The sequence below is a fragment of the Capsicum annuum genome, chromosome 9, assembly GCF_002878395.1.
Source record: "Capsicum annuum cultivar UCD-10X-F1 chromosome 9, UCD10Xv1.1, whole genome shotgun sequence".
NCBI lineage: Eukaryota > Viridiplantae > Streptophyta > Magnoliopsida > Solanales > Solanaceae > Capsicum > Capsicum annuum.
Genome location: NC_061119.1, coordinates 114,755,692 through 114,827,780, shown reverse-complemented (window position 1 = coordinate 114,827,780; position 72,089 = coordinate 114,755,692). Strand labels below are relative to the sequence as shown.

Below are 72,089 nucleotides of genomic sequence, written 5' to 3'. Positions count from 1 at the left end.
CACTTTACAAATATATTAATTTTAAAATAGTTAAACACATAAATAACAAAACATAAGGTAATAACACAGAAATTTATCCTAGTTTGGAACACCAATGTGGTGCCTACTTCCAGTCCCCTTGGGTTTCAAAGTTTCCTTAGATCATTGAAAGTTGGGGTCGAGTACAATGATAGAAAGCAAGTTCTGAAGATTTATTTTGCTCTTCAGATCTTGTGACGCAGCTTCAGTTGATGTTACAAAGTTGACTCTATCCTACTCTTTATATAACAATTGTAAACTAAAAGTTACTAAGGCTTGTAAGACTAAGAATGAGATACTTTGAATTTTCTCCTTGAAGTTGCGCGACCCATGTCTGTCTTTAGTATTCATATTTTATAGTCATTGGTTGCTACTCTTCATAAGGAAACCCAAGAGATTTCTTCTCAATCAAGGATTTAAATTGATTCCTTAATTGAGGAATGTAGCCGTTTGATATGTCCATATTAGATATGTCAATATGCGGTTTTGGATCATGTCCATATCAGATATGTTTGTGATATATTTTCCTTTTAGTCTTGTATAGATTGATGTCTATGTGACGATTGTGGCCTTCCTTCTTTTTACTTATTTTTTCCTACTTGATCTTTTGATTTATCTAGTTTGCTGTGATTCTGGGTTAGTGATCATGATTTTGGGATAGTGATTCTCCTTCCATTTCCTAGTTATTTGATTGATTTTCCTACAACGTTGTTTGAGTGTCGTGATCCTTCTATTTATGATTGGATGTCTTTCCATTCCTGGAGCCGGCTTCCTTTATCAGTAATTTTTAATATCCTACAAGATCAACTTGTTAGTTTATGGATATTAAAACATAAACTTTAGAGGCTAACAGACATTTCATCAGTTTCTATTCTTAGATTAGAATTAAGAGCTTACATTATCATTAACATTGTCATTGTCAGGGTCGGTGGCATGTCTTAATATTTTACTGATTTTGGTTTTGTTTAAAGAGCTTTGTAGATTATTGTGGACTTAGGTGATGTTGGTTGGTCATTCTTGATTGGTTATCGGTTATAGACATGTCTAAAATTCTTTAAGCTTATCTTATGCTATCTTGTTATATGTTCGGAATACATTTGTTGTTGGGGGTATTATGTTCTGTTTGGTTAGATGTATAGGTGGTCTCAGGTCCTCATTGGACTTAATACCCGACATGGCCAGGCCCTAGTTTGGGTCCTGACAAGCATGAGCTTGAAAATGTGAGTTTTATCATTTGTTCCCACAGACTATATATCTGTTGCAACAGATGAATAATCTGTTGCAACAAATGATTAATCTATTGCAATAGATGGGATACCTATCAAAATGTATTACCCATCTGCTACATAACTTTATGTATCTTTTTATGTTTTATTTTGTTTTTATATTTGTGATAAGCGTTGAAAATTCTAGCTTTTCAGGTGGATGTCATAGTACATGCTACTGTTGAACAACATACTATCATTGTTGATAATCCATCAACTGCTTCATAAGAGGCAGAAAAAATGAAGTTTGTCAGCCAGGATGAAATTTTGGAATCACGTCAAAATTATCCATTTGAACGATTCAATATCTCGAACAAGGCTCCAAGACAATTGATCAACACTTATTCAGAATGGATTGCCGAGAGGCTGTTAAAGTTTCATGCCAAAAAGTATGTAACAATATAAATTATTTTTAAAAATTCTAATTCATAAACATCTTCTTATACAAACATAATAGTAACACATATAAATCATGCAGAAAACAAAAAGGACAGCTAGTACAAATCAAAACAATCGGGTCTTGGATTTGATGTGTTCAACTTTATTGTTGCACATTCCAAAATAAAAAATTAGTTCTATTTGATGTCACAGCCCAACACTTGCTAGAATAATGAGGTTTAAATGTCATTTATCTTACTATTAATACAATATTTGATGTCTATTTTGTTAATTATATTTGTTGAATAATTCTATTTTTACTTAATTGTAATATTTGATAATATGTACAACACATCGATATCATATTTTACTACCCCTGCAAGAAGGCCAAGTTGAAAACACAACAACAATACAGATACACCACATCCAACTGGTTTTTCAAAGTATACATTGATAAGACCGATGAAAGGTATCATCAAAAACATCTGTAAGTTGCTTAAAATAAGAAATATTTTTAAAACATCATCAAAGGTTTTGGCATTCGGCTGGCTTACCTTGGCATTTGGTCGACGATGAGTACATCCCAGTCAATTATGATGGTGATTTTCATTGTGCGTTGGTTGTGGTTGGTCTAAAAGAGAGGCGTATCCGAGTTTATGACTCAATGTCGACAAAGAGACGTTCTGGGCCGTCATCCGAGATACAAAAGCTAGCCATACTATTGCCTACTTACCTTTATTTAAGTGGCTTTTTGGACCAAAGGATTTGTAATGATTGGCGAATGATTGAAGCATACCAGGATAAAACAAGTGATAGCCATTTATTACAGGGTAATCCATTTGATGTAGAGTATCTTGAAGGAATCGCTCAACAATCTAATGGTAGCCTGTAAGTACTTATAATGATTTTTTCATTAATTTCTCAACTCTTACATTAATTAGATATGAATCACGTGATTTTTACAAATGTAGGAATTACATTGTTTTTGTTGCCCCTTACAGCGAGTATTTGAGCGATGCATTACAAGTACCAAATGATGGAGTTGATATCGAATTACTTCACAAAAGGTATGCTACACTTTTGTGGAATTATAAAAGTGTGAAGGCTCGAAAAGGGTAAGTAAGCGACAGTGAAGATCCACCACGACCTTATCCGAATTTCCACTACTAAAAAAAGGCCAAAACATGATGGTCAAAAGTGACGGCCAGCGTCCCTTTTTTTAACAAAATCGATGAACTAGCAACGTTGTCACTTGCGTTGTAAAAAGGCCCATTATTTTTTTAAAACAATAAAAATAGTTCCATTGTGTGTTGGTTGTGATTTTTTGTACGTCGTCTTTTTCTTCATGTGAAGAACAAATGATGAACAAAAAACGATGGACATCATCATTTAATTGAAGAAAAAATATTTTTTTTCAAAAAAACCAACATTGTCCGTCGTTTTCTGAAAAAATTAAAATCTTTTTATAGAAAAAGTGACATTGTTTGTTGTTTTTTGTTCTTCATAATGAAGAAAAAAGTGACAACCATCGTCGGTTTTCTTGAAAAAAATTAAAAAATTAGAAAAGCTATGGAAAGCGTTGCATTTCTAGAAATGTATTTTAATTTTTTTCAAAAAAGCGACGGACAAAAGAGACCCTGTCCGTCGCTTTTCTGCATTTATTTTGTATGCAAAAATCTGCATTTCTGTATCCCACCTGCTAATTAAAAAAGTAATTCAATGTATATTGCCCTATGCAACACACATTACTAAATAATCATATAACACACTACATCATCAAATCATTTAAGCAATTCAAATCAAGAACACTTAAACAATCAATCCAACAATATCCAAAACACTTATCAATTAATGCAACAACATCCAAAATACTTACGAATTTCAAAAGGTTTTTCACTAGTTAAAAACTAAGTTCAAGAATATCTAAAAATTGTCTAAAAGTCAAGTCCAACAACACTAAGGAGTAGCCCTAACAAACTCCTCATCACTCTCAGTTTCCTCTTCGCTACTTGAATCGGGAGATGGAAAACGGTGACGACGACGATGACCCTTGCTAGCCATTTGTTTCTTAAGTTTCTTCACTGTTTTACATGTGACTTTATTTTGATCAACGGACTATTCCAAGACACGTGTAAGCTATACAATTTGATGCGACATAGTAACATGTCTCTAAAAATAGTGGAAATGGCTTGATTGTGTTTTCTCAACCAACAACACATTGTCTGAAAATCAATTGACAAGTGTTATATGATATATATATATATATATTACTATTAAAGTTAACTAAATAATAATTAAATCTAGTATACCTTAAATTCTTAAAAGATGGCTTGTTTATAGTCTTTTGGAATGTCCCAACATCCGTGCCAAGGATATGTAAAAAGCCTCCTAACGCTCTCCCTTATAGCCTTATTAACTTTTTTTATGCAGGATACCACCTGTAAAAAAACATAATAAGTATGTAAGAATGAATATTTTATTAATGAAAAAATAAACCTATCAATTGAAAAATAAACTTACGAAGATCCATCAGGCTCAATGAACACTCTACCAAGTATGTCCGTATCTCCAGGAACTAGACCAATCAGATCTGCATCAGTATCATCATCTATAGGAGAAGGTGGAGGTGGAGGTGGAGGTGGTGGTGTAGATCCAGATGTGGATGCTACTCTCGGGAGTACATAATATTGACTCAATGAGGGAGTAGTTATTTGTACATAGGAGACAGAGCAATCTCTCAATTACAATCCCAAGAGGTGGGAGGGATGAAATGCAAGGGGATGGAGTACCAGATGATAATCTCGAAGTCCCTATATTTGTTATCATGAAAGTATGTAGAGAAAAAGACGTGCACATTTGTGGCTGCTTTCTCGGACCATGATAATCTACTGGATTACTAGTGCCAAATGGGACATAAGACCTCCCTGATGAAGATGTACGCTTCTGTGGTTGTGCAGAAAGTCAACCGGGAATATCATTAAGGTCTATAGGCATCCTAGATTTCTTCTTAGTAGTTGACTTCAAATTCTTATCAGGATGAGGCTGATCACCGCCACTATCATATGTCATCTATATGCAAGTTTATATTAAAACATATAAAAATCAAGTTATTAGTTCATATTTCAAGTGACTACACTTAAATTATTTTCAAGTCACTTTACTTAAACCATTTTTAAATAGCTAATTGACATTTTAAGTTGAAAAGAGACATTGTTAACAAGTAAATATATCCATTTTGGTGTTATGCAGGTAATTAAGTTGCAATATGATATCTTATCTGAGTTAAATCCTTATAATTTGCAAAAATAAAGAGAGATTTTTATTCTTCCAGTAATGCATAAAAATATCTTATGCTTACACATAAAGAAATTAGTCATTATCAACAATATATAGGCATCTGATTTAAGAAGTGTTAGTCTGCAAAGGAACTCAAATTAACCTAAGGAAAAGCTCAGGAAAATGCAAGAAATCAGAAAAGCAACCCTCTGTAAAAAAGTGCAAAAATATTGTATAGTTCTCAAATGAAATATATATGTATCATCTCAGGTTATACTGTTGTTGTTGTGTTGTTTTTACTTCCATGCTTAGCCTTGATCATCCTCTTCAGAGGCTTTGTTCACCTCTGTCCACCTCCATAGCAACATTATGAGCAAACACTTGTTGTGGATCACTAAAAGCTTAATCCATAAACCTCCATTACACTTAGGTTGTGTAACATAGCTCAATTTTATCAGGTGTTATTTGTGGAAGCTGCACTTCTTTTTTAATAGGAACTTCTTTCTGATTTTATTCAACTGCTCTAACACCTTTTAGGTATGTCTAAAACCTTATAGTAAGTCTAAAAGCTATTGCAAATGTATCTGGCCAGCCTGATTTTGTTTGGTATTTTAATGTTGAATCTTTGAGAAAGAGGGAAAAAGAAAAACATCTTTGAGACAGACAGAGAGTGAGTTGGATCATTCAGATTTTGGCTTTGTATTTTAGAAAAAATCACAAGTTCATTTTTAATCAAATCTTCACCATTGAAATTAGTCTACTCAAAACACAAATCATCAAACAAACACTTAACAATTTTCAAGTCACAAGTTCATAATTTCAAGAAATAGGCAAGCGATTGTCGAAAAATAGCAAACCAACCTTTTTTTGAGAAATAGCAAACCAACCTGTTTGTAAGACACGATGGTGGAAATATTATATCACCAATAAATAAATATTATATCACCAACCCCTTTCACAGTGAGTATTTTGTAAGAGTTTCCAATTACTTTCCTTCTCAAAAGTGAAAAAATAACAAAAATTTACTTTTATGTTTCAAGTATTTTTGTAAGTGTTCCAAATTGATTCCCAAAACACAAAAAAAATATTCAACTCATATACGAAGATCCATTTTCAAGTAACTAATACACATTACAAGTAATTATACTTAACCATTTTCAAGTCACTACATTTAATCATTTTCTAGTCACAAGCTCACAATTTCAAGTAACTACACTTCACCATTTTCACGTCATTAGTTCACATTTTAAGTGACTACACTTTACCATTTTCAAGTTATTAGTTCAAGTTGCTACACTTAACCATTTTCAAATAACTAATTCACATTTCAAGTAACTACACTTAACCATTTTTAAATCATTAGTTCACAATTTTAAGTTTCTACATGGACTCACCTTCACGTCACTAGTACACATTTCAAATCAGTACACTTAACCATTTTCAAGTCATTAGTTTATGTAACTACACTTAACCATTTTTAAGTCATTAGTTTGTAATATTAAGTAACTACACTTAACCATTTCAAGTCATTAGTTCACATTTCAAGTGACTATGCTTTGCCATTTTCAAGTCAATAGTTCAAGTTACTACACTTAACCATTTTCAAATAACTAATTCACATTTTAAGTAACTACACTTAACCATTTTCAAGTCATTAGTTCGCAATTTCAAGTTTCTACACTTACCCACTTTCACGTCACTAGTACGCATTTCAAATCAGTACACTTAACCATTTTCAAGTCATTAGTTCATGTAACTACACTTAACCATTTTTAAGTCATTAGTTCACAATATCAAGTAGCTACACTTAATCATTGTCAAGTCATTAATTCACATTTCAAGTGACTACACTTTGCTATTTTCAAGTCATTAGTTCAAGTTACTACACTTAACCATTTTCAAATAACTAATTCATATTTCAAGTAACTACATTTAACCATTTTCAAGTCATTAGTTCACATTTTCAAGTTTCTATACTTACCCACTTTCAAGTCACTAGTACACATTTTAAATCACTACACTTAACCATTTTCAAGTCATTAGTTCATAATCTCAAGTAACTACATTTAGTTATTTTCAAGTCATTAGTTCACATTTCAAGTGACTATACTTTACCATTTTCAAGTCATTAGTTCAACTGACCACACTTAACCATTTTCAAATAACTAATTCACATTTCAAGTAACTATACTTAACCATTTTCAAGTCATTAGGTCACAATTTCAAGTTTCTACACTTACCAAGTATGCATTTCAAATCACTATACTAAACCATTTTCAAGTCATTAGTTCAAATGACTACACTTAACCATTTTTAAGTCAATAGTTCACAATATCAAGTAACTACACTTAACCATTTTCAAGTCATTAGTTCACAATTTCAAATTTCTACCCTTATCCACTTTCACGTCACTAGTACACATTTCAAATCATTATACTTAACCATTTTCAAGTCATTAGTTCACATTTCAAGTGACTACACTTAACCACTTTTAAGTAATTAATTCACATTTCAAGAGACTACACTTTAACATTTTCAAGTCATTAGTTCAAGTGACTACACTTAATCATTTTCAACTCACAAGTTCACAATTACAAAGTAACTACACTTAAAATTTTCAAGTCACTACATTTAACTATTTTCTAATCACTAGTTCACATTCTCAATTGTAATATAAGTCAAACAACTCAATAAATTTAATAAAACAAATAAGTAGAGGTGTCTCATGTCCCCCTCACACCATATAATCATCATAAAATCTATGGCTTTCAAAGCCTTCTACAACTAATAATCCCACTATTATACTATATTTAAAGGCTTCGCTGTAAGAAAATAGAGAGAAATCAACTTACCTTTGATTAGCCTATGTTGAAAATAAAGAGGAAAGAGAACGTTGAAAAATAGCTAACCGACCTTTTTTCGAGAAAGAGCAAACCAACCTGTTCATAAGACATGATTGTGGTATATCACCAACCCCTTTCACAGTGAGCATTTTGTACAAGTTTCCATTTTCAAGTCATTAGTTCAAGTCTATAAGGCAAAGAAACAAAAACAACAATAAAATAGTGCAATAGTCAAAGCAGAATAAACAACATATTATGAATTGTAGTATATGTGCACATATTAAAATTGTATTGGCAAAATGCTACCAACCAAAGCTTTGTTTTTTTCCACCCCCTATTTTATAAAGTACTACACAAATTTAAAGAGAGAAATTCATGAGCTAGTAAATTCAACACCCCCTTTTGACTTCAAGTGTTTAAAACTCAAATAGTCAACTAGCTTTGTGCATCACACACTACACGGTATGGAAAATCTTGGACCTGTAGGTCATATGAATACAACTTTATTGTTGTTTCAAGGCTTCCTTTCGTTATGAATTACATGAATTATACATGAAAAATGCAAAACCAATGGTTCAATCACTATTTGCTCTAACTTTAAACACAATTACAATTCTAGCTATATAATACGACAACAATATAGCCTTGAAGTTTAAGCTACCACCAAATCAAACAAAGGAAATTTCAACGATTTCCAGTTTTGGCCTCCATATTTTTCTAGTATTAGGACATAAACTTTCACAAGGCTAAGAAACTCCATATTGCAATTTTAAATTTAGTCGTGGTGAAGCGACTTATGTTTAAAGCTTAGTTATCTGACTAATCTAGATTCACAGTAGATACATGACCTAATAAGAAACTAAAGAGCCTCTCATTAAAAAGCTTCGTTTTACATGGCTCAAGCGCAAAAATTCTAATTAACGATGAAGAGATCTCAATCATCTCATCCGAGAAATTTTTATCTTCAAATTTATTCTTTGAAACACTTAAGATATAGACAAGTATTATTGTTATCTAATGTAAAGATTCATGAATTATTCCAAAGGTCCCTAGCTACTTGTATAGTCTTGACAAAATGTGATTGTATTATTCTCAAGATATCAACCATTGTGGCTATTATACCTCGAATCAGTAAAACTTGAAGTTCTGGTGATTCCAACCTCCATAATTTTTTTTAGAAACTTTATCCTAGAAATTAATTGAGAATCAATAATTACAGAAGTATTTTATGAGGAAAACGAAACACTATTATAAAAGTTGGTGAAATAACATTGTAATGATTTACTTTCTATTTTCAAAAGGCTTGAAAGAAAAGAGAATTGTAACAAGAAAAATAATTTGTTGCGTACAAAATTAGGTACTAGTTTTTTTTTCACTTTAACCTATTATTAATAATGGTGAAGACTAAAAATAGCAGAGCTTACCTTTCACCAGAGAGAGGCGATGTCGGAGCTGCGACGGTGGTTGCCCTAATTGACGTCGAACTAAGCAGCAAAGAGAGACAGAGAAAGGAAGAGAGAGAGGTAGTAAATAGATAGAGAAAATAAGAGAAGTGGAAAGAAAAGAAAATTAGGGTGTTTCCCTAATAGAAGGTTGACTAAAAATTTAACTGAAAAATCGACATTGTCCGTTGTTTTTTAAAAAATCTATATATATAAATTATTTTTAAAAAATATAAAAATATTTAATTATTAATAAATTAAAAATATCAAATATCAACGGAAAGTGGCATTTTAATTAAGTTAATTTTTATTTATTTTTAACAAAAGCGACACTATTTGTTGCTTTTAGTAAACAATACAAAAAAATTAAAAATTGCTACGATAGTCATTTTTGTAAAATTAATATTTTAAACAATCAAAAAATTATAGCGACGTTGTCCGTCGATTTTAATAAAAATAAATAAAAATAAAAATAAAATTAAAAAATCGATGGACGACATCGCTTTTTAAAAATTAGTTTTATTTTTTAAAAAAAATAATGGTGTTGTCTATCGCATTTATTAAAAAAAATTATACCTAATTTATTAATTCGTTCGCACAATAATCTAAGAAAAAAGTGACGGACATTAAGACATTGACCGTTGATTTAAATAAAAAATAAATTGAAAAAGTGATGCATGGTGTCATTTTTTCATCTTTTTTAAAAGCGACATTGTTCGACACTTTTTTGGTGTTGTTATTTTGCCTTTTTTTTGTAGTGTCCATACCATCGAATGAAGCACAAGTAGTCAATATTGAGTAGATCTCTATTGCTTGATTCTGTAAAAATTGACTCTAAAACTTAAGTTGTAAATATTTATTATCTTTACCCATACAATTTTATACTTCATTTATTTGTTAAATTATTTAATGTAATTTTAATTGATGACCAGTTATTTTCTCAAGAATTTTATTTTATCCTTAGATTTGAAATTATTAATTGAAATGGATTACTAAACTCAAATAGTGCAACTGATGACATATGTGTTGCAATAAATATCTCATCTGTTGGAAATTATCAAATAGATATAGGCATCTGTTGCAACAGATGGTCCATCTGTTGGAAGAAATCAAACCAGTTGAAAGACTATTTTGATTTCTTCCAACAGATAACCCATTTGTTGCAACGGGTGGGTCATCTTTTGGAATAATTCATGTCAGTTAACTAACTGATGACTCATTTATTGCAATAGGTAGGTCATCTGTTAGAAGACCTATTTTAATTTCTTCCAATAGATGACCCATCTGTTGTAACATATGGGTCATCTGATGAAAAAATTATTTTGATTTATTCCAACAGATGACTCATTCATTGCAACAGATGACTCATCTATTAGAAGGCATCATTGAAGTTGTAATTCATTAAGGCTTCCGTTGAACTTATTAAATGAAAGTTAATTTTAGTGAAATTAATTTTATTTATTGTTAATAGTGGTTTAATATAAATCAGATTCACATCAAATAAAATTAACTTTAGTTAGTTTTGACCAAAGAAAAGGGTCAAAATCGAAATCCCTTTTAAAAAATTAATTAAGATAAGATAATTGGGATCAAATTAACATTTTCAAAACTTATTATTCTTTTTCAAAATACAAATCAACCCCTTAATAAATGCATATATAAGGGGTCAAGAAAATCATTTTAGTTTTCAAAAATCAAAAAACGTTTAATCTTTTTTTCTTCTCAACTACTCAACCTTATTCTAACAGATTGCACAAACCCTTCACAATAGATAGGTTTTATTCTCATTTTCAACCACATCAATTGTCATTTTTTACTTTCTTCTTTTTTATATCCGTCAGTTTCTCTCTCTTTGAAGATAGAGTTTGATATTTGTTGTATTTTCAAAAAATAGGGTTTTTTACTTAATGATGGAAAAGAAGAACTTTTAATTGTATTATCTTTAAGAACGGATTAAAATTTTAAATTTTAATGCTAAAAAAGTAAGAAGAACCCGAAAACCCTAGTTTTTATCGTAGTTGTCTCTATGGTGGTTGAAGTTTAGTTAATTTCTGTTTTGAGTGAAATATGATTTCTTGTTGTTTTATTTGTTTGTTTGTTTATTATTGTTTTGGTATGTATATTGGTTTTATTTCTTATTTTGTCGATATTGTTGGTGTATTACCCAACGGTGTGTAATCTATTGGAAGACCCTTTTTAATTTCTTTAACGTATGGCCCATTAGTTGTAACAGACGCTTCATCTGTTGTAAGAAATTAAAATAGGTCTTTCAACAGATGACCAACATATTGAAACATATAGGTCATCTATTGGATGAAATCAAAACAATAGCAGGACCTATTTGATTTCTTCTAATAGATGACCCATCTGTAGCAACAGATGGGTCATCTATTGGAAAAAACTAAAATAGGTCTTCCAATAGATCACGCACTTGTTGCAATAACTAGGTCATCTATTGGTTAACGGGCATGATTATTCTAACAAATATCCCATCTATTACAATAGATGGCTTATTTGTTGGAATAAATCAAAACAGCTTTTCCAACAGATGCCACATGTTGCAATAGATGGGTCATCTATTGAAAGAATCAAACCAGTAGCAACACTATTTTGATATTTTCCAACAGATGACCCATCTATTGCAACATGTGGATTATCTGTTAGAAAAGTTTTTATAATGTGTTATATTTATTAAATTTTGTGTTACCTTTTTTTAAATGATGCACACATCAATTGTAATCTTTTCTATTTTTCTCTTATTTGTAGATATAAGATGTCTCCCAAGAGAAAAAAAAGTGAAAGTGGATTAACTTCTGATCAACCAACCAAAAAGGCTATAGTATATATGGGTTTGGAGGAGCTTGATGAACAAGATCTTTCAAAAAAAAATAAAGGCAAACCTTTTGTATATAACGAAGCTGTGGAAAAAGATTATGTAGATAAGGATGTTGAGGAAGCTGAAGAAGAGTCTGTAGAAGGTGGTGATGAAGATAAAAGTCAAGAAGATAATGAAGATAATGAGGATGTAGAAGATGAAGATAAATAAGATAAGGAAGGTAAAGATGAAAAAAAATAGAAAGTGAGGAAGAAGAAAAAAAGAAAATGGGGCAGGAGATGATGAGGAAGAAGATGGGCTTAAAAGGGAGAATGAGAAAGATGATGATGCATCATCAATTGCACGTGAACTTAGATTGAAATCTAGCATGATCTTGTCAAAACTTTTAGTATTAACAAGTTTCAAGTTGAGATGCCAATAGATAACCCTGCAGAATTTAACTGATGATTTTGTGGTTAATCTCTCATGAGGAAAAACTTAGATGTTTTTAGGAGGATTTTGAGGGAGGAAAAACTTGAGGATTTTTCTAAGTTCAGCTGCTTTGGATACTTTCTTGGTCTGCCATAGGACAATGGTACATGCTTTCAAATGACCATGATATATGGTTTTCTCAAGTAAAGGATCAAGTACAAGAGTGATGATAAAAATTTGAAGGAGGACGGCAAGAAGATAGATGAAATATGGATAAACTACGGTGGCATGCCAATTTATTTTGGCATGAAAGAGCTTACCATAGTGACTGACTTGAAATGTCATTATCCCTTAGAACCTCTTTCCAAAGTAACACCCATTAAAAAGTCAAGGCAAGCAGGACACCCACACCACCATCAAAGAAAGGCAAGCCATTGACCAAGCCACCACCCACCAAAACCAATAAAGTCAATCAAAAAATAGATGGACCTAGATACAAAGCCAAAGGGTTGTTAGCTGATCTCCAGAATAAAAAGATTCCAAATAAGTACAAGGAATAGTCATCCTTAGTTTGGTTTGTGTATTCAATTATATGGGCTAGAGATATCAATAAAGTCATAGAACCTAAATTGTTGGTTCTTGCTTAGGATTTGGATAAGTTCAACAGTTATCCATGGGGATGTGGCAGCTATTTTTTGACTGTCAGATATTTATTGACAAAGTTATCCCCAAAGATGATCAACTTATATAACTTTCCCTAGGCTTTCATGATAAATTTTATCACTATTTATTTACTCTTTCATTTATTTATATTGAAAATTATTCTGACTTTTTTTGTTTGCATAATTTTTACATTTTTAGGCTCAGGCATTTAAATCCATTGCTTACCTCCGACCGCAAGTCAAGGACTACTCGGATGGAATTTCTCATCTAAGAATCCTTAGGTGGTTGTCTGCCAAGAACAACCCAAAAATTAATCCCCATGATATCTTCAACCCTCCTTATAATGCAGTAAGTCTTCTCTCAGGTAGAATAATTTTACTCATGATAAGAAATTGCAATATATGGGTCAACTGTTACAACTGATGATTCATCTGTTACAACTTATCTCTGCAGATTACCCATTTAGTGCAACTGGTGCAACAGAAGGTAATCAATTGCAAGAGATGAGTCATTTATTGCAATTATAGGTGGTCATAAATATCGAAAAACCAAATTACTAAACCAAACTGATTTAATTCGATTTTTCGATTTCGGTTTTTTGGTTTGGGTTTGGTTTATTTTTCTACAATTTAGGTTCGGTTTTTGGGTATTAAATTTACTTTAATCGATTTTCGGTTTGAACCAATTTATTTTATACCTTTAAATTTTTTAAATTATTAATTTATTATAATATTAAATTATTAAATTATTAATAATATGTCACAATTCACACTTCACAGTAGTGAACACTGACCTCACTGTGAAGCCGAAGCCCTAAAATATTACTCTCTTAGTCCTTTGACCACTGACCAGCGACGACAGCAACCAGCGCCCAGCGGCGACGACCGACGACAATCAGCGACGAACGATGAATGACAAACGATGGAGAGTCAGCGACAACCAGCGGCAAACCAGGTAACGTTTGCAGCAATGATGCAGCTGGAGTGTTTGCAGTCTATATTGTTTAATGAGTGTAGAAGTACCTGCAGCTACTTGCCCAGTCATGGCATCCACAACAAGCAAAACCGAAGTATTGTTGTTGTATAGGGATTTTTTTAATTGCTTTTTAGTGTTTTCACTAACGTAGTACTGTTGAAGAATTTTTTCTTTAAAAAAGAAAACTAATTCAGTTGATAAGTATTATCTCTAATTTTCTATGTGTTATGAGGGTTGCTATGTACTTGTAACTAGTTCAAAGTCGAAGCTTAAAAGAAGTACCTGTCATTTTTTAGTCATCTAAACTTGTTGCATTAATGCAATCAGATAGAGGCTTTTAATGTATGTCATTTTGTAGGTAATTCATTTGAAGTGGGGTTCAGTACCTATTTCACATCTTTTAATTTAACACAAAGCACTACAAAAACTTATCATTTTGTTCAACTTCAAGTGTGGCATGCTTTAATTTTTTTTTGTTCTTAATATTTTCAGTCAAGTTAGAAAAAGAATTGTAACCCAAAATTCCAAATTGTTAAACCAGTTAACTGAAGATGTTTTTTATTTTTTAAGGCTAGAACAACATATATTAAACAGGCTCAATTAGCAATTAGCTCTACAGTGGTAGAAAATAGTCCAATTTACAAACATAATTTAGCCCACTAAAGAGGCCAAAAAATCAAAAAACCAAAATTATTAAACCAAATCAAACCAAACTGAAACTTACATAAATCGAACAGAACCGAACTAATTCGGTTCGTTTTTTCGTACACCTAAATTGAGAACCAAAAATCAAAAAAAATGAAAAAAAAAATGAAACCGAACCAAATTCCCGAATGCCCACCCCTAATTGCAATAGGTTGCCCATCTATTGCTTTGTTCTCTGAACCTGTGTTAATAGATTACCCATCTACTGTAATTTATGCAACAGATGGGTAATCTGTTACAATATATGACTCATCTATTGTAACAATTACTCATCTATTGCATAGGTTCTCTATGTTAACATATTACCAAATTTACTGCAAATTATTATTTGATTTAAACATATCTACTTTTATTTATAGGTTGTGCATCCACGACTTAAACCTACTGAGCAAGAGTTGGAGATGCCTTCTTTTATTACTCTATGTATTGTTCAAACAAAATCAAACCGAATGGTGGAGTTAATAAATAAAGATTTGGCTGGAGAAAGCGCCATCAAAAGAGCATCTAGGGAAGGTCAGTTTATTCCTATTGAGGTTCTTGATGACCAACCTGTTGCAACAAATTTGGATAGTGGTGGTGGTGATGATAGTCATGGAGTTGGTGACGGTGTTGTTAGTGGAGTTGGTGATGTTGGCGCCAGGTATGCTTATACTGGTGTCAAACATTGTGATGAGCATGTTGTTGATGATCATGAAAAAAGTTTGTTTGAAACCAAAGTTGACCATGAAATCAGTGGTGGAGTCACCCCTATTTGTGGTCTCTCTTCAAGCTCATGTTCTATTTATAAATGTCAAGAGTGCATGGATAGACATGATGAACTCATTAAAATAATAGATACTCTAACTGTTGTTGTCAAGTAATTGACATCCAAGATGGGTGTTATACCATCAAAGAAGTTGACAGAGGAATTCACTCCAATGAATGTTAGGGGGAATAATAAAGCAAATACAAAGGCACTCTCAAATATTAAATCAAGAAAAAAATTACAACTCCTTCTCTTTCCAATGTTGAGTTTGTTCAAATGGCCCATTCCAATGTTCAAGGGGCCACTGGAGAGCAGGGACCACTGAAGAAGGTGAACATATACAAGTTGGTTGAACTTAAAAGGAAGTCTACTCTGATGCATTACATAAAATCCAAAAGGGCCTCACAATAGTTTAGCATAAATATACTTTCCTCACTAGACTTCAAGAACATGACAAGTATAGATGTGTGGTACGGGGACTCGGTAAGTTTACTTTTCTAACCCTCTATCAATTTAAATTCTTATATTCTAAGTCATATTTTTTAATGTATTAACCATTTGCTACATAAGTTGCAGTAGATTAGGTAATCTAATAACATGGGTTCAAAAAAGCTATGCAACAGATGAGTCATCTATTGTATATATTGAATAAATGGGTAATTTATTAATAGGTTCAGAGAACCTATGAAACAGATGGACCATCTATTGCAATAATAGTAGATGGGTAATCTATTAATAGGTTTAGAGAACCTATGAAACAGATGGACCATCTGTTGCAATAAGTGGGTCATCTGTTGCAACAGACAACTCATCTGTTACAACAGATAGTCCATCTGTTGTATCTTTACATTTTTTTATAAGTTACTAACTTATTTGAAAATTGTCTTCTTAAATCACAGTATGTTGATGAAATTCTTTGCCTCATGAGGGCAAGACACCTCAAATGCATAGAGTTTTATGATCTTGGGGATAGGATCATGGACCTCAACTTCTACAATAACTTCTTAGATAGGTATAATGAACTTAGTAAGAAAGCGATAACTCCCAGTGCCAAAAAAATTGAGGTGTTAGTTTCTGAGTTTGTTTGGGATGAAGATGTAATTGACTATTATAGAGGAAAGAGGCAATGGATTGGATTGAGGCAAAGAGAATTCTTGCAGTCATGAACTTGAAGAATAAATATTTTGTGGCTCTTGAGATACTCCTCAATGAGAGAGTCATGAATGTTTATGACTGTAACTTATCAGTCTTCGAGGAGTAGAAATTTTTTCTTTGCATAGAGCCACTATTGGATTTTTTTTTCATAATTGTTGAAGCAAACTGGCATAATGAATCACTTACTAAAAAATTAGCTTAGTAATAGATGGTATTTTGAAGGTCGAAAAAATGACCTTCTTAAAAATGACACTGGTGCCTCGTGCTAGCCATACGCACTTGTATTTATTGAATATTTGCTAACCGGCATAGAAATGACAACTCCAAGGACCTTATTGAATGACAATTCAGTGGCAAAGATGCAACAAGTCTGGGCTACTGGGGTACTCTATAAAAATATGGTGCCTATGTATAAAGATGATTGATGATAATTTTTTATTTCTAGTATTTTAGTAAATTGTATTGTTTAAACAGAAGTCCATTTGTTTTATAATGAATTCTATTTTATATCCTTAAATTTGAAAACTTATGAATTGTTACAAAGTATAATTACTAAGTAAAATATTGCAACAAGTGCATTATAGATATAGACATCTGCATAATGCAATAAATGACCCATCTATTGAAAAAGATCAAACAGATATAGACTTCTCTATGAGTAACCTGTTACAACAGATGTCTCATCTATCAGAAATTATCAAACGCATATATTTTTATATTGCAATAAATGCATTATTTGTTGCAACAAATGAGTCATTTATTGGAAATTATCAAACAAATATATACATTTATTACAAAAGATGAGTCATTTGTTGGAAATGTCCAAATAGATAAAAACATTTGTTGAAAATTATCAAACAGATATACACATCTATTGGAAATGACCAAATAGATAAAGACATCTATTGCATCAGATATACACATCTATTGCAACAAATGTCTTAGCTGTTGCAATAGATGAGTCATCTGTTGGAAATGACCGAATAGATAAAGACATCCGTTATAAAAGATGACCCACTCTGTTGCAACATGTGTGTCATATGTTGGAATTTATCAAATAGATATAAACATCTGTTGCAACAAGTTAAATCTGTTATAATAAGTTATACACTTAGATAATCATGTAATTACAATGTAATTCATTAAAGTTGCAGTTGAATTCATTAATTGAGGGCTAATTTTAGTTAAATCAATTTACTTATTACTAATAATGGCTTAATATAAATTATTTCACATTAAATTAGTTAATTGACAACTTTATTCAGGACGAATATACTTAGTTGATCATGTAATTGCTATGAAATAAATGAAATTGTTAGTGAACTTATTAATTCATCTTTAATTTAGTTAACTCAATTAAATTATTACTGATAACGACTTAATATAAATCATTTCACTTCAAATTAGTAAATTGACAACTCGATTCAATTAGTTGATCATGTAATTGATATGAAATTAATGAAATTGTAATTGAACTTATTAATTCATCTTTTATTTTAGTTAAACAATTAAGTTATTACTAATAATGACGTAATATAAATCATTTCACCTCAAATTAGTCAACTGACAACTCTATTCAGGATGAATACACTTAATTGATCATGCAATTACTATGAAATTATAATTGAACTTATTAATTCATCTTTAATTTTAGTTAAATCAATTAAATTATTACTAAAATGGCTTAATATAAATCACTTCACATCAAATTAGTCAATTAACAACTCGATTCAGCACGAATACTCTTAGTTGATCATGTAATTGCTATGAAGTTAATGAAATTGTGAACTTATTAAATCATCTTTAATTTTAGTTAAATCAATTTGCACTAATAATGACTTAAATTGAATCAACAGATGACTAACCTGTTGCAATAGAAAACACATCTGTTAAAAATTATAAACAGATATAGACATCTGTTGCAATAGATAACTCATTTGCTGGAAAATATCAAACAAATACAGATATATGTTGCAACAGATGACTCATCTGTTGGAATTATCAAACAAATATAGACATCTGTTCCAACAGATAAAAAATCTGTTGTAACAAATGACTCATCTATTGGAAATTATTAAATTGATATAGATATCCGTTGCAACAGATGACTAATCTATTGGAAAAAACAAAATAGGTCTTGCTAGTTGTTTGATTTCCTCTAACAGATAGGTCATTTATTGCAACAGATTACCCATCTATTAGAAGAAATCAAAATAGGACTTCAAGAAGTTTGATTTCTTCCAACAAATGACTAACCTGTTACAACATATAGGTCACCTATTGGAAGTTTTTTTTAAAAGTAATTTAAAATACTAGGAAACTCAAATATTTTTAGGAGAACTCAAATGTTTGTCTCTTTGTCTAAGGTCTTATCTTGAAGACTTATCTCCTCTTGTCTCCAAATTGTAATTAAACTTATTAATTTATTTTTAATTTTAGTTAAATCAATTTAGTTATTATTAATAATTGCTTAATTTGAATCAACATTAATCTATTGCAATATATGAGTCATCTATTGGAAATTATCAAACAAATAGGTAATCTGTTGGAATAGATAACTAATCTATTGAAAAATCAAAATAGGTCTTGCTAGTTGTTTGATTTATTCCAACAGATAGATCATTTGTTGCAACAGTTTACCTATCTATTAGAAGAAATCGAAACAGGTCTTGCTAGTTCTTTGATTTCTTCCAACAGGTGACCAACCATTCCAACAGATGGGTCATCTGTTTGAAGATTTTTAAAGCAATTTTCTGTCCAACATAAAAAAAAATCCTAGAGAACTCAAACGTTTTTAGAAAAATTCAAAAGTCCCCTTGTATTGTCTTATCTTGTCATTTCAATGGCTCCTCTTTCTTATCAAAGGTCACCACCACCAATATTTAAAATCAATAGATAACCCATCTATTTTCTCAACTCTCCTTTAATTTTCTCTTTTTTTTTTCCTCTCTTTCCTCTTTCCTTTAATTTTTGCCTATGCTTGAGTTAAGAACATGTTCCCAATGTGGCTGAGCCGTGAGATTATTAGATACTTCCTTTGAGTCATCTGACTATGAATATTTATTTTTTGGTACCTAGAGCACATAGGCCTAGCTTTTATTCACGCGAATGTAATGGCTCTGTGCCTTATCTTTATTTTTTTGTTTATGTATGTTTATGAATTATGAATGACTAGTTCGAATACTTCTTATTGTTATATCTAATTTCCCGCTCTACTTTCCCTTTCCTGTGATTTCATTGAATGATGGATGGTTTTTAAGAGTTTAATTGATTCCAACTATAAGTTATATAATAATCAAGCTCATAGCTAAACCAACAAGACCATTTACTAATAATGGTTTAAAATGAGTCATTTCACATCAATTTGGTCAAATAATATAGACATTTATTGCAATAGATGACTAACCTATTGCAACAAATAACTAATTTATTGAAAATTATCAAACAGATATAGACATTTATTGCAGGAGATGACCAATATGTTGGAAGAATCAAAATAGTTCTTGCTATTGGATTGAGTTCTTCCAATATATAGGTCATCAGTTGCAATAGATGACCAATCTGTTGTAATAGATTGCCCATCTATTACAACAGAAATTACCCGCCTGTTGGAAAAAACAAATAGAACATCAAGAGTTTAGATCTCTTCTAATAAATGGTTCATCTGTTGCAATAGATGGATTAGAAGAACTCAATTCAGTTGCAAGGACTGCATTGACTTCTTTCAACAGATGGAATATTTATTGCAACAGATGGGCCATCTATGATGTTTCATCTGTTGGGAGAACACAATCCAATAGCAAGGACTATTTTAAGTTCTTTCTACATATGGCCCATCTATTGTAATAGATAGGTTATTTGTTGAGAGAACATAATCTAATAGCAATAACTGGACTTAGTTCTTTGAACAGATGACCCATCTGTTAAAACAGATGAGTTATCTGTTGGAAGAACTCAATATAGTAACAAGGATCGTTTTGAGTTCTTCCAATAGATAGGTCATTTATTGAAATAGATATGCCATTTGTTGGGAGTACACAATCCAATAGGAAGGACTATTCTGATTTCTTCTAATAGATGACCCATTTGTTGCAATAAATGAGTCATCTATTGGGAGAACTCAATCCAATAGAAAGGACTATTTTGATTTCATCCAACTGACCCATTTATTGCAATAAATGGGTGAACACAATCCAATAGCAAGAACTGTTTTGATTTCTTCCAACAGATAGCCCATTTATTACAATAGATGGGTCATCTATTGTGAGTACATAATACAGTACAAAAACTTATTTTGAGTTCTTCCAACAGATGACCCATCTATTGCAACAGATGGGCTATCTGTTGGGAGGACACAATGCAGTGCAAGAACTTGTATTGAGTTCTTCCAATAGATGACCTATCTGTTATAACAGATGGGTCATTTTTTAGAAGAACATAATTTAGTTATTTAGATTTCTTCCAACAAATTACCTATCTGTTGCAACAGATGGACCATCTACTGCAATAGATAGGTAATATGTTGAAAATATTTTTGTGCTCTGTTGTATTTATTTAATTTTCTGTTACCTTTTTTTATTAACACACAAATTAATTATTGGACCATAAATAAAAACATTATATTATATAATAAAACATACATTACAAACAACAATGAGTTAAAATTATCAAGTTCATAACTAAACCAAAGAATAACACAAGACTATTTACTATTACAACAACTAAACTATTTACTACTATTACAATTATCGTGGTGCATTTCGATCCGGGCATGTAGTTTTTTGTAGCCAACGTTCTTACATATTGAGCACTTGTTTTTTCTTGTTAGAAATGATTCTCCGACTCCACACCTCCTCTTATATCGCCTTCTTTTTTATTTGTTGTTGCTTAGGTCAACATATGGAGGAGGTATTTCTCTCTTCAAAATCTCTACAGGAACAACCTAAGAATCTCCAGGAAGCACCAAATTAATATTCGTACATTATATAATTATATATTTTTCCACTATATAATATGAAGATGAGTATTCATAAATTTGATTTCAAAATTGTGCACCATATTGGGCTCGAAGCGCTGCTATAGCATGTGGACAAGGTATTTTGTCCAAGTAAAAAACACTACATGTACAAGTTCTTCTTTGAAGATCGACAATGAAAATATCACCATGACCGTTGATACTGAACTTGTAATTGGTTATTTGATGGACTAATAACTTATTTCCCGAAGTGAGGTACGTTGATGTTTTTCTTCTATTAAAGACACAAGGATGGTTGATGAGTTCACCAACTCCATATGCCTCTCTTGAAATAATTTGGTAAACCTCACATTTATTTGATCACAATGGGAAATTCTCTTTCAACGTCAAATATTTCATTCACCTATTTAACTATGTTTGACGTCATAATATTATACCTATTCAAAAGAATCACTTAGTACGATGTAGTATTACAATAAACTCAAACAAAACATTAAATTTATGAATAATGTACCTATTTTTTGGACAAAATGCATGGTTCTGTCTCTCGAATTCTATGCTTTTGAGATATTCTGCTGCTTTGGATACCATATCCCTTATTTGATTGAAATGGTCTAAGAATTTAGCTCTATCATACGCGTTAGCTGCTTTATAAAAATGAGAGACGGCCTTTGAGTTGTGGTAGTTGTTTCAAATATTTTTCCCAAGGCGCCTCATGCAACAACCATAGTGAGCTGAAGGCTAGAAAATTGACACCATCTTTTGGATACTTGGATGTCTATCCGAAATTATACACAACTCATCGGTATCATCTACGCAGCTTCTCATTTGTTCAAAATATATTGATACGAGGCATCACATTACACAAAAAGTCATCAAAAAGATGTGATTCTCTGTATTTTGTGCATCGCCGATAACAAAACTCCTTCATACTTGCTCCTCAATAATATCCCGCCGACGGCTATGACTTTTCTCAATTGTTGAAAACTAAGAATCCAAGCACCATAGGCTATAAAAAGTACTTGAACCTTCTATTTTCATCAATCTGCAATACCGTCTTACTTTGGGGATTTGTGGACTCAAGTATGTAACGGTAGGCATCAAGCACTGCATACCCATGCTCATGTGTTTCCCTAACAAGAGACTTTGAAATCTCCATGCCTTTATAAATTTTCCAATAAATCACCTTACAACCTAATTTTGTACGGAAATTGTCCATATCTCTTGTAGAAGGGCCTTTGCCACTGGGGAATCTTTTTTTGAAGTATTTATCGATGATCTTTGTTGTGACATGTAGAATATGGCTCGTAATATGTTTTGAGCCACGTGTGTGATATTTTTCATAAGTTCTAATGACGAATCTGTTAGAACTTATAAATTTCACAACCCCCAATCACCACTTGCACTTTGAATGAGCGCATCTAAAATAAAATACATTTCATGAATTAATCACCTTCTTCAATCGGAAATCTTTTTTCAAACAAGCAATATTTAATAAATTGACTAGTTCTTCCTCATCCTTGAATGGCATTTCCTTATAAAAACTAGTCTCATCGTCTTGAAGATTGCTCAACTGTGTTGATTGAGAACTACCCACTATATTGATCGCAACAATGGGCGTAGGTATTTGATGATCCTTCTTCACTTCATCTTTACTCTCATTATTCCAGATCATTCAATTTATCATCAAACATATCTTGTTGTTTTTGTTCTATATTCTAATTCTGATTCTTTATTGGTTTTTCAACCACATACACCCTTAAAGTCGGCCTAGCTGCATCACTCAGATAAGCACTCAAACGAACCAGATCGCTTATCTTAAAAGCTAGAACCCTCTGATTTTCAATATGCATTTAATTAATAACAAAATATTTTTATTGACAATTTAGTCCACAATAGTTGATGATTAAGTTCATAAAATCATCATACAAAACATCTCTTCGGACTGTCATTGCTATCGTCTTTAACATTTCACTATCCTTCCAACGCTAAATATATCGATTAATAGTACCTGAAGACATTTGTTAAAAAGGTTAATCATGATATTATAGTAAAATTAATAATGATAGTATAGTATATACAACAATAAAAATAATTATATACACTACACTATCATTATCAATGTAATCACCTGTTGCAACAAATTATCCATCTGCTGGAATTGATGTGTAGTACTATAAAACTTCAAACTGATTCCAACAGATGAGTCATCTGTTGTAACAAGTAAGTCATTTATTGCAACAAATGACCTACCTGTTGGGATTCTTGTTACAGTACTATAGAACATGAAGCTAATTCTAACAGATGAGTTATCTATTGCAACAAATGACTCATCTGTTGGATTCAACTTTAGATTTTAGAGTGCTGTAATATGAGTCCCAACAGGTGAGTCATCTGTTGCAACAGATGACTCATCTGTTGGAATCAACTTTAGGTTCTATAGTGCTGTAACATAAATCCCAATAGGTGAGTCGTCTATTGCAACAGATGACTCGTCTGTTGGAATCAACTTTAGGTTTTATAGTGTTGTAACATAAATCCTAATAGGTGAGTTATCTGTTATAACAAATGACTTATTTGTTGGAATCAACTTTAGTTTCTATAGTATTGTAACATGAATCCCAACAACAGATGACCCACTTATTGCAATAGATGACTCGCATATTGCAATAGATGACTTAACTATTGGAATCAACTTTAGCTTTTGTTGCAACAAGTGCAACAGATAACTCATCTGTTGGATTCAGCTTCAGGTTCTATCCATTGTTGAAAAAACAACAGTAGCAGATATACCAGATGAGATATTCAACTACAAATCATAATTTTACGTACAAAATCGCCTATGAAGTAATGCCCAGTGATATATGAATAATATTTGATCTAAAAATTTGATCCAATAACAGCAGTAGCGGTAACAACAACAATATGGTCAAGAATAAGAAAATGATGATGATGATTCAGAAGAAGATACTGATAATGAAGAAGAAGATGACAATAATGAAGATAATAAAAAAAGTAACAACAACAATAAAAATAAAGAGAGAGACAATAAATGTAAAAAAAGAAAAACATGCATTTTTTTTACCTAATAAAAAAATTACTCCCTCCTCCTATTTTACCCATCCCAAATTGAGATGGCACAACTATTAAGAAAATAATGATTGATAATGTATAATTTTACCATTTTTCGCGTTTTAATTGTGTCTTGTTATTAGTTTCAATATTAATGAATGACTAATAACAAAGAGTAATTAATTACATTAAGGATATAATGAGAAAAAGATTTATTTGATAAGTAAAAAAGGACAAGTAAAATGAAACATCATAAAATGAAACGAAAAGAGTACAAGTAAATCTCAAACTTTCTCAACTCATCATTAAATAATATTATCGACTACATTCAATTATTAACATCTGAATCACCACACTTTCACTTCAAAACTCTTTTGTCACCTCTAATTCAATCTCCCCAACCACTTTCCCCAATTTCCAAACAGCACCGATATCCTTCTGTCGAACGAAGATGCAGGCAATCACGAGAAAATTAGGGCAGCGATCTTTGAAACATCATTCGCCTGCGATTTCATCTTTCAAGTCCCTCTATCCCCTTTGTGATGATCACTGTATGTATCCTATTTATTCATTTCAAGGGCAACTCAAGTTTTCATTTGTTATTTTCTTCCCACAGTGTGGTGATCTCTCGTATCGGATTATGTTCTGTTTTTTTTATTTTATTTATTTCAGACTATGGTTATCTTACTCCGCGCTTCGCATCTAACCTTGTCACCGGGGGTACGGGACCTCTAGTTCGCAAGGGAACTGGTGGAAGATCATCCGTTAGGTAAGTGCAATATTGAATGACTTGCCTTTTCTTAAAAATCTTATTTCATAGCCGCCGTGTAAGATGATACCAATTTGTTGAGCTAATGCTTTGGTTAATTTGGTACATTCCTTAATTAGGTCGGGAGTTTGCTAGTCGAGGGATAACTTTAAGATTTTGATCTCTAGATTTAGACAACTCCTTGTCTTACAAGTCAAATCATTGAGTATTGGAATAATATGGGCCCAAATAGACCAAAATGGACATTGAGAATTTATATAACTTCCTAACTAGTTTGGGATTGAGGGTTGGGTAGTAGTTGTTCAATCTTATACTATTCCACTAAATTTGATATATCATTTTTCGTTTCTTAATACTGTGAAATTCCATTGAACTTTTGTCATTGTTTTGACTCACTGTGAATGATTCAGGATTTTATGTTATTTTTGCTTATTGGTTGTTCTGGAGCTTCTGGTACTCTCTTTTTGAATACCTACATGATGAGTCGTAGCTTTTGTGCAGATTCTTTGTTTCTTTTTTATGTGTGCAACTACAAGTATGTATTGTTGATTTTACATGTTTTTTGAATCCGTTGTTTGTCAGTGGAATAGTTGCTACAGTCTTTGGAGCTACTGGATTTCTCGGGCGTTATCTTGTGCAACAGCTTGGTACTTCTAATCACCTTTTTTGTTACTTACAATACAGACGAAGTTAAAAGAGTTCTTGAGATAAATGATTCTTGTTTTCCTTTTTCTGTTTGAGCTCACAGCTAAAATGGGCAGTCAAGTGTTGGTTCCTTTTCGTGGATCTGAGGATTCTCCTCGTCATCTTAAGTTAATGGGTGACTTAGGACAGGTATATTAACAGCTGTGCTCACATAGAACTTATTTTATTTTATCTGAGCTGTTTTTTTTAATTGTTACTATTATTATTATTATTATTATTATTATTATTGTTATTATTATTTTCTGATGTTCTTGAGCTTATCTTAAGCAAAAAACAGGAGTTATGAAAACATTTCACATTTTTATGGGGTTACTGCCTCTCTTTTTTTATCTTGCCTAGATTGTTCCTATGAAATACAATCCCAGGGATGAAAATTCAGTCAAGGCAGTGATGGCAAAAGCTAATGTTGTGATCAATCTCATCGGTATGCCTTCTGGAATTTTTAATCAGTGGTCCACAAAGATATCCTTACAATCATTTCCATAAAGCTTTATGGTTTCCAGGAAGGGAATATGAGACAAGAAATTACAGCTTTGAGGAAGTCAATCACCATATGGCCGAACAGCTCGCAATGGTAGGTTCTGCTGTTATATTGCCTTCTGCTGCACTTAGATTAGTTGATTATAAGCTGAAATAAGCTTCGTCTCAATCTGGAAAAGATATCCAGTGCATTGTTTGGGACTTTGGTTTAATCTGTTTCTTTTCTTTTGATAAGTACAATGTTGTCCAATTTGTCAACTTGTGATTTACGACACTGAAGACAATCTGAAATTAGCACATAAAGTCATTACAACTTATTCCGTGGTTTTCCGAGGGTGGTATCATTCGCTTCTCTTTATAGAACATGTGGTTCCCAGTGCTGTTGGTCTTACCCCTTTTATTCTCAGTGCTGTTTATCTTATGGTGAACTTTGGTTTTACTTGGAGAGCCCTACCGACTTTTTGTATGTCATTGTGCATATAACAGTTTCAAAAAGATAAACTTCGTTGTGAATGTGTGTGCAGACTTACAATGCCTTTACCTATCTGCCTTTCTGATTGTAGTTGTGTGCAGTTTGTGGAAAATGAGACTTCTTTCAACCTTGCCAAGAACATGAATTTTCTTTGACTTACATTAACTAGGTGGGAATTGCATAATCATAGAAGTACTCTGGGGATGATAAAATTGGTTGTTATGGGGGTGTTTGGATTGGCTTATTTTTAAGTGCTTTTGGCTTTTAAGCATTTTTTTTAGTTTTTAGTAGTGTCTAGCAAAAAAAGAAGTGCTTATAAATACACACTTTTAGGCCAAAAAACGTACAAAAATAAGCCAAAAGCCAAAAGTAGGGGGTCTCCCCTACTCATGATTTTTAGCTTTTAACTTATAAGCTACTTTTCAAAGCTCATCCAAACACCCTCTATGTAAGGTTTTACCTGAGAATGAAATAACTGATGTTGCATTCCTACTTTACGTGTGTGCATATTTCAACCGGTCCACTTTGTGTCTAAGTTGAAGACCAAACCGATGTCCGCTTTGTGGTTAAGACCAAGACCAAACCGATGTCCACTTTGTGTATATGACCAAGACCAAACCAATGTCCACTTTGTGTATATGACCAAGACCAAACCAATGTCCACTTTGTGTATGTGATCAAAACCAAACCAATCTCTGAGTCAAAACTAAGGAAATTAGTGATTTCTGCCGGAAGGTGTTCACAGAAACAGGAAATTGGAAGACCTTCATTCAATCCAATTAACTATCATCCATCTCGAAAGAGGTGAATAAGTTCTTACAAAGAAATTTTGATGAGAAGGAGGTTTTTGATTATCTGGAGATGTGTGTGTCATGGATAAAGCCCCTAGCTTGATGGTTCCGTATGGGTTTTTTCATCAAATGCTGGGAAGTTGTTGAAACAAGACATTATGGATACTATGCACAATTTCCATACACATGAAATTTTTGAGAAAAGCTACAATTCCACATACATAGCCTTGATACCAAAGAAGAAACTAGAAAGGACTCGTTATCAGTTTCAAAAAAAAAAAAAAAAACTACCAAAGTAGAAATGAACAAAGGTATTAAAGGATTTCAGACCCATAAGTCTGATTGGTAGTGTATATAAGATTGTGTCCAGGGTGCTGGCGGAAAGGTTGAAAAAAATGATTTGACAAACTGGTAGATTTTCAACAAATGATTTTTTATTCAGGCAAGACAAATAATGGATACAATGTTGATTGCTAATGAAGCAGTGAACATCAGGCTCAAACTGGGTGCAAATAGAAGACACTCAGGATTTGAAATGGCTAGCAACTCATAGGTTAGCAGGGAAGTCACACACCTTCAATATATTGATGACACTATTTTTTCGTGATGATGATGAGGGCCAACTTAGAGTACTTGGGACTATTTTGGTTCTGTATGAGGGTATCTCAGGGCTACACATTTACAGGACGAAGAGTCAATTGTCCCTATAAATACAATGACTAATATGGAACTTTTAACTTAGGTTTTGGGAGGGGAAGTAGGCACTCTACCAACTACATACTTAGGAATGCCTTTGGGAGCCAAATCAAAATTCTAAGAGATTTGGTCTCAGTAACTGGCAAGGTGAAAGGCTAGGTGCTTATCCTTGGGGGGCCAGGATCACTCTCATAAACTCAGTTCTTGATGCAATGACGGTTTATATGATGTCTCTTTTCCCATTTGAGTTGGGGTTATTCAGAGGATTGATAAAATTAAGAGGGATTTCGGCAACAAGGAGAATAAGGAGTTCTAGTTAAATGGTGCAAGGTGATGCATGGTATGAAACAGAGTGGTTTAGGCATTAGGAATTTGAAATGGCAACGCAGCATACTCACATTGAAATGGTTCTAGAGATATTCTTAGGACCCTCAAGCTTTCTGGGTATATATTGTAAGCGTTAATATGGTGAAGATAGCAAATGGAAAACAAAGGAGGTAAATTCCCCTTATGGGTGAGTTTATGGAGATCCATAAGAACACTTTGGCCTTTGGTGAAGGCTCATATTGCTATTAGAGTGTTTAAGGCTGTAATAAATCTTTTTGGGAGGACAATGGCTTGCCGATTCTTGTCTAAAAGATCTCTTTCCAAGCATTTTTGCCTTGGATCTACAACAAGATAAAACAAAAGATGAAGCATGGTCTATACAGGTATGAAGCTTTCAACTGAGAAGGAACCTAAATGATTGGGAGGTGGATACATTAGTAGAGGTGTCCTGGACAGTCTCTGGACATGACACTGGAAGAATTCAAAGGTACAAAGGAATGATCTGACAAGACTTCAGTGGCAAACCACCTACTTGTATGGACAACTGGCCATGTAAGAACATTTGGAAAGCTAGAATACCTTATAAGGTAGCTTGTTTTACCTGGTTTCTAGCCAGGGAAATGGTGTTGACACATCACTATTTTACCAAGAGAAAGGTCAGTGTTTGCTCAAAGTGCTACTTGTGTGGTGAAGAAGGTGAGGCAGTCAACCATCTATTCCTAAATCGTAGGATCACAGACATGCGATGGAAGATTTTCATTAGGCTCAGAGTTATTAGTTGGACAATCTCAAGGAAGATTATTGAAGTCTCATTCAGCTGGTAAGAAGCGGGTTCAAGATTGAGTAGCGGAGATAGATGGAGGATTGTTGGACAATCTGGAAAGAGAGGAATTCAGATGTTTTGACTTTTGAAGACATTAACAATCCAGAGGATTAAGTTGAATTGCCTTAGACTTTTCTGTTTTTGGTCTAATCGGAGATATGTAGAAGATATTTCCTTGATGATAGACACCCTAGTGTTTTCTTAGGTTTCTGGGGTAGTTTTTCTTCCTTTTCACTTGTAAAAATGGTTTTAGCAAAAGCAAGGCTTGTTTTGTTTTGTTTTATTAAAACATAAATGCTCCAACATTCAAGAGTGTGCGTAGTTTCAATGGATTGTGTTGAAAACTATGAGGTCTTAGGTTCAATCCATGCAGAGGCAAAACCACTTAGAGGTTTCTTCCTAAATGTCCCAGCCTTGGTGGACAGAGTTGCCCAGTATCTACAGGGAGGTAGTAGGTATCCTGTGTATTTAGTCAAGGTGGCTCACAAGCTGCCTCGGCGCCACAGTTAAGAAAAAAAGCATAGGTGCTGCATTATACTGTCATTTCATGAAGATAGTGTTTAGTATTATCCTTTCATAATTATTTAATAAAGGTTTAGTGACAAAGAAACTAAGAACAATCTGTAAGAAATGTATATAGAAAATTTGTTGATTATTTCATTTTCAAGACTAGACCAACTAATTTTAAAATGTTTTTTTAGTTCAGTTTGATTCGGTTGTTTTTTTAAAATGATTTCCACTCCATTTATATTTTTATAAACAAAGCCAAAGATTGTCAACAAGTAAAGACACCTCGGTTTCCTTACTTGACACTTCACTTGCAATATTTTTTGGTTGAGAGTAGAGGAGGGCATGAGTAACATCCTATGTGCGGTGAGGAAGTAGTGCCTCCCAGCCCCTTCAACTTTTAACCCCTTTAAAATAGAACACATTTATGGCCCGTTTCGCCATGGAAATTTTTCCCTTTTTTTCCGGAAAATTTTTTCGGAGTTGGAAATTGTGGTGTTTGGCCATGAAAATTCGGAAAATAATTCCGGAAAATTTCTCTGAAAAGGGAAAACAGGTTTTTTTTGTTTTCACAATTTTTCAACTCCAATTCCAACTTTTATTATTATTACATATAATTTCAATTTTTTAAATTTTTACATAAAACTCTCCTTATAACATTACTTTTTCAATATTACGTATATAGCAGTTTTAAAGAATAAGATAATTATAATTTCAAACTTAATGCTATCCTAATTAATATATATATCTTTTTCTCTCTCATCATTATTTTTATCCCTTATTTAATTTTCTTCCTTATTTGAGACATTATTTTACTGCTAATTTATATTTATACCCATAAATATATAAAGTATTATATTTATACCCATAAATATATAAAGTATTATATTTATACCCATAAATATATAAAGTATTATATTTATAATAGAAATATACAAAGTATGTTATATATAAAGTTTATACCATGTATATACCATATACACACATATACAAATATACAAAGTATTAAGAAACATACTAAGCATATTTATAATATAAATATACCAAGTATGTTATATATAAAGTTTATACCATGTATATACCATATACACACACATATATAAAAATACAAAGTATAAAGAAACATACTAAGCATATTTATATATTTATGGTATATGATATAATATACCATAAATATGCAAAGCATGTTTTACATAGAAATAATTTATTCACACACAGTAAAATCTTTCATGTATAAGAAAATTAAAGAAATAAATTAGCGGCATCCTAAAATTTAATAACAACTCATCATTTCCTATTTTTTAGGAATGGAAAATGAAGAAAATAAATTAAATAAATTCCTAAAAAAATAAATTTGTTGGAAAGATAATATTTGTTACCTAAAAAACAGGAAGCAGTGATCTATTAATATAACATCCATATTTAAAATTTTCAAATATGAGAAAATGACTATTAATGTAAATATTATATATGTCATAATTGAAATTCATTAAACATGGCCGTGTATATGTAATTATTTTTATAATAGTGGCTAATTGTGTTCTTTTTCTATTAGTAGGTAAATTTTAGTTAGGTGATTTTGATAGTTGTAAAAGTTAGGGCATAAAATCATATTTTAAAAAGTTTTTCAAAAGTCAAAAAAAAAATTCAAAAAAGACATGGCCAAACACAACTTCAACTCCAATTTCAACTTCAACTCCAACTCCGGAAAATTTTAATTTTCATGGCCAAACGGCTACTTACTTTGCTTCTGGTTGTAGCAAGCAATGCAGGTATGAAGGATTAGATGCGGAAAGTAAACTAACCATTCCCTTGCCTCACCCCCTTCTCTATCAACTATAGAATAATTGTAATAATATTGAATATCATCATCGGTTGCAAATCCGAGCATATGTTTACACGCCTTAGTATACGGATTAAAATGCTTGTTTGTTTTCATGACACCCTAAATGGGTCCGGAGAGTGGGCTCCTCTTAGAATTAAATGTCTCTGTCGGTCTCTTGCCACCATTATGACCAGCCAATAGTACTGGTGAAATATCTTAGTTTTCATTTTTCACGTCAAATGGAGTAGTAATTCTTTTCTTCGGTCAGCTTTGTCTCTATAGTATGTTGCTTTGAAGTTTGGACCAAAGAACGATTAAGACATAGCACATTGTCTGGTTTAAAGTTCTGGCAGTGACAAAACCAAAAGATTACTTGAGTATGTTTCTGGTTGCATTTAACTTTTAATGATCTGCAATATTCACCTTCATCTGCTCTTTCTTTGAAGTAGTTTTTGGCTATTATTTGTCTACAGAAACATGTAGTTCATATGTCTGCAATGTTTGTTGTTGCATACAATGATCTGTGATACTCATGAAGTCGTTAATGAATAGTATTTTGTCAGTACTAATATGTAATTCCTATGTCGGCAGATCGCCAAAGAGCACGGTGGTATCATGAGATTTATTCAAGTTTCTTGCTTGGGGGCATCTCCTGCATCCTCATCTAGAATGCTTAGAGCCAAAGCTGCAGGGGAAGAAGCTGTTACACACGAACTTCCTGAGGTGAAACATATTATATTAATCTATTAGTTGCACTTTCAATGCTACAATTATTCAATGCACTTTCAATGGAAAATGTTTTCCTGGAAAAAGTTTCCCTGGAAAATAAGTTGGTTTTCTACTTATTTTCTCATGTTTGGTTGGTGAGTGGAAAATATTTTCCGGAAAATATTTTATGGTTTTTGATTGGTGAGTAGAAAATATTTTTCAGAAATATATTTTCTAGTGTTTGGTTGGTGGGTGAAAAAATATTTTTTAGAAAATATTACTATTAACTAGTATATCACTGCCTGAACTAATTTAAGCATAGCAAATAATATCAGTATAAAGTATTAAGATATTACAAGTCACTAAATTTTAAGCAATTACTAATTAGCAAGCATAGGAGAGACTTTTCAATATTTTGTCAGGTCAATTTCAAGATTCTACAATCAATAGAAATACAATTGAACGACAAGCTTATTCAACCTTGTGAAATAAGCTACAACGATGACAAAATGGAATATGCAATTAGCAAAAGTAACATAGGTAAGTCTTCCTCTATGCACATGGAAATAACAATACATTCAACGAACATTGAAAACAGGAAAAAATTTGGGCTTCAATATTTTTTATTTCAAAAAGTGAAAAATTGGAGCAAAGCACAGTGAAAAATGTTTTTGTGTAATGTGAATTTTTTGAGTAATGCGAATTTGAGTGTTGTTGGGGTGGGGGAAGAGGGGTGGGGGTGGAAGCATAAAAGTTATATCTGTCATTTTCTGGAAAATGACTTCCCTTGGCCTATGAGGGAACATTTTCCCTCAAATAGAGGACAATGAGTCATTTTGGAAAACATTTTCCCAATATTTTAGTGCAACCGAACAAGGAAAAATAAGAAAACATTTTCCAGAAAACATTTTCCATCATACCAAACACACCCTTGATTTAGTTGAAATCTGCTTGTGTGCTTTGTGTCACTTAACTGGCACTTGAGTGTAGGTGCAAAGACGCGCACCTCATCACCCATTGGAATCTGTCTTTAGGAAGGCAGTCCTAGACAACAAACATATTTAGTAGACTTTAGATGACTTATAATTAATAGGGGTAATATAGTAAAATTACCTTTCTACCTATTATTTCTTAAAGGGTGTGCCAAGTCACACATGCACAAGTAAAGATTGACGGGTTGGGGGGGGGTTAATTATGCAAGGACATAAAGCTTTTAGTGCCGAGGAATAAAAAATCGAAAATTAGAAACTTGTTCTGAAAAACCACAGAATTATATCTTTTCATAACAAACATACCTGGTGTGATCCCACAACACCTCCAATCTATCATTAAATCCGCTACGCATCTCATCAATCAGTACTATATCATCCGCAAATATCATACAGTTATTTTTAAAAAACAGAAGGGTAGGTCATACAACTATATGGTTCTGTGGAAAAATCGTCCAATCATCTATACTCATTGGAATGTCATAAATTCTACAAAAGGTGGAAAAAAATCAAACCTTTCTGCCAGTATGTACAAAACGCTCCACTATATACATACGAGGAATAACCTCTTGCTTCTAGTTTTTTGTGGTTACACCCACTAGGTTTCAATTTGTATAGAAAATTCGGTGTTTGGTGTAGTTCTTTACTTTTTGGTGTACTTCTTCAGTACGGGATTTTTCTTACGTCAATGAAATTATTTGCTTCATATAAGAAAGGTGCAAAAAGTGAAAAGCAGCTCAACACCCTTACATACACTACTATTTGTTCTGAGGTTTGGCCTTAGCAGTGTTTGAAACCCAACATATTTACGCAACTGTTTTTTGCAAATGATGTAGTTTTGATTGATGAGACGCGGGGGTAGGGGGTGGGGGGAATGATAAATTGGAGGTTTGGAGACAAACCCTTGGAGTCTAAATGGTTCAGGTTGAGTAGGCCAAGACAGAATATATGGAATGCAAGTTTAGTGACTTTGAGGCAGGAGAACGAAGTGGTAGTAAGGTTGGATTCCCAGGTTGTTTCCGTTTGTAAGGACAGTTTTAAGTATATCTCGGATCTATGATTTAGGGGAATGGAGAGATTGACGATGATGTTTCCCACCGTATTGGGGCAAGATGGATGAAGTGGAGGCTCGCTTCTGGAGTGTTGTGCGATAAGAAGGTGCCGGCCAAGCTTAGAGGCAAATTCTATAGAGTAGCAGTTCATCCAGTCATGCTGTATGGAGCGGAGTGTTGGTCTGTCAAGAACTTCCACATTCAAATGTTGAAGGTGGCGGATTGCGTTGGATGTACGGGCTTACTAGGAGTGATAGAGTTAGAAATGAGATTATCCGGGAGAAGGTGGGAGTGACTTTGGTGGAGGACAAGATGCGGGAAGTTAGGTTGAGATGGTTCGGGCATGTGATGAAGAGGGGCACGGATGCCCCAGTTTGTAGGTGTGAGAGGCTAGCTTTGGATGGTTTCAGGCTGGGTAGGGGTAGACCGAAGAAATACTGGAGAGAGGTGATTAGACGTGACATGGAGCAGTTACAGCTTACCGAGGACATGAACCTAGATAGGAAGGTATGGAGGACGCGAATTAGGTTTGTAGAAGGCTAGTGCATGTCGAGGAGTCGTAACCAGTAGTTAAGAGAGCTTTGGGGTAGCCGGGCTGGTAGTTTTAGGGCTATGTTCAAAGGTTGGAGCTGATAGTAGGAGGGTATGGGGGTGGTGGGTGCCTTGGTTTGTCATTGTAGGGTATTACTTTGTGGGTGTCTTATTTCTGCTATTTCTTCTTGTTTCATGCGTTATTACGACTTTGATTATTATTCTTTGTCTTGAGCCGGGGGTCTACCGGAAACAACCTCTCTACTTCTCCGGAGGTAGTGGTATCTGGTATGGACTGCGTACATTTCAGCCTCCCCAGACCTCACTATGTGGGAATACACTGGGTTTGTTGTTGTTGTTGGCAATGTGATAATAGGGGATCTTTCTTAGAAACTAGAAGCTTATTACTTAGGGGGTGTTTGGATTGGCTTTTAAAAAGTAGATTATAAGCTAAAAGCCAAAAGTCATAACATGGTAATACCCTATTTTTGGCTTATTTTTACACTTTTTTGACCTAAAAGTGAGTGCTTAAAAGCACTTTTTAGTTTTCCCAAACCCATCTTAATCTGTGTGGATATCTTGTGTTGCTTCGTTAAGTTTGATTCCTCAAGCTACAGTATGCTTACTACAATCTCACGTGTTTTAACTTTTTTCTATGGGATAAAGTTGCTGACTGCTCACTCATCTTCAGGCAACCATAATGCGACCAGCAGTGATGATCGGGACAGAAGATAGAATTCTGAATCCATGGGCATTCTTCGCAAAGAAATATGGTTTTCTCCCTCTAATTGGAGGTGGTTTAACAAAGTACGTCTCTGGACAATTAATTGTGTCATTTTTGTCAAAAAACTAATAAAGCTTGTGCAGCTCTCATGTCTTAAGTGTGCTTTTGTAGAATTCAACCTGTATTTGTTGCTGATGTTGCTGCTGCAATTGTTGCTTCTTTGAAAGACAACGGCACCAGCATGGGAAAAGTTTATGAACTTGGTGGCCCTGATATTTACACTATGCATGATTTGGTCTGCTTAATTATCCTCTCATCTTACTGCTTCTTCCATTCTTTAGTATCTCGTCCTTTAAGAATAAATTGTTAATGGAGTTCTGCTGACCATATTTTGCAACAGGCAGAGCTCATGTTTGATATGATCCGTGAGTGGCCACGCTATGTGAATGTCCCTCTCCCTATTGCCAAGGCAAGTGTTTATATTGAAGGTTTCCCTTTGGCTCAATAACATCTATCATCGGTACTTATTTTCTCTAGCCAAGTTTTGGAGCACATATTTTCTTAAACTGGTACTATAAGCTTTGGAACACATTTGCTTCTATATTTACTCGTATGTTTCTTCCGTGACTGGATTTGTCTGGTTACATTGGGTGTCTTATTTTTGGTTTGTGGAAGTTTAGGATTTGGAAACCTGGTCTTTCTCTGAGTATGAGTCATAATTAAGTGCTCGCTATATTACCTCTTACGTGGCACTTTAGGTTTCTCCATTCACTCTAAGTAGTAAAATATTTATAGAATAGAAGAAGAAATGTCCCAGGGCTTTGTTCTAGCAGTAAGAGCGCAACACGTGATGTTTGGATTAAGTGCATCTCACAAGTTTGAACAGTGCAACAGACAAAAACAATCCTACCTGGGTATTTAAGTGGAGAGGGGTTGAGAAACAGACCCATTATTGACCAAGGATCGAACTTTGTGCATGTTGGCCTCATAGATTTTCTCAGTTTATCAACAACAACAACAAACCCAGTATATTCCCACCTAGTGGGGTCTGGGGAGGGTAAAATGTACGCAGTCCATACCACTACCTCCGGGGAAGTAGAGAGGCTATTTCCGATAGACCCTTGGCTCAAGACAAAAGGACAAAGGACAAAAACGTCAAAAGCGTGCAACAGGAATAAAATAACACAACAATAAAGTACACAAACAGACAATGGACCCCCCTTCCCCACCCCTAGACCTACCAACCAAGCTACACCAAACCCTCGTAACTACAGACTACGACTCGACCATCCACCTTAGCCCTCTACCCTAATGCCTTTCCTCCATACTTTCCTTTCAAGGGTCATGTCCTCAGAAAGCTGTAACTGCTCCATGTCACGTCTAATTACTTTTGTCCAGTATTTCTTCAGTCTACTCCTCCCCCGCTTGAAATCATCCAAGGCAAACCTCTCACACCTACGAACAGGGGCATCCGTGCCACTTCTCATCACATGACCAAACCATCTCAACCTCACTTCCCGCATCTTATCTTCCACCGATGCCACTCCCACCTACTCCCGAATAATCTCATTCTTAACCCTGTCAGTCCTTGTGAATCCACACATCTAACGCAACATTCTCATTTCCGCCACCTTCAACTTTTGGACATGAGAGTTCTTAACAGGCCAACACTCCGCCCCATACAACATAGCCGGCCGGATCGCAGCTTTATAGAATTTGCCTTTGAGCTTGAGGGGCACTTTTTTATCGCATAAAATCTCCTAAGCAAGCCTCCATTTCATCCAACCTACCCCAATACGGTGAGAGACATCCACATCAATCTGTCCATCCCCCTGAATCATAGATTCAAGATACCTAAAACTATCCCTCTTACAAACCACCTGCGAATCCAACTTCACTACCTCCTCTTCCTCTCGCCCCGAGTCACTAAACTTGCACTCCAAGTACTCTATCTTGGTCCTACTCAATCTGAATCCTTTAGATTTCAGGGTTTGTTTCCAAACCTCCAACTTATCATTAACACCTCGACGCGACTCATCAATCAACACTACATCCGCAAAAAGCATACACCAAGGCACCTCTCCTTGAATACTCCGTGTCAACATATCCATCACCAAGACGAATAAAAACGGACTAAGAGTCGATCCCTGGTGCAACCCTGTCAATACCAGGAAATGCTCGAAATCTCCTCTCACTGTCCTTACTCGGGTCTCGTCCCCTCATACATATCCTTAATCGATCGTATGTACGCCACTGGTACCCCATTTGCCTCCAAGCATTTTCAAAGAACCTCTCTAGGGACTTTGTCATACGTCTTCACCAAGTCGATAAACACCATGTGAAGATCCCTTTTCCTCTCTCGATACTGGTCTACCAGCCTCCGCATAAAGTGAATTGTCTCTGTCGTCGAGCGATCAGGCATAAATCCAAATTGATTCTCCGAAATAGACACTACCTTCCTTAACCTCCGGTCCGCCACCCTCTCCCAAATCTTCATCGTGTGACTCAACAACTTAATACCACGGTAGTTGTTGCAACTCTGAATGTCACCCTTATTCTTATATAAAGGAATCATCGTGCTCCATCTCCACGCTTCGGGCATCTTAGCGGATTTGAAAATGTTTTTAAACAAATTGGTGAGCCACCTCAACCCTGACCCGCTCGTGAACTTCCAATAGTCCACCGAAGTCTCATCGGGCCCTGGCGCCCTGACCCTTCGCATCTTGCGAATAGCCTCACATACCTCATCCACCCTAAAATGCCGACAAAAGCCTAAATCGCGAGATTCCTCGGTGTGCTCCAACTCCGCTGACACAATGCCTCTGTCCCCCTCGTCATTTTAGAGCTTATGAAAATACAACTGCCACCTTTTCTTAATAAGCACGTCCTCCACCAACACTCTGCTATCCTCTCCTTTAATACACTTCATTTGGTCCAGATTCCGACCCTTACGCTCCCTACTTTAGCAAGCCTAAACAACCTCCTTTCCCTGCCTCTCTCCTCCAATCCCGAATACAATCTCTCAAAAGCTGCTGTCTTAGCCGCCGTAACGGCAAACTTAGCCTCTTTCCTAGCTAACTTATACTCTTCCCCGTTCACCCACTTCTCTTCTTCATCCTTACTCTCAACCAACTTGGTGTAAGCCGCCTTCTTCCTCTCCACCTTATTCTTGACTTCTTCATTCCACCACCAATCCCTCCGATGCTGGCCAGACCTGCCCTTCGAGACACCCAAAACCTCTCTAGCAGCCTCTTTGATGCAACCTGCAGCCCTGTCCCACATACTATCCACGTCCCCCCCTACACTCCCACGCCCCTATCCCCTCCAACCTTGCCCCTATCTCCAAAGCACTGACCGGAGTCTGGCCACCCCACCTAACTCTAGGCCTGCCCTCCCCACCCCTACTCTTCTTGCTCCTCTTAATAACCAAGTCAATCACCAGAAGTCTATACTGGGTCGTCGTTAAGGTTCTCACTCGGGATGACCTTAAAGTCCTTACATAGAGATCTATCCCCCTTCTTAAGTAGCAAAAAATCAATTTGGGTCTTGGCCAACCTCCTATGAAAAGTAACTAGATGCTCCTCCTTCGAAAAGCAGGAATTCACAACCACCAACCCAAAGGCCCTTGCAAAATCCAAAAGAGCTCCCTCATCATTCCTATCCCCAAAACCAAAGCCTCCATGCACATCGTCATAACCAACCGACAAAGTTCCTTCCTATGACGATCTTCTCTGAGCTAGGAACACCTTGCACCACCTCGTCCAAAACCTCCCAAAATCTCCTCTTCTCCTCCTCGCCCAGGCCCACCTGCGGCGCGTAAGCACGACAGACTCTCAGCGTAAACCCCTCAATGACTAACTTAATAGTCATCACCCTATCACTAACCCTATTCACCTCTACTACCTGCCCCCTAAGCTCTTCGTATACTAAGATGCCTACTCCATTCTTACGCCTTTCACTACCTGAGTACCACAACTTGTACCCATCCACATCTCTAGCCTTAGAACCTACCAATTTGGTCTCCTGGACACACACAATGTTAATCCTTCTCTTCCAAAGAATCTTTACCAGCTCAATCGATTTACCCTGCAGGGTCCCTATGTTCCACGATCCTATCCTCAACCTATCATCTGTCGACTCCCCTCCCCTATTACCTTGCTTACTGCCCCTTAAAGTTAACCCAACACCTGGCCCCCCCCCCCCCCCCCTCTCACCCCTCCAGGACATGACCCTATTCCACCATTAACCACCCCAGCCACTACTCAACACAAGCGACAAAAAATATTCAACAACAACAGCCAAAAACGGAAAAGTCACCCTCAGAGCGCAAAGTTCAACCAGATAACAAGAACAATAGATACTAGGCAATGAAGAAACTAAAAATAGTGCAATAACAACAACAACAACAAACCCAGTATATTTGCATTTAGTGGGGTCTGGGGAGGGTAGAGTGTACGCAGCCCATACCACTACCCCTAACGAGTTAGAGAGGCTGTTTCCGATAGACCCCCGGCTGAAGATAAACTGAAAATAGTGCGATATAATAAAATTAAAATTCTAATAAAATTCAAAGTTAGAACCCATCAAATTGGGGTAGATAAAGATCGAACTTTGTGCAAGTTGGCCCTCATAGATTTTCTCAGTTTATCAAGAAATATATATGAGATAAAGCATACATGTTAGGTTTTTCCATTGCTGATCAGATGTAATGGACCCGATAGTTTTTCAAAAGTATGTGATAAATCACAATCAATTTGAATACAAAACTTACATGTTCCTGATGGAATTGTGTAGGTGCTTGCAAGCTTGGCTGAACACCATCATCATTCAAAAAAATTGACTACAATAATCTAACAATATTATATAAGGTATTTATCTCAATAAAAAAATCATGTAAATGCAAAAGATTGAGAATGATATTTAATAACTAGGCAAACTCTAGAAAACTTTCAACCTTTAAGGAAAAATTGCTGATTTTCTCATAGTAGTATACTTCTGAGAAAGGCAAAAATTGTCTAGTTTGGCCTTAGATTGATGGGCAGGCAGAGATGTAAATACATTTTAGACTTAAACAATTGAGTTTGAGGTAATTGGTCATAGTCTTGATAAAATGTGGAAGGTATGAGAAATGGTATAGTAGATCAATATATTCAATATCAACTAGTTGGAATTGAAGGATCAATTGTTACACTTGCAACATTTGGTGTTTGTCTGGAGTCTCTTCATTCTATTGAGCGAATTGTGATTCAATGTAGGGACAAGTGTGGTTTCCGACCTCTAGCTTCAGAGAATTCCTAATTTGCCTTTAAATTCAAGTTATTTAGGTGTTTGGACATAAAAAATGTGATACATGTAAGAAAAGAGAGCTTTTGGAAATTGAAGTTCTATTTAGACATGCATTTAACTTGAATAAAAGAGCAGAAGTTCTGCAAGTGAAAAAAGTTCACTTGAAAGCTGGTCAAAACTACTTGTTCAACTTAATACTCATCTTTGCAAAAAGTTCAAAAAATCAGTCTAATTTATAAACAACGAGGTTTTGAATTTTTTTTGGAAAAAAGGAAAAAAATACATATCCAAACGGATCCTTAGTATTGGAATGAAATAGAATTGAACAAATCAGAATGAATATAGAGGATTTGCCGATCCAAACTAGTGTGGTTGATTGATTAAGAAGAAGGGGCAAAATATCATTGTAAATTAATATATAATTCGTTGTTAAGAAAATTTTGCAGAAAACTTTTAAAGGTTGTGTTATAAATGAATGTTATCATTAAGAATGTTATGAGAAAGTTCTAGATGATTTTGTGACTTGATAAATTTCATTGTTTCCTATAAAAGGAAATTGTTTTGTACTTTTTCTACGTCATCTTCGGGCTGATGTCAATAAAAGTTCATTTACTTATCAACAAAAGTCCTTCAACAATGGTGGTTACTGGTCAAGCCGCAAAGAGTTTTTACAGAAATGCTAGGTCAGACTACGTATATAAGACCCAACGTGGGCCGAGCCCGCGATGAGCACAATGCATGGAAGGCTTCCCTTTATCAAGTGAAGTTCTTAACAATTTTTTTGATGACAGTGTTGTCCGCCACAGCTAGCTGACACCTCAACTACTTCAATGTACACAAACATTCTCCCACTAGTAGAGATAGATTGTAGTTTTGCCTGCGTATGCATAGGTAGAAAGGAGAAAAAATGTCCTAGTCTTTGTCTCTGCCAAACCTTGGTCTCCCATTGTTCTTGTTCCAGCTTCTCGACTGTTGGGTCATATCTTTAAGTGCACAAGAAAAAAAGAACAATAATATTTCATAATGATTACGTTTGACTATTAGGGTGTTAGAATGCTCTAGTGATTGGTTTTGAACACTGAAGAGTGTTACTAACGCCTCTCTCTTTTGAGTAATTGCCTCTCTCTTTCTCTACTAACGGCTCTCTCTCTCTCCCTTACCCCTCTCTCTCTCGTCCCGGTCCCCGGCCCCGTCGCCGTCGCCGACCTTCGGCGCCGACCCAACCCGACCTCCGGTCCCCGGCGCCGACCCCCTCTCTCGACTACCCTCTCTCTCTCCACTAACGGCTCTCTCTCTCTCCCCCTACCCTCTCTCTCTCGTCCCGTCGCCGTCGCCGACCCGACCCGACCTCCGGCCCTGACCTCCGACCCCCGGCGCCGCTCCCGGCTGCCCTCCGTCACCGACCTCCGGTTCCAATCCTCTCTCCCCCCCCCCCCCCCTTCATACCCCCCCCCCCCCGTCCCTACCCCCCCCTCCGGCTCCCCCCCCCCCCCCCCCCCCCCCTCCCGTCCTTCCCCCCCCTCCCCGTCCATCCCCCCCCTCCGGCGCCGGCGGGATACAACAGCCCCCCCCCCTCGGTCTCCAGCCAGCCGCCGCTCGGTCTCCAACCGCCGATTCGGTCTCCAACAGCCGAAGCTCGGTCTCCAGCCGCAGCTCCGCCTGCACCTGCCGCTCGGCCGCCAGCAGCCGCAGCACCCAAACGACGACCAGTTCCCTCGGTCTCCCGCAGCCGCAACTCCATCTCAGCACCGGAATCCCCCGGAACCCGGTCAACGCTGGGCTTTGGTTTCCGGCTTGGTTTACAAGCGTAACCCGGTGACTTCTAACCTTTGTTATTTCATTCTTCGTATTATGCTAGTAGTAGACCCTGTACCTTGACTTGCGTTGGATTTGTTGATATTGTCTGTTGTTGCTGTTGCTGTGGTCGTTTCTTGCACTGCTTTGGACTGGGTTATCGGCCTGGGAATCTGTTTTTGGGGCTGTGGGTGTTGAGTCCAGTGGTGTTTGCTCTCTAGTTGAGTTTAGTTTTGTTCCTGGATTATTCCTTTGAATTTGTGTGAGCCTTGTATTTCTTGCTGCTGCTTTGCTACTACCATCGTTTATATCTTTATATTTTCTTATACTTTCGTGTGGTTGTGGCTGTGGGCGGTAATGGTTGGATAGGGTCATGTCCGAGGGGGTTGGGGCGTGGGGCCGTGGTGGGGGCGGGGGATGAGGAAAGGGCGGGAGTGGGAGGGAGGCCAAGGTTTGGCCGCGGGGGGGGGGGGGTAGTGGAGGGCGTGTGGATAGTGATGGTAGGCTGAGGGTTGGGTCTTGGAATATAGGAACCCTTCAGGGCAAGTCCATAGAGCTTGTGAAGATTCTTAGGAAGAGGAGGATCAATATTGCGTGTGTTCAAGAGACCAAGTGGGTAGGGTCTAAGGCTAGGGAGGTGGATGGTTACAAGCTGTGGTACTCTGGGAGCGAGAGGCGTAGGAATGGAGTTGGCATCTTAGTAGATGAAGAGCTTAGAGGTCAGGTAGTAGAGGTGAAGAGGATCAATGATAGGTTGATGACTATTAAGTTGGTCATTCGGGGGTTTACCCTAAACGTGTGTAGTGCCTACGCGCCGCAAATGGGATCGGAGGGGGAGGAGAAGATGCGGTTTTGGGAGGCTTTGGAGGAGGTGGTGAGAGGCGTGCCTAGCTCGGAGAAGATTGTTGTAGCAGGAGATTTCAACGGGCACATCGGGGCGTTACTGGGAGGCTTTGGTGATGTGCATGGTGGTTTTGGTTTTAGGGAAAGAAATGAAGAGGGGGCTACTTTATTGGAGTTTGCGAGGTCCTTTGGGCTGGTGGTGGTGAACTCGGGCTTCCCGAAGAAGGACGATCACCTGATCATCTTTCGAAGCGCGATAGCCAGGACCCAGATTGACTTTTTGTTGCTTAGGAAAGGGGATAGGGCTTTGTGTAAGGACTGTAAGGTCATCCCGAGTGAGAATCTTTCGACCCAGCATAGGCTCTTGGTTATGGATTTGGGTATAAAGAAGAATAGAAAGAGGAGGAGTAAGGAGTGTAGACCTAGAATTAAGTGGGGCGGCTTGACGCCAGTGAATGCGTGGGAGATAGGGGAGAAGTTGGCCGGAATGGGGGTGTGGGAGTGTAGGGGGGACGTGGATAGTATGTGGGATAGGGCGGCTAGGTGCATCAGGGAGAATGCAAGTGAGGTGTTGGGTGTTTCTAGGGGCCGGGCCCGGCATCATCGGGGGGATTGGTGGTGGAATGAAGAGGTGGAGAAGAAAGTGGGGACCAAGAAAGGGGCGTATGCTAAATTGGTTGAGAGTAAGGACGAAGAAGAGAAGCGGGTAAACAGGAAAGAGTACAAGCTAGCTAGGAAGGAGGCTAAGTCAGCAGTCACGGCAGCTAAGACGGCCGCTTTTGAGAGCTTGTATGCAGGGTTACAGGGGAAAGAAGGGGAGAAAAAGTTGTTTAGACTCGCTAAGGCTAGGGAGAGGAAGGGTCGTGACCTCGATCAGGTGAGGTGCATTAAGGGGGAGGACGGTAGAGTGTTGGTGGAGGACGGCCACATTAAGAATAGATGGCAGTTGTACTTTCATAGGCTCCTGAATGACGAAGGGGATAGAGCTATTGTGTTAGGGGAACTGGAGCACTCAGAGGAGTGTGGGGATTTTAGCTATTGTAGACGTTTTAAGGTAGAAGAGGTTAGAGAGGCTGTTCGCAGGATGCGAAGGGGTAGGGCGACGGGGCCGGACGAGATACCGGTGGAGTTTTGGAAGTTCGTTGGAGAGGCTGGTGTAAGGTGGTTGAGTGGATTGTTTAATGAAATCTTCAAGACGGCAAAGATGCCCGAGGCTTGGAGGTGGAGTACCATGATCCCTCTCTATAAGAATAAGGGTGACATCCAGAGTTGCAATAACTATAGGGGGATTAAGTTATTGAGTCACTCTATGAAGATTTGGGAGAGAGTGGTCGAGGTAAGGCTGAGACCGATAGTGTCTATTTCGGAAAACCAGTTTGGATTTATGCCTGGCCGCTCGACGACGGAGGCAATTCAACTGGTGCGGAGGTTGGTGGAACAGTATAGGAAAAGAAAGAAGGACCTGCACATGGTGTTTATCGACCTGGAGAAGACTTACGACAAAGTCCCCAGGGAGGTGCTTTGGAGATGCTTGGAGGTGAGTGGAGTACCGCTGGCGTATATCAGAGCAATTAAGGATATGTATGATGGAGCGAAAACCCAGGTGAGGACGGCGGGAGGAGATTCAGAGCATTTCACTGTCTTGACAGGATTGCATCAGGGATCTACTCTTAGTCCCTTTTTGTTTGCGTTGGTGATGGATGTGTTGACACGGCGTATTCAAGGGGAGGTGCCTTGGTGTATGCTTTTCGCAGACGATGTAGTTCTGATAGATGAGACTCTAGGGGGTGTGAATGACAAATTAGAGGTGTGGAGGCAAACTCTTGAGTCTAAAGGGTTCAGGGTGAGCAGAAGCAAGACAGAGTATGTGGAATGCAAGTTTAATGACGTGAGGCGGGAGAATGAGGTAGTAGTGAAGCTGGAATCACAGGAGGTATGTAAGAGGGATAGTTTCAAGTATCTCGGGTCCGTGATCCAGAGTAACGGTGAGATTGACGAGGATGTCTCGCACCGTATTGGGGCGGGATGGATGAAGTGGAAGCTCGCGTCGGGGGTGTTGTGTGGTAAGAAGGTGCCGCCCAAGCTGAAAGGCAAATTCTACAGGGTGGTTGTCCGCCCGGCCATGTTGTATGGAGCGGAGTGTTGGCCAGTTAAGAACTCCCATATCCAAAAAATGAAGGTGGCAGAAATGCGGATGTTGCGCTGGATGTGTGGGCTGATTAGAGGGGATAGAGTGCGGAATGAGACTATCCGGGAGAAGGTTGGTGTGACTTCAGTGGAGTGCAAGATGCGGGAAGCCCGATTGAGATGGTTCGGACACGTGAAGAGGAGGGGCATGGATGCCCCGGTTTGTAGGTGTGAGAGGCTAGCGTTGGATGGTTTTAGGCGGGGTAGGGGTAGGCCGAAGAAGTACTGGGGTGAGGTGATTAGGCGGGACATGGAGCAGTTACAGCTCACCGAGGACATGATCCTAGATAGGAAGGTCTGGAGGACGCGAATTAGGGCAGAAGACTAGGGCCGGTTTGGGTTGCTAGTGTAGGGAATTACTTGGTGGGGGTTTTATTCTTGTTATGATTCCGTGTTCCATGTTTTATTACGAATCTGTGTGCTTTCCTCTGTTTTCTAATACTTATGGGTGCCGTATTTATGTTATGTAATCTAGTTCTGTGCTTTACTATGAGTTTGTGTGGTATCTCGTGACTTGAGCCGGGGGTCTATCGGAAACAGCCTTTCTGCTTCTTTAGAGGTAGAGGTATGGACTGCGTACATCTTACCCCCCAGACCCCACTAGGTGGGAATACACTGGGTTTGTTGTTGTTGTTGTTGTACGTTTGACTATTAGGCATCTCAAAGACTGACAACTTCTCTTATTTTGCATTCCTCCCTTTTCTTTTCAATTTGTATTTATTATTATTGCAACTCCACATTTTAAATTTTCTTTATTTGGAGCTCTCTCCAATTATTTTCATATGCAATATGTGTTTGGTAAAACTTATGTAGAGAAGACAGAGTGGTAAGACTTGTCGCAGATTCAACAATCTGATCAAGCTTACAGTATGCTTGTCTTTGTCAACTGTTATGCATGTCTTCTGATAAAGTTTATCTCATGGATTCATGGTAGCCTGACGACCGAGTCAGTCTCACAGCAGAGCCAATTTTTTTGTCATTGTGGTTTCCATCCGTGATTTACAAACTCAGTTTGCTTCACTCCGTTGAGTTTGAGGAGCTTTATATAACAATTACCTTTCTCTCAAAATGAGTTTTGACTGATTGAAAGTAGAGAGAACTAGAGAACTGTTAACTTTTAGTAGTATTATCTTTATTGAACTCAAAATATCATTAAGAATATTCAGGAAGCCCGAAGCTTCAGAACCAATATTTGGATCTCAATAATTGAAAACTCGCTATAGTTCCTTAACTTAACTCTTGTTTATGGTGGCTTCTTGTATGTTGTGAATTGCCAATTTCAATTAAAAGCTTGTCTTACATCTTTCTCTTTTTACAAAGTGCAAAATACTGTAGTTCTCCATTTCAATTTGAATAATATAAATGCCATTATGGATTGTGCCAAAAGGGGGTCCAGTCTTCATAAATAAAATGTTTCACATGTAAGACACTGTCAAACTGTGTGTTGGGTTATATGGAAGGAAAGAAATGCTAGATTTTTTGAAGGGAAAACAGAGACTGGTTCGAAGATTAAAATCAAGTGCTTATGGCTTTTGGTGTAATTTACAAGATGTTAAAGAAAAGTATGTTAGAGTTAACGAATTTACTCACAGGAATAAGATTTTATTCTGGTGGAAACCTTCATTTTATTTCGGTACAGAAGGGTTTTGCTTTGTAATATTCTTGGCACTAGCTTAGAGCCATGCTTGTAATTTTGTGATATAATACATCATGTTACCTGTTCAAAAAAATATTTCACATCTTATTTCCTGCAAATCAAGCTTGTTGAGTCCCAATGCTAAAACATTTTGGTCAAAGGTATACGTCCTGCTTTAGTTTGGTAAATAATACTGTTCTTTCGTTCTAATGGTTGTCAAGGCACAAACAATTCTCTCAGGATAGTAGTAATCCAGAACCAAAGAAACTAATCCAATTCTATTTTATTTTCCTCTCTTCCTTTGTATCTTCCAGTTATGCTTGTCCTCCTTAGCCATTCTTCATTCAGTTTCAAGTCAACTAATAATAATTTATAGAGAAGGGAGAAAAGCATACTCTCATTTAGACTGGTTCATTTTGGACTCCAATTGGTTATCTTGAGGGAGGGGAATGTAGTAAGATCTTCAAATATAAGCTGATAAAGTATTTTTCTATATCTGATTTTGATAGTTGAAGTTTCGGGGTTGTACCCACTCTCATGTTTCAACTTTATTGTGCTTATTTGGTCACATTGTCATTCAACTAACCTGCACCCCGTGGAGGTCCTTGTTCTGTTCATGAATTAGATCTCTATAAGAACATCAAAGTCCTTTCCTTTGAGTCTAAAATGAATCATCTAGAGCTCCTATTTCTAGTCCATTCTTTTTTCTTTTGGTAGTTTGATTGCAGAGTGTCGTTTCGGCATTTCCTAAGTATGAATGTGAGGTTGGAAAAGAAGTAGGGATCCTTGCAGAAGAAACTTGTGTTACACATTTACATTTTATAGTTGGCATTTTTGGTTTCAGGCTGTTGCATCTCCTCGAGATTTTTTGCTTAACAAATTACCAGCTCCAATGCCTGTCCCTACGATATTTAATCTGGATGCGGTCAAAGCCTTTTCCACGGACAACATTGTGTCAAAAGATGGTTTTGCCTCATCTTGTTTAATGTTTCATATTATGTTGGCTGTCTCATACATACACATCCTCACCTTTCACTTTTTCGGTATTTTTCAGCTCTGACTTTTGAAGATCTAGGGCTTGCCCCACACAAGGTGAAGGGATATCCAGTTGAATTTCTTATCCAATATCGTAAAGGCGGACCCAATTATGGATCAACAGTTAGTGAAAAAGTGTTGCCTGAATCTTATCCATGAGGTTCGTTGTTCCAAGTATGAACATAATTTGGATCTTATTTGAATGATTGGTATGGGTAGTTGCTTCCATAATTTCCTATGCTACAAGTTCCTTCCTCAACCGAACAGTGTACCATCTATTCTTAATGATTTTCTGGCTACATTGTAGACATTGTACTCCATTGCCAGTTAATTTCAGCTTCTTTTACAAGATTTCTGAAGTGCAGCCATGTTCAGCCAGATAAACAGGAAAAATAAATGCAAGGGAGTTCTTCAGCTAATGAATGTTGTGTGATGGTGAGACCACTCCTTTTGCTGGAGGAGTTGACTATAAAGTTTTGGTGCTTTTGCGCCAGACTCAACGAGGCCAATTGTGTTTTCTTTTTCAGAGTTTACTTTGCTGTATTTCAATCAAGAAGTAACCTAGAAAAAGTGGAACGTGATTGTTGTCAGAGGGACAAAGATTTTTTCAGTGCTTTCCTCCTGATCAACTTTAATCTTTACCGTTCTATTTGATTCTTATATTTGGTCTGTCTTCTAATTAAGGGAACGAAGTACAAACTAGTCTATTTGCTTTAGGACTTTCTTCAACCCATCGAAATGCCTTCTTAGGTGCTTTACAAAGCCAATGATGTCTTTCTGGTTTACAGCCATTTTTTCAAGGGGATTTCTTATTGCGTATTATGTGGTGTTTAGCAACTTAAAAAGTTCGTGGACGTCAGATAATTCCTACTATATACTTTTAGCCTGTATTCTCAAAATTTTCATCGGATGGTGTCCTTGAAGAAAATATTCATAGTGTGTTAATCAAGTTGCCCAAAAGGCGCATATGCTTTTCTTGTAGAAGCAGCTAACCACTTTATAATTCATCCTTATATATAAAATATAGTATAACATGAGTGAGCACTTGCTTCTGCAAAGAAGACATTTATCATTTATCCCATTCATCGAAAATTCTCATCATGTCACCGGAGAGAAGATATGGACCATTTAAACATGTCAAGTTGGAAGGAAGGAATGTTGGTGCATCAATGATCGCACGCCGTGGTGGCTGTTCTGGTGAATCACATGACTGCTGCTGCATAAACATCTACACCAGCAACAATATCCAGGGGGTCAGCAACTCCATCCTGGTTGGCAGCAAGGTGAAGATGGGAGATCCAGGTGTATCCTTTTCCATGAAAGATGTAAAATTTCATAAAGGGAAGAGGGGGGACAAGAAGATAAAGGGTAGGATTCTACAATTCTTCTCGATGCTAGTAGTCGCAGTTGTGTTTCTAATGTCATGTTTAGCTCTGGGATCCATCCCTTGGTTGTGAGGATTGTCGGGAACGTCTAGATCTAAGGTGGCTTTTGTGGACTTAATTCGACTTATTACTTTCGACTTGGACTACATATGTAAGGTTGTTTGGTATGGAAAGAAGTTATCTCGAGATTTTTTATCATCTATGTGGAATAAAAATAACACTACAATTTCGAGATAATTTATTCTATGATTTTATCCTAACCAAACATGAGATAAACTCATTTTAAAATTAATTTCAAAATAAATTATTTTTTAGCTCTCAGCCAAATGAACCCTTAAAAATATATACATCTAGATTACACCAACTAGCCTAGCTCACAATCTTGAATTTGTCCCACTTGTCGGCCTCTTAGGTGTTACTGTAAATCAGTCCACAGCAAAGCCGTTTCGGTGGCCATGTGTAGCCTTCTTTTGTGTTTTGGGGAGTAGGATCTGGTTTCTGTCTCTTTCCTTTGTGTTGAAACTTGAAACACCCAGGAGACTCAAATTGTTTGTTTATCATGGCTGATCAATGAGTTATAATAGCTAATGGACTCATTAATGAGTAGGGTTTAATTTGAGGGGGAGGGGCGGGGGGGTGAGTCTTATGGAAAAAAATTACGTGGCTCATATGATCAGTGAGCCCAAAGTTTCGAGGGAAAGAGAAGACGAGGGTTTGGTGTGTGGACACGGGCGGAGATAAAAGGCAAATAAGGATTCGATTTGTCCAATAGCTTTTGTTCATTAGTGTATTTGTATTCAAACATATTAAACATGTACAAATATTAATTATTTGCACTTGAAGTCGTTTTTATAAAATTTGAACTTAAAAAGTTGAAATTTCTAGCTTCACATGTGCTTGCGGAGCAAGATTGTTAGCAGTGGCACATGAAAGCACATGTTGCCTTTCGAAATTACATATGCATACTACATACTAGTTCAATCAAAATCAATATTGTAAATGTATAAATAGACACAATACTCTTTCACAGCCACAAAAATGGCGTATTAAAACTGATTATAATAGTGGTAGTCCCCAGCGAGCAAAGGTATTTTGTAATTCAGTACATTAAAAACACTTGCCATCTGTGATTTAGAAAAAACGAGACCACAATAAATAAATAATTAAAAAGAGAAGAAGGGGTAGGATTACACTAGTCTATCTCAGTGTCCCATGACAAGTAGGTGCGCTGTTCTTAACGTCCTTGAACGTAAATAGGCCCACATTACACAACCCCCATGTGTCTAAACCCCTTCTTGCTAATTTAATGTCCACAACAACATCCCACCCTCTATTACACCATAACCCCCATCTAGTAATTAACACATTCACATCTAGGATTTCAAGTTTACTTTATATGTGTATATTTAATAATGAAAGAAGTATTAATTACCCTTTGAAATTGTAATATTTTATTTAGTGTATATCTAAATTATTGTCTGTCTTAAATATCCTTCGAACTTGTTTACTTAATAAGTCACGTATCTCTTATGGTCCACTTGGCACAAAAAGCGAGTTCAAACTTCATCAGGCGCGTGATGAAGTAAAAAAAATTGTCACATCAATATTTTTCAAGGGGTAAAAACGAAAAAAAATCTATTTTTTTTAATTTTTACAAAAATTTCAAAGGTCCCCTCTCTCTTCTTTTCCTATTTATTCTCCCTTTTCCTCCATCACTTTCAAAATTTCAAATAATTTTCTTTCAATTGCTTCTATTTTACCTACTTAAATTAGGGGTATGCATCGATCGATTCGGTTCGATTTTCTATATTATTGATTCAGTTTATTGGTTTTCGATTTTTAAATATGCGAAATCAATAATCAAATCAATAAGATATTTTCTTATCGTTTTTTTAGTTTATCAATTTTTAGCCCTTAACGGTTCATTTTCGATTTAACCGATAAGAAAATACTCATAAAATAGAAAAAGTAGTAACCAACATAAAAAGAAACCGAATCTTAGTTGCAACAAAAATCATACATGATGTGTTTTAATTTACAAGAATCTTCAAACTTGAACAAAATGTTAGTTAGGAGAAATTAAGAGTTTGCACAATTGAAATAGGTTTGTTAATATATATATATATATAGGTGAGAAATAATAATTTAGTATATTCTTATTGGGTTTATCCAATATCCCAATAAAAAAATTAAAATCGGATCAATAACCCAATAATTGTTTTTTTTATAAAATCATTAAAAAATCTTTAACCCAATAATCCAATAACGATAAATCAATAACATTTTTATCAGTTCGATTTTTGTATACCTCTAACTTAAATTGCGATTTCTTACTCCATGAATTATAATAGGAAATGTGTTTGTGCATGTGAGTCTCCTCAAAATCCTAATCGAAACAGTAGTCGGAAACTACTATGAAATACTAACAACAACAAAAAAAAAACAATCCCATAATTCAAAAAAAAAAGAAAATAAATAAAAAACATCCTTTTTTTTTTAGATAATAGCTAACTTGATCGACGAAAATTCAACCTTTCTCTCTTTTGGAGTAGAGAAAAACTCAAAAACACAATTTTCTTAGAGAGAAATCGAAGAATTAAGGGTGAAAGTGGGTTATTTTTTATATAGGATAAATATGAGGAAAGTGAATGATATTTATCCATGTGGACAGACACATAAGTAACTTTTTTCACATGTACGCGCGTGTTTACACGTTGTGGTCTTTGGACCACAAAAGGGGTACACGACTTATTAAATTAATACAAGTTTAGGGAGCATTTAAGACAAACAATAATTTAGGTGTACATTGAAGAAATCATTACAACTTCAGGGGATATTTAACACTTCTCTCTTTAACAAATCTCTAGATAAATATATACGGTTTGAAGTGAAGTTATTGATTTCCTTTGAAATTGCACTTTGCATTCTAGCTCTGTCAATGATTATTAAAGTTAGTAGTGGCGATAGGCCCGTGCTTAGAACGGGCCCAACATGCTAAATTAAATTTTTAAAAGTTAATCTGAAAATAGTAAAACAAGTCTTCATAATTAAGTATTGATATATTTATATATAGTATGAGTGTATTTAGGATTTTAAGCCCAATTTATATTTTCCCTAAAACTTTACTACCTAAAGTTTAGATGTTTCATTAAGTGTTCAAGAAATATATTTATGCATGAAGTGGCGTAAAAAATTAAATAGTTTTAAATAATTTAAGTTTTTTATAATTGTGATTTATAATACTTTTTCTTCTATTCCAATTTAAGTGACACTGATATAATTTTGAGAGTCAACCAAATATCATGATTGAAGTACCGAAGCAAACATGTTTCAAATGACTCATAATAACTAATTAGAAGTGATATAGCAAAACTACTACAAATAATACTTGTAAAAAAAATTTAAGTGTGTCTCATATAAGATGTCGAGCTAATTTAAAACATCAAGAGTTAGTTTATCATTTTATGTCTATTTTATTTTAGTAAATATATATATATATATTTTTAATATTTTGATGACTTATAATAATTAATTAAGGATGATATAGTAAAATTATGGTTGAAGCAACTGAAGCAGATATGTCATAAATGTCTATTTTCTTTATTTTATTAAATATTATTACCTTTTTTTAATACATAAATGACATATAATAATTAATTAGGGGTGATTTAGTAAAATCACGGAGCAAGCGATGGTTGACAAGCATATCGACCACCGAAATGAAAAAGTAGTCAAAAAAATTAAAATTTAATTTTTTTGTTTACGTATTTTATGCTTCATTTATTTGTATCAGATAAAAGTTGAAAGTTTGATCATTCACATCTTAGTTCATGACTATATATTTAATTTTTTATTTGAATTCAACAATTTAGATCTCAATAAGCGTGCTACTCCTATATCCCTTTTCGACACATATATTACTATTGTAGAATAATTCATCCAATCATTTTTAATTTATTATTTTGTATCTATTTTATCTTTGTTATTGTTAAATATTGTTTATAATCTAATACTTAAATGACTTAAAATAACTAACTAGAAGTGATATAGTAAAATTACTATAAATAGTACCTGTGAAAAAATTCATGTGGACTCTATATAAATCGTCAAATTAATTTAAATTATCAAGAGTTAACTTATCATTTTATTTCTATTTTACCCTCTTTAATGAAATATTTTCAATTTTCTAATGCTTAGATGATCTATAATAATTAATTAAGGGTTAAATAATAAAATCATGATTGAAACAAATGAAGCAAGCATGTCATAAATGCCCATTTTACTTTTTTTTTAATTAAATATTATTATTTTTTAATACGTAAGTGACTTATAATAATTAATTAGGGATGATATAGTAAACTCACGATTGGAGCAGCTTAAGCAGTCATGTCGTCCATAAACTGTATGCTTCAGCAGTTTGATGCAGATTTTTTCACAATTTAAGTGGACCCCATATAAGATGTCAAGTTAATTTAAAACATCAAGAGTTAACTTATTATTTTATGTTATGTTACATTTTTTCTTATGAAATATTATCAATTTTCTAATGCTTAGATGATCTAGAATAATTAACTAGGGATGAAATAATAAAATCACAAGTGAAGCAGCGGAAGCAGACATGTCATAAATATCTATTTTATTTTTTAATTAAATATTGTTAATTTTCTCATATATAAATGAATTATAATAATTAATCAAGGATAATAAATAAAATCACGATTAAAACAACTTAAACAAGTATGTTGTTTATAAGTTGTCTGCTTCAATAGTTTCATCCACGCCTTTTCACAATTTAAGTAGACTCTATATAAGTCATCAAGTTAATTTAAAACATTAAAAGTTAACTTATCATTTTGTTTTACCTTTTTTTTAATGAAATATTATCAATTTTCTAAAGCTTTGATACAAACAACAACAACAACAAACCCAGTGTATTCCCACAAAGTGGAGTTTGGGGAGGGTAAAATGTACGCAGTCCATACCACTGCCTTTGAAGAAGTAGAAAGGTTGTTTTCGATAGAACCCCGGCTCATGATAAAGAATAGTAAAAAAGGCCGTAATGAAACATGAAGCAAGATGGATGACATAACAGAAATAAGGAACAAGAAATAATAAAAATAGAAATTAGAGAAATACGAAATAAGAGAAATAAGAGTAATAAGAAATAAGAAAATAGGAAATAGGCAATAGGACGCCTACCTAGTAGTGACATACACTCACAGACCAAAGACACCCACCACACCCAAACTCTCCTGGCTAGAGGCTCCTACCTTTGGACACAGTCCTAGGATTACTAATCCGGAAATACAAGAGCTCTCCTAACTACTTGCTATAACCCACACACTCACACTAGCCTTCTAACCTTATCCGCGACCTTCATACCTTCCTATCTAGGGTCATGCCTCAGTAAGCTGTAGCTGCTCCATGTCATGTCTAATCACCTCCCTCCAGTATTTCTTCGGCCTACCTTTACTCCTCCTGAAGCCATCCAAAGCTAGTCTCTTACACCAACGAACTGGGGCATCTGTGCCCCTCCTCATCATATGCCCAAACCATCTCAGCCTTTCTTCCTGCATCTTTTCCTCCACCGATGCCACTCTCACCTTTTCCCGAATAATCTCATTCCTAACTCTATCCCTTCTAGTAAGTCCACAAATCCAACACAATATTCTCATTTTTGTCACCTTCAATTTTTGAATGTGAGAGTTCTTAATTGGCCAACATCCGCTCTATCGCATGGCCGGACGGATTGCTACTCTGTAGAATTTGCCTTTAAGCTTAAGGGACACCTTCTTATCACACAACACTCCTGAGGAGAGCCTCCACTTCATCCAACCTGCTCTAATACGGTTAGACATATCCTCATCAATCTCGCCATTTCCCTGAATCATAGACCCAAGATACTTAAAACTATCCCTCTTGCAAATATCCTAGGAATCCAACCTTACCACCACTTCGTCCTCCTACCTCAAGTCACTAAACTTGTATTCCATATACTCCGTCTTAGACCTACTCAACCTGAACCCCTTAGACTCAAGGTTTGCCTCCAAACCTTCAATTTCTTATTCACACCCCCCGTTTCTCATTAATCAGTACTACATCATCCGTAAATAACAAACACTAAGGCACCTAACCTTTAATACTCTGCATCAACACATCCATCACTGACATAAATAGGAGTGGACTAAGAGTCGATCCCTGATGCAACCCTGTCTCGATAAAAAAATACTCGGAGTCTCCTCCCACTGTCCTCACCCGAGTCTTCCCTATATCGTACATATCCTTAATAGCTCTGATGTACGCCACCGGGACCCCTCTAACCTCCAAGCATCTCTAAAGAACCTCTTAGGTATTTTGTCATACGCCTTCTCCAAGTCGATGAACATCATGTGCAAATCCCTCTTCCTTTTCCTATACTACTCCACCAATCTCCTCACCAGGTGGATTGCCCCTATCGTCGAGCGACCAGTTATAAATACAAACTGATTCTTCAAAATGGAAACGACCCTCCTCAATCTCCGCTCAACCACTCTCTCCCAAATCTTCATAGTGTGAATCAACAGCTTAATACCCTTATAGTTATTGCAACTCTAAATGTTACCCTTGTTTTTATATAACGAAGTCATCGTACTCTATCTCCAAGCCTCAGGCATTCTCGCAATCTTGAAAATGCTGTTAAACAAATCAGTCAATCACCTTAAAACTACCCCACCAGCATGTAATGCCCCAAGATCCTATCCCAAGAAGTCACATGGTGCTTAAGGCCACACGAGGCCTCAAGCTAACTCTATAAGCCTGTCATCACTTCTAGAACTCACTTTGATAATAGTCATGCTAAAATAAGAGAGAATGACATATCATGAACATACTGGAATAAGATAAGAAACTAGCCTGTACAATCAAAATACTGAAATTCTGTACATACTGACACTTTACTTTAGTCTGACCAAGCCTCTACTATATAAGACTGAGGTGCCATTGGGACAGATCCCTAACCGACTCGTACTGAATTGAAAAAAAGTAATCATCTGCTAGTAAAATCAAAAGTCAGGGGCATAGGTCCTCAAACCATGAGAACTCACCAACTGCAGTAATGTAGATGGAGGTACTCGAAAATCGCTGTCGCCGCTGAGACTGAGCACCTGAACCTACATCATGAGGGAGTATGAAACACAGAAGAGTATGTGAATTAGTACTTGGAAATGTACTGAGTATGTGGGGGTGCAGGCAACATTTTAAATAATATCATAATTGTATAAGAAAATCATGAATGCTGACACTAATGACTCTCTTCGCTTGAATTACCTGAAACATAGTTTCCATAAATGATCAATAATAACACATACTTTTTAAATCTCATAAACCATTGGACTCAACTCAAACTCTTTGACTCATGACTTAGAGTGACTTGGTAACTCATGAAACTTGGACTATTATGGGCTTGGGAGTTTCTTATAACCGATATAAGCCATGTGAGCTTACATGGAGTCCAACATCTTGCCCACGTTGGGGAGAGCTGTTCTATCCTTGCCATCGGAGTAGAACCTTAACTTTAGTGATCACTTTCTTGGCCTATGGCCCTTAATCTTAATCCTAAGGTGGCACGTAGTTCGGGGGAAGTAGGATGCGCTAAACCCACACTTCTCGCTCGGTGCTAAATACTACTCCCAGACTTAAGCTCAGAACGCGTTAGGAAATCCTCCTTAAACAACTCAAGGGTCTACCATAGAGATCAAATCATAAATATTTCTCATCTTTAAATCAAAACAATTGTGGATTCTTAACTCGACTCAAACTCAAACAATCTTCCTCAACATCAAGTGTACTTGCTCATTAACTCCTATCAAATGTCAAAAACTTCAAGAAAACATCAAAGAACTCATTCTTGACTCCCAAGCTCAAATATCAATATATATTGAATAATCAAACTTCTCATAGAAAACCCTAAATCATGGCACTTATCTCAAATCATTCGGAAATCATCAATTCCTAATAACAATATTCAACTCATGGCATGAGTTCTCAATTTAAGAAATAAAATGATGAAGTAATCTTGTAAATTAAACTTGAACAACTCAAATCTCATAAATCATTAATAAAGTAATTTGGGTGTAAACCCACTTGCAATTTCATGAAATTCAATAGTGGAAATTAAATCTTTGGGCACAAGAACAAAAAAAGTGTTCTTGTTCAAACCCCATATACCTTAATCTTTGAAATTGGATGAACTCTAGTGCTTGAGACTCTATCCGCACTTGTAATAAATAATTATTGAAGCCCACACTATGAGGAACTTGATTCTTGAAGAAATCTTGAAGATTTACGGATGATTTTTGGAAGATTAATATTCTTGATTGAAACCCTAGATATATTTCTTAAGAGAATTGGAAGAGAAAATGGAGAAATTAGGGTTTGGATGAGGATTCTCATATTTATAGAGGCTTCCAAAAGATGGGAAAAAACTAAAATACCCTTGCAAAATCGTCTGTTAATTGCTGAAAAAAATATCTAACGACATTCGTGACAAGTCGTCAGACTGGTGATAAGTCGTCAAGAAATGTCGTCACAAAAGGGTAGAATTTATGATTTTCTGGTTAAGGTTGACAACATTGGTGATAAGTCGTCACACTCGTGACGAATTATCACAAAATGTCGTCACTAGGGGTGGAAATCTGCCTAAGGCTGACGACATTGGTGATAAGTCGTCACGCTTGTGACAGCTTATCATGAATGTTGTCACTCAATTTTCCAGCCTGATATGCTGGAGTAAAATGGGAATAACTCTTTGCTCCAATACCAGATTTTTGAAAAATTGGTATCGTTGGAAAGATAATTCGATTATCTATCTTTTGGTAGGTCATGATCTCAATAATTCGTAGTATAATGTGAGATATTCTCATTTGAAGTTGAATATGACAATATCCTTCCCAAGAATTCAATCGGTAAGGAATGTTTTGATTTATCTAATCGCTAGGACATCTTTGAGGCCTTAATACACATCACCCTTGATCAGAAAACAACCGAAACACTATAATTTATTTCTCATGAGCTTGAGTCATGGTTGTATTATTGGTTAGAATCTCGGGGTATTACAATATCTCCCCTTTGGAAACATTCGTCCTCGAATGTTGCCAGATAGGCCAAGAACAAGAGGAAAAAAATAAGGACGTATAGCTGGAATGACTTACTCAAAGGGCTTACTTCACTTTATACCTTCGGATACCATACAAAATGCACGAACTCGTGATGGAAGTAAACTCACAGCTGAATCTTTAATAAGAAAAGGGCGGAATTAAGAAAGAATGGTACCTTCTGCTTGCTCCGAACTCACAGAAAAGAGGTTAGGGTACTTGGCTCGTATATATGCTTCTGTTTCCCAAGGATCACCCTCGACAAATTGATTTTGCCATAGAACCTTGACCAAATGAACTTCCTTATTTCTTAGTCTACGAACTTGATAATCTAGGATTTCAACCTGAACTTCATCATACGAAAGGATTTCCTGAGCATCAAAGTTTCTGACGGATCAACAACAACAGAGTCACCAATATGCTTCTTAAGCATAGATACGTGAAAGATAGGCTGGACAGCTGACAACTCGGCAGGAAATTCAATCTCATAAGCTGCTTTCCCAATACGATGAAAAACTCTATAAGGGCCAACATATCGGGGACTAAGCTTCTCTTTCTTACCAAATCTTTTCACCCCTTTCATGGGTGAAATATTTAGATAGACCAAATCATTAACTTTAAATTCAAGAGCTCTTTTTCTCACATCTGCATATAACTTTGGACGACTTTAGGCTATCTTCAACCGTTCTCAAATCGGGTTAACTTTCTTCATAGCCTCAAATACAACATCAGGTCCAATCACAGCGGCTTCACCCACTTCAAACCAACCTATGGGCGACCTACATCTCTTCCCATACAAAGCTTCAAATGGAGCCATTCCAATGCTAACATGAAAACTATTGTTATAAGCGAATTCAATCAATGGCAAATGTTCATTCCAAATTTCTTTGAAATCAAGAACATATGCCCTCAACATATCCTCCAAGGTCTGGATGGTCCTCTCAGCCTGACCATCGGTCCACGGATGAAAAACAGAGCTAAGATGAACTTGGGTATCGAGACCCTTATGAAAAGCCCTCCAAAAATGAGAAGTAAATTAAGTACCCCTGTTAGAGATAATAGACAAGGAAACTCCATGCAAACTGACTAATTCTCGAATGTACAGCTTAGCATAGTTCTCAGTGGTGAAAGATGTATGCACTGGCAAGAAATGCGTGGACTTAGTCAACCTGTCTACAATGACCCAAATTGAATCATGATGACATCGAGAAGGAGGTAAACCAGTTACAAAATCCATATTCACTTCCTCCCACTTCTAAGTAGGAATACTGAATACTTGCATCATTCCACCGAGTCTTTGGTTCTTTATCTTAACTTATTGGCAAGTTGTACCACTTCTATACGAACTTCGCTATATACTTTTTCATACCATTCCACCAATAAATTTCTCGTTAATTATGGTACATCTTGGTAGCACCGAGATGAATAAAATATCGCGCGCCATGCACTTCAGCCATAATTCTCTACCTCAAATCATCAACATCAGACACATACAATCTATTCTGAAATCTCAATACACCATCTCTCCTTTGGGAGTAAACCTCCACCTTTTGGTCTTTAACTGACTCTTTCAGTTTGACCAAACAAGAATCCATATCTTGCTTCTCCTTTATTTTTGAAACTAGAGAAGACTCGGAACTATTCTGGACCCAAACATTACCCTTAGCTGAATCAAACAATCTAAATCCTAACCTAGCCAGACGATGCACATCATAAGCTAACTCCTTATTATCTTCCTTGACATGTGCTACATTATCCATGGACGACCTGCTAAGGGCATTTGCCACTATATTGGCCTTGCTCGGGTGATATAGCAAACTCATATCATAGTCCTTTAGCAATTGTAACCATCATCTCTGTCGAAGATTCAACTCTCTCTGAGTAAACACATACTGCAAACTCTTGTGATCCGTAAAGACATCAACATGAACAACATACAAATAGTGTCTCCAGATTTTCAAGGCAAAAACCACTGCAGCTAACTCAAGGTCATGGTTCGGGTAATTCTTCTCATGCAGCTTCAACTGCTTGGAAGCATAGGCTATAACCTTACTCTTCTGCATCAACACGCAACCCAACCTAACTCTAGAAGCATCACAGTACACCACAAAATCATCTACACCATTAGAAAGGGTCAACACAGGGGCTGAAGTGAGTTGAGTCTTCAACTCCTGAAAACTTTTCTCGCAAGAATTAGACCACAGGAATTTAACTTTTTTTTGGGTCAACCGAGTCAAAGAAGATGAGATAGAAGAGAAACCCTCAACAAAATAACGGTAGTAACCAGCTAGACCCAAGAAACTCCTAATATCCTACGAAGAAATAGGTCTAGGCCAATTCTTCACAGCTTCTATCTTTTGAGGATCAACTCAAATACCTTCAGAAGAAACAATATGACCCAGGAAAGAAACTGACCTTAGACAAAATTCGAACTTGCTAAATTTGGCAAATAGTTGATGATCTATAAGGGTTTGCAAAACTACTTGGAGATGATCTGCATGGTCGTTCTCACTTCGGAAGTATACAAGAATATTATCTATGAACATAATAACAAATATATCCAGGTACTGTCTGAACACCCAATTCATGAAGTCCATAAAAGCTGTTGGGGCATTTGTTAGCCCGAAGGACATGTCCAGGAACTCAAAATGACCATAACCGGTGCAAAAAGCTGTCTTTGGAATATTGCACTCCCTAACTTTAAGCTGGTGATAATCGGATCTCAAGTTTATTTTTGAGAAATAGCTGGAACCTTGCAGCTGATCAAACAGGTCATCAATTCTAGGAAGAGGGTACTTGTTCTTGACTGTGACCATGTTAAGCTGACGATAGTCGATGTACATCTGCAATGAACTATCTTTATTTCACACGAATATAACGGGTGCACCCCAAGGAGATACACTAGGCCTTATGAAACCCTTATCTAAAAGATCTTTGAGTTGCTCTTTCAACTCCTTAAGTTCTACAGGGGCTGTACAATACGGAGGAATAGAAATAGGTTGTGTATCGAGTAAAAGATCAATCCCAAATTCTATCTCTCTATAGGGAGATACCCCTGGGAGATCTTCTAGAAAAACATTGAGAAAATCATTAACAACGCTGATTGACTGAACGGTCGGAGTCTCGAGCTTAGTATCTTTAAGTCAAACCAAATGATAGATGCAACCCTTGGATATCAATTTCCTAGTTTTAAGATAGGATATGAAATAACTCTTAGGAGATACAGAATTTCTGAACCACTTAAAGGCTGGCTCATTAGGAAACTGAAACTTGACTACACGGGTACAACAGTCTATAGATGCATAACAAGAGTGAAGCCAATCCATACCCAGAATAATGTCAAAATTAACCATGTCTAACTCAATCAAGTCGGCGAACAAGACTCTGTGAAGAACAGTGATAGGACACTTCTTATATACTTGTTTAACAATAACAGATTGACCTACTGGGGTAGAAACTAGGATAGGCCCAAGAACCTTTTCAGCATTGATCTCAAAATTCACAGCCACCAACGGAGTCATATAAGAAAAACTTAACCCAGGGTTCATCAACACATACACATCAAAATGAAATACACGGAGCTTACCTGTAACAACATCTGGGGAATCCTCCTGCTCCTGGTGGGGTGGTATAGCGTAAAAGTGATTTTGGCGTAGACCACCTACAGTACTCGATGAGGCACCCTGAGGAGGAGTTGGATGAGCTAAAGGGGCTGGGGCACTGATAGCCTGACTTTGGGGACGAACATCACGACCTCCCTGTCTAGCATACGGGTAATATCTGAGTCTGTGGCCCAACTTACCACAACTAAAATAACCTTTTTGTTCATCCAAACACTCTTTGGGATACGTTTTGCCATATTTAGGACATGGGGGATAGTTAGGTCTATTACTCACACTGTCCTGGGACCTGGACATAGTAGGCCTATTACCATGCACCCTCCTGATTATGGATGTGGAGGCACTAGCTGATGAAGGTGCTAGCACGAATGAGAGACTTTGAAACTGAGGGCAGATCCCTCCAAAAAATCCAGTTTGACTATGCCCCTGCTGCTCTGATCTAACTCTCTTATTTTCTCTTATTCTCTCTCTCTCTTTCACCTTGTCCGCTTCAATTTGCTGAGCATATATTATTAATCTAGAAAGATCTATGTTCCTATTGAGCATAGCGGATCTATACTCTTTCACAACATAACTTGATACACCAGTCAAAAACTTACTCATACTGGTCCTGGAATCATTCATCATACCGGAAGCATACTTAGACAACTGGTTGTATTTAATACAATACTCCTTAACTGTCCTGAAGCCTTGTTTCAAGTTCATAAATTCTTCTAGTTTTGCTTCCCTCATCTCCGGGGGAAAGAAGTTATCCAAGAAAGCATCCTGGAACAGCTGCCAAGTCATGGGAGTAGCATTCTCCCTTCTATTTTTCCTCCACACCTCTACCCAGTCATAAGCAACATCTTTTAAGCGATAGAAAGCTAGCTCCACACTTTCTTCCTTTGTTACATGCATAATTTGGGTAATCTTTTTCACCTCATCAAGATACATCTGTGGGTCCTCACTTGCCCTTAACCCATAAAACTCTGGCGGATTCATCCGCATAAAATCACAAACTCGAGCTGCTGCTGAATTACTTTCTTACGGAGGTGGAATGGTGACCCAAGCATAGGCCTGAGCATTGGCGGTAACCACCTGGGCTAGCGCCTGAAAAGCTACCCAAAATTCAGCGTGGGACACCATCTCACCTAAAGGATCAACGGGTTGAGGTCGTTCATTGTTTCTGTGAGCTCTACGAGGAGGCATTTTTTGTCATAATAGAGTACGAATTAATAGCAGAGAGAAATAGTCATAGGCACGATAGACTTTTGAAAAAAAGAAACAACTTTTCCTAAAACGTCCCCTAGCCTCTTGCTCATAAATGTGGCGCGCTACACACCGATGATTAAGACTCTACATAACGCGGCTCGTCAGACTCCCTGGGACTCTTCAAACCTTAGGATCTGATACCAAGCTTGTAACTCCCCAAGATCCCATCCCAAGATGTCACACGGTGCTTAAGTCCACACGCGACCTCAAGCTAACCCTCTAAGCCTGTCATCGCTTCTAGAACTCACTTTGATAATAGTCATGCTAAAATAAGAGAGAATGACATATCATGAACATACTGCAATAAGATAAGAAACTAGCCTGTACAATCAAACTACTGAAATTCTATACATACTGACACTTTACTTTAGTCTGACCAAGCCTCTACTATATAAGATTGAGGAGCCATTGGGACAGATCCCAAACTGACTCGTACTGAACTGAAAAGAAGTAATCATCTTCTAGTAAATCAAAAGTCCAGGACATAGGTCCTCGAACCATGAGGACTCACCAACTACAGGAATGTTGATAGAGGTACTCGAAAATCACTGTTGCCGCTGAGACTGAGCACCTGAACCTACATCATGAGGGAGTATAGAACACAGAAGAGTATGTGAATCAGTACTTGGGAATGTACAGAGTATGTGGGGGTGCAGGCAACATTTTAAATAATATCATAATTGTATAAAAAAATCATGCATGCTGACACTAATGACTCTCTTCGCTTGAATTACCTGAAACATAGTTTCCATAAATCATCAATAATAACATATGCTTCTTAAATCTCATAAACCATTGGAATCAACTCAGACTCTTTGACTCATGACTTAGAGTGACTCGGTAACTCATGAAACTTGGACTATTATGGACTTGGGAGTTTCTTATAACCGACATAAGCTATGTGAGCTTACATGGAGTCCAATATCTTGCCCACTTTGGGGAGAGTTGTTCTATCTTTGCCATTGGAGTAGAACCTTAACTTTAGTGATCACTGTCTTGGCCTTTGGCCCTTAATCTTAATCCTATGGTGGCACGTAGCTCTGGGGAAGTAGGATGCTCTAAACCCACACTTCCCCCTCGGTACTAAATACTACTCCCAGACTTAAGCTCAGAACGCGTTAGGAAATCCAACTTAATCAACTCAAGGGTCTACCATAGAGACCAAATCATACATATTTCTCATCTTTAAATCAAAACAATTGTGGATTCCTAACTCGACTCAAACGCAAACAATCTTTCTCAACATCAAGTGTACTTGCTCATTAACTCCTATCAAATGTTAAAAACATCAAAGAACTCATTCTTGACTCTCAATCTCAAATATCAATATATATTGAATAATCAAACTTCTCATAGAAAACCTTAAATCATGACACTTATCTCAAATCATTCGGAAATCATCAATTCCTAATAACAATATTCAACTCATGGCATAAGTTCTTAATTTAAGAAATAAAATGATGAAGTAATCTTGTATATTAAACTTGAACAACTCAAATCTCATAAATCGTTAATAAAGTAATTTGGGTGTAAACCCACTTGAAAATTCATGAAATTCAATAGTAGAAATTAAATCTTTGGGCACAAGAACGAAAGAAGTGTTCTTGTTCAAACCCCACATACCTTAATCTTTGAAATTGGATGACCTCTAGTTCTTGAGACTCTATCCACACTTGTAATAAATAATTCTTGAAGCCCACACTATGAGGAACTTGGTTCTTAAAGGAATCTTAAAGATTTATGGGTAATTTTTGGGAAGTTTAATCTTCTTGATTGAAACCCTAGATATATTTCTTAAGAGAATTGGAAGAGAAAATGGAAAAATTAGGGTTTGGATGAGGATTATCATATTTATAGAGGCTTCCAAAAGATGAAAAAAATACCAAAATACCCTTACAAAAATGTCCCTTAATTGCTGAAAAAATAACTGATGACATTTGTGACAAGTCGTCAGACTGGTGATAAGTCGTCATGAAATGTCGTCACAAAAGGGTGGAATTTATGATTTTCTGGTTAAGGTTGATGACATTGGTGATAAGTCGTCACACTTGTAACGACTTATCACAAAATGTTGTCACTGGGGGTGGAAATTTGCCAAAGGCTGACGACATTGGTGATAACTCGTCACGCTTGTGACAACTTATCATGAATGTCGTCACTCAATTTTCCAGCTTGACATACTAGAGTAAAATGGGCATAACTCGTTGCTCCGATATTGGATTTTGGAAAAATTAGTATCATTAGAAATCTAATTTGATTATCTATCTTTTGATAGGTTATGAACTCAATAATTTGTAGTATAACGAGAGATATGCTCATTTGAAGTTGAATATGTCAATATCCGTCCTAAGAATTCAATCAGTAAGGAATGTTTTGATTCATCTAATCGCTAGGACATCTTTGAGGCCTTAATACACATCACCCTTGATCAGAAAACAACCAAAACACTATAATTTATTTCTCATAAGCTTGAGTCATAGTTGCACTATTTGTTAGAATGTCGGGGTATCACATAGTATACTTCCAAAAATCCATCGGAATCTCATCAGGCCCCATCACCCTACCCCTTCGCATCCTACGAATAGCCTCTCTGACCTCCTCAACCTTAAAACATCTAAAGTAATTAAAATCATGGCTCTCCTCTAAGTGCTCCAGTTCCCCTGACTCAAAGCCTCTGTCCCTCTCCTCATTCAAAAGTCTAAGAAAATACTCCTGCCATCTCTTCTTAGATACTTAGATGATCTAGAATAATTACTTAGGGATAATATAATAAAATTGCAATTAAACCAGATGAAACAGATATGTCATAAATGTATGTTTTAGTTTTTTAATTAAATATTATTAATTTTTAAATACGCAATGTAACGCCTCAGAAAAATGGGTCCCGGAGCATCACACGGTGCTTGAGGCTACGAGTAGCCCCAAGCTAACCCTTTGAGCCATTTTTATTTAGTTCAACATAAATCGACAGAGTTTCCACAAATAACCCTCAAATATCAACAGAGTAATCATTATCTAAGAATAAAAGAATTTTAGAAAGATCACAAAATACGACTTATTAGTCAACTCCCAACATCTATACTAGTCTGACAAGCCTCTAAGAAAATCAATAAAATCAGCGAGCCATTGAGACATGCCCCAACTAACTCATACTCAGTTATCAAATGTAAATAATTCCGTGAAACCAACATCAGAAATCACGTCCTCGGAACATGAGGACTCACCACAACAGAGGATGTAGAACAACGTGCCCGAAGAATCACTGTTGAACCTGAAATTGAGCACCTGAACCTACATTTTGAGAAAATGCAGCCCACATCTAAAGATGTGTGTCAGTACCATGGAAAGGAACTGAGTATATGGGGGTGTATGCAGTTGTATAAACATCATCATCATAAATATTTATAAGAAATATGCAGGATGTATGAAAGACTCACATAGCCTGAAGAAAATCATCATAATCATGAGAGGATGAAATAAGTACAATAACACATGTGAGTCATTATATAATTTGTCAATCACTTTCAGTTCATCAAGAACATCAATTCTCATAATGTAAATATCATTTAAATCTTTTGAAAGAGTAACTTTCACAATTCCACTTTCAAATCACTTCACCATTCACCATAGACATGAGGAAACACACATACACTGGGAGATCCTATAACTGACATAAACCATGTGAGCTACATGGAGTCCAACGTATAACCCACATTGGGGAGAGCCGTCCTATCCTTGCCATCAGAGTAGGACTATCGATATCAAATCCACACAAACTAGTGATCACTATATAAATCAACCTCAGGCTCACTCCTACGGGGGTACGTAGTTCTAGGAAAGTAAGGTCGCTTTATACCTCCCACTCGGTGCTAAATATTTCTCTCGGACTTAGCTCAGATCATTTCAAAGACAATCCACAATAAAATAATTTCAGTAATATATAAATATATATCGGGAGCCATCATGCTTCTCATCTATCAAAATCAACCACGTTGTGGATTTCTTTAACACTCGAGTTCAAAATAACTCCATTAAGATCAAAAGGTCAAATCATTCAAAATATCTCAAATATTCAACATCAACGTGCTTATAACACACACTTTCTCAAAAAAACACAATTTTCAATGGGGATTCACGATCAAAATATCAAAATCATGATAAATATCATTCAAGATTCATGATTTATTTCTCTACACATGTAAATTCATCTTTCAAAATCATAAACATCAAGATTTCATAATAATCATCATAAGATATGGGTTCATGCTTCAAATTCGTAAAAATCAAATAAAAATCATGCCTTTGTAAAGAAAATTACTTTTGGACACAAGAACGAAAGAGAGTTCTTGTTGAAAAACTCCACATACCTTGAATGATGAACTTTAGATCGATACTCATTTTTGAGATGTTAATCGTGCCTTTGAATGATGGTTCTTGGAGTTCTTGAACTAGGAACTTAGAATCTTGAATAAATTTGCAGAATTAATGGTGAACTTTGGAGGTTCTTGAAGTTGGATGTAGGAGCTTAGGGTTTTATTTTTGAGGGAATTTGATGAAATATAACATATAATGCTTCTAATAGGCTTTAATATAGGGTTTGGATGGATTTTGGGTTGGGGGGATGACCAAAACGCCCTTAAAAATCAAATAATTCTCGAATCTGTCCTTTGGTGGACTGTTTTGATAGTCTGAAGTAGATCAACCATAACATTTTACTCTGATATTCAAATTGGATGAAACCAATTTTATTAGAAAGAGGACTCTCATATATTTTCATTGATATATAGTATCTCACCCAGATCATTGTGTACGAGGAGTTATGATCATTTAAAGTTGACCCAAATATTTGCTTTTGATAGGCTGAAGTAGATCGACCATAACGTTTTGCTTCGATAGACAAATTGGATGAAACCAATTTCATTGGAGAGAGGACTCGCAGAGATTTCCGTTGATATATAGTAGATCACCCAGATCATTATGTACAAGGAGTTATGATTGTTTAAAGTTGGAGTAAAAATACGCCAAGCCTCAGTACTTTTTCCTGCACGTTTTACTGTTCACTACTATTCATGGTTCGATCGGAATGTTCATAACTCGTCGCTCGGGTGTCCGTTTTGGATGATCCATATATTGTTGCAAAGATTATTCAATACTCTACGCAATGGTGGGTTATAATCTAAGACATTCTACACGAAAAATTTATAATTCATTTTAGAAGATAGAACCCAATATGTTTACGCACAAAATTTCAATGAATATTTTCCTGGGGTATTACATCATCCCCCCCCCCTTGGAAACATTCGTCCTCGAATGATGCTAGATATACCAAGATTAGATAGGGAATAGAGCATAAAGCTGAAACCATTCGTTAGACTCATCACCACATCGTTTCTCACTCCGAATGCAACATAGAATGCATAAATTCAAGATACTACAGCTGAACACATAATAAATGACAGCTGAACTGTTGCAACTTTTATCAAAAGTGCATGATTTAGGAAAGAACAGTACCTTCGGCTTGATCGGAGTTTACGAAAAATAGGTGCGGGTACTTGGATCGCATATCTGCCTCAGCTTCCCAAGTTGCACCCTCAACAGATTGGTTTCGCCAAAACACCTTAACCAAGGGAACTTCTTTGTTCCTTAGTCTTCGGACACTGAAATCAAGAATCTCAACAGGAATCTTATCAAAAGAAAGATTTTCTTGAATGTCAGCACTCACAGAGGAATCCATTACCACAACATCGCTAATATGCTTTCTAAGCATGGAGACATGGAATATTGGATGAACAGAGGACAAATCGAAAGGCAACTCGACCTCATAATCTACCTTACCAATATGACTAAGAATTTTGTAAGGACCAACATAACGGGGACTAAGCTTCCCTTTCTTTCCGAATCTCTTCACCCCCCTCATGGGTGAAATTTTCAGATACATTAGGTCACCAACTTCAAACTCAAGGTCTTTCCTTCTAACATCTGCTTATGACTTCTGACGACTCTGCGCAGTTTTCAACCTTTCCCTAATTAACTTAACTTTTTCCATAGCCTCAAATACTGAATTAGGACCACTCACAGCTGCTTCACCCACCTCGAACCAACCTATGGGTGATCTACACTTCCTCCCATATAAGGCTTCAAATGGAGCCATGCCACTACTAGAGTGGAAACTATTATTATAAGAAAACTCTATCAACGGTAAGTGATCATCCCAAATTCCCTTAAAGTCAAGTACACAAGCTCTTAGCATATCCTCTAAGGTCTGGATGGTCCTCTCAGCCTGACCATCGGTCTGTGGATGAAATAGAACTCAAAAGCACTTGGGTACCAATACCCTTCTGAAAAACTTTCCAAAATTGCGAAGTGAACTGAGTACCCCTATCCGAAATAATAGACAAGGAAACTCCATGTAGTCTGACTAGCTCTCGGATATGCAATCTAGCATAATCCTCAGTAGTATATGAAGTATGAACAGGCAAGAAATGAGCAGACTTAGTCAACCTATCAACCACAACCCAAATGGAATCATGATGGCATCGGGAAGGAGGTAAACCAATCACGAAGTCCATATTTATCTCTTCCCACTTCCAGGTAGGATTACTAAACTCTTGCATCATACCACCAGGTCTTTGGTGTTCAACCTTAACCTGTTGGCATGTTGCACACTTAGCTACAAATGCTGCTATATCTTTCTTCATGCCACTCTACCATTAGATTTCTCGCAAGTCTCGATACATCTTGGTGGCACCAGGATGAATAGAATATCGCGCCCCATGTGCTTCATCCATAATCCTCTATCTCAGATCATCAACATTCAGGACACACAATCTACCCTGCAATCTCAACACATTATCTCCTCCTTGGGAGAAAACCTCTACTTTTTTGTCCTTGACTGACTCCTCCAGTCTGACCAAACTAGCATCTAAGTATTGCTTTTCCTTCACTTCTGAAACCAAGGAGGATTCGGAACTACTCTGAACCCCTATACTACCTTCAGCAGAGTCAAACAACCTAAGCCCCAATCTAGCCAAACGATGTACATCACGAGCCAACTCTTTATTACCTTCTAACACATGTGAAACACTACCCATGGACACTCTACTTAGGGCATCCGCCACAACATTGGCCTTGCCCGGATGGTACATGACACTCATATCATAGTCTTTTAATAATTCTAACCATCGTCTCTACCTAAGATTCAATTCTCTCTGGGTAAACACATACTGCAGACTCTTATGATCAATGAAAACATCAACATGGACACCATACAAATAGTGTCTCTAGATTTTCAAAGCAAACACAACAGCAGCCAACTCAAGGTCATGGGTGGGGTAATTTTTCTCATGAGGTTTCAATTGTCTAGAAGCATAAGCTATCACCTTACCCTTCTGCATCAATACGCAACCCAAACCAACTCTTAAAGCATCACAGTACACCACAAAACCATCAACACCATCAGGCAAAGTCAAAATAGGGGCTGAAGTGAGTTGAGTCTTCAACTCCTGAAAACTCTTCTCACAAGATTCGAACCATAATAACTTCACTTTTTTTTGGGTCGACCGAGTCATAGAAGACACTATAGAGGAGAAACCCTAAAAAAAACAAAGGTAATAGCTAGCTAAACCCAAGAAACTTCGGATATCAGTTGGAGAAATAGGTCTAGGCCAATTTTTAATAGCTTTGGTCTTTCGGGGATCAACTCTAATACCTTTGAAAGAAATAATATGACCCAGAAAAGAAACTGACCTTAGCCAAAACTCACA

The 72,089-nt window shown here is 36.2% G+C and overlaps 1 protein-coding gene across 2 annotated transcripts; it reads left to right on the top strand.

The window, feature by feature from the left end:
* The first annotated feature begins 25,003 nt into the window (after positions 1-25,003).
* LOC107842518 (NADH dehydrogenase [ubiquinone] 1 alpha subcomplex subunit 9, mitochondrial) lies at positions 25,004-49,568 on the top strand. Of its 2 annotated transcripts, none has more exons than XM_016686417.2 (13): positions 25,004-25,310; positions 25,432-25,528; positions 26,111-26,175; positions 26,277-26,362; positions 26,573-26,657; positions 26,737-26,807; positions 32,746-32,877; positions 36,126-36,241; positions 36,330-36,453; positions 36,559-36,627; positions 48,749-48,869; positions 48,959-49,099; positions 49,315-49,568. In XM_016686417.2, the coding sequence occupies exons 1-12, from the start codon at positions 25,211-25,213 to the stop codon at positions 49,096-49,098; spliced, it is 1,206 nt and encodes a 401-aa protein (XP_016541903.1). In that variant the 5' UTR covers positions 25,004-25,210; the 3' UTR covers position 49,099; positions 49,315-49,568. The 2 variants fall into 2 exon arrangements, with proteins under 2 accessions (XP_016541903.1, XP_016541902.1); XM_016686416.2 differs by having other exon boundaries at positions 25,031-25,310; positions 49,247-49,568.
* The last annotated feature ends 22,521 nt before the right edge of the window (positions 49,569-72,089 follow it).

Excerpts from the sequence above, each read along its gene's own strand:
- LOC107842518 (XM_016686417.2), top strand. The coding sequence starts at position 25,211 with ATGCAGGCAATCACGAGAAAATTAGGGCAGCGATCTTTGAAACATCAT. Across the intron at positions 25,529-26,110 it reads GGTGGAAGATCATCCGTTAG|TGGAATAGTTGCTACAGTCT; the intron begins GTAAGTGCAATA and ends GTTGTTTGTCAG. Across the intron at positions 26,658-26,736 it reads TGTTGTGATCAATCTCATCG|GAAGGGAATATGAGACAAGA; the intron begins GTATGCCTTCTG and ends TATGGTTTCCAG.